The 72,089-nt window shown below is 45.3% G+C and overlaps 1 protein-coding gene across 1 annotated transcript; it reads left to right on the top strand.

The window, feature by feature from the left end:
• Positions 1–13,537: 13,537 nt before the first annotated feature.
• BCL10 (BCL10 immune signaling adaptor) lies at positions 13,538–48,591 on the top strand. The gene is made up of 3 exons (XM_030206593.1): positions 13,538–13,733; positions 36,562–36,850; positions 47,733–48,591. Exons 1-3 carry the CDS (start codon positions 13,683–13,685, stop codon positions 48,092–48,094), a joined length of 702 nt encoding a protein of 233 aa, XP_030062453.1. The 5' UTR covers positions 13,538–13,682; the 3' UTR covers positions 48,095–48,591.
• The last annotated feature ends 23,498 nt before the right edge of the window (positions 48,592–72,089 follow it).

Genomic DNA, 72,089 nt, shown 5'->3' with positions numbered 1-72,089 from the left:
GTCGATGCCCTGCAAATATCTTCCCACGCAACTGTCCTGAATTCTGCGCTGCCTGGGCCTACATACAGTGAGCCTGCAGTCCTGGCACTGGCCTCCAACTCAACAAATACGCAGAACTGTTTGCTTCCTTGATCCACCTAGACAAAGATGATTTGGAAGATGTCTTGTCTTTGTGCAGATCTCTAAACAAAACAAACAGATAGTCTGACTTCCAAAAATTATTTGTGACCTTCAAGTAATCAAAAAGTATATAATGAATGTCCAATTTATGTCCAATTTAGCAAGATTCTGTACAGAATCCCAAAGAGTAGCAAGATTCCGGAATCCCAGAGTACTACTACTACTTATCATTTCTATAGCGCTACTAGACATACACAGCACTGTACATTTTAACATGAAGAGACAGTCCCTGCTCGACAGAGCTTACAATCTAATTAGGACAGACAAACAAGACAAATAAGAGATAAGAGAATTACTAAGCAATACCGGAACTTTTACAAAAAAATATGAAAAATCTTCACCAAACCTTATTGAGGAATTAAACATATACTTCCGGATTCTATATAGCTCACCTAGAGATCCACGCTGAAATCCAGGCATATTCTATAACAATGTGTGTAACTTAATTGGCTTAACAAGCTAATCAGCGTTGATAACAGCACTTAACAAGCAATAATGAGCACTAATTGGCTATAATTAGAATTTATACACACAACTCGCTAAACGCACACAACTGCACCTAAATACTAATGCTTGTAGTAAATTTAAAATGAATCTGAGACAATATTTCTTCACTTAATATGTAATTAAACCCTGGAATTCACTGCCAGAGAATGTTGTAAAAGCAGTTAGCTTAGTGGGGTTTAAATAAGGTTTGGATAGCTTCCTAAAAGTCCATAAACCATTATTACGATGGATTTGGATAAAATCCACTGCTTGTTTCTAGGATACAAATCAAAATCCTGCCTATACTGAGCACCGTTAAAATATAAGCCTATCGCCCTTGACAAAGCAAACAACTGCGAAACAGGCTCCTGTCGGGTGGGCATTGATTTTGGAGATCTGAACAAGACTTGACAAATGAAGTCCAAGAAGCACGAGGGACATACTAACTGCTGGATTTAAAGCAACACAAAGCAACTCGTAGCCTCTAAGAAGATTGAGATAAGTTATATATATATTCATTTTTGCTTGCATTGCCGTAGTTGACTACAACAGAGCTAAACGTTTTGAAGATCTAGAACTCCATGAATGCATATAAAAACAATTATATAAAAAAGTGATATGGTCACAGTGTGATATTTAGGCACGTAGATTTATAAATTGAACACAAGCAATTTCACAAAGAGCAAATACTGTGCATTATTGGAGGCTGGGGGCAGTCAATGATTATACGTTGTCACAAACACATTGGCTCAATATAAGCCAGACACATATAAGTGTCCCAGTGACTGTATGAGACGTCCCCTACATACATATAATCTACCTCTGTTGTGTCAATGTGCTCTCCTTTCATTGATTTGTGTTTCTAGTATAAGCAGCATAAAATGAATTGTACTATTTTGGGATCTTGCCAGGTACATGCAACCTGGATTAGCCATTGTTGGAAACAGGATACTGGGCTTGATGGACTTTCAGCCTGTCCCAGTATGAAAATACTTATGTTCTTATGTTAAGACGTCGATGTCCCGCATGCTCTAAGCTATGCCTATGCCTGGAACAATCTTCCTCAACCCCTACGCCAAGCCCCCTCCTTACCCATCTTCAAATCTCTGCTTAAAACTTACCTCTTCAATGCTGCCTTCGGCACCTAACCTTTCAAGAAATTTAGTATGCCCTATCAGATTGACTCTACACTTGTCTTTTAGATTGTGCACTTGTCTCTAGATTGTACACCTGTCTTTTAGATTGTACACTTGTCTTTAGATTGTACACCTGTCTTTTAGATTGTAAGCTCCTTGAGCAGGGACTGTCCTTCCATGTTAAATTGTACAGCGCTGCGTAACCCTAGTAGCGCTTTAGAAATGTTAAGTAGTAGTAGTAGTATGTAGTGATCACTGCTTCCAAGTAACCCGACCCCCATAAGCACTGACCCTAATGATGAAGCCCCTGACACTGAGGTAACAGCAGCAGGTCCCTCACCAACAGCCAGACCAGGTTGGTCTACCACAGTCTGACAGGCTAGTCTGATGAAATGAGGATGACCAGACCCAGATGACTCACTATCCTGCAAAGAATTCACCCAACCAGTAGCGGGAGAGGACCATCTCCATATATCTAATTTAACCTCAACTAGGGCAATGCCTTTTGATGGGTTAAACCCATCCTCAGAAAATGTATACAACATAAAACTACAACTAATAGAAATATAACACAGGAATACATTAATAGATAAAAATATAATTCCAATATGTAATTAAAATCATGATATTTTAAAACAATTAGAAAAAAAGACCTATGAGGTCAATAGTCTGCTGACGATGGTGTGTTTTTTTTTTTTTTAAACACTGACCATCACCAGCTAAATTAGACCTGGATATTCAGTGCCAAGTTCCAATGCTGAATAGCTGGGTCCTTGGCAGTGCCCGGAAGTGACACAAATATGGATGATTTTCAGGGTTGCGCTCATATAGCTAATTGGGCAATGTTAGGACTACTTTTTTTTTTTTATTGCATTTACATTTTAACTTCAAGTACAGGTCTTGAAATGAAAAGATGACTATTTGTCATAATAAAATCTAACAATTATTGTTATATCAACTTATTTCAAGCACATGATCCTTTACTCATCTATAGTCCACTATATTGGGAGGCAGTACACAATACTTAAGAAAATAGAAATTAATATCTGTACTATACAAATTTACACGTCTGAGAAGAGAGCCCAGTAATACTAATACTTATTACGGAGTAGAGATGATTACAGTCCTTGGTTGTGGCATTGGTGAGTCAACTATCCTAGTCTCCAAGAAAGAGTTTAACTGTTTTGAATAAAAAAATACATACTTAATAGAATGTAACTTTAAGACACATTTGCAAGGAAAATTTAACCAAAATAAAGCGCCCAATTGCAAAGCTTTAGGGCGTAGTATTAGGAACTCTTGTCTTTTCTTTTCTTTTCTTTTGTGTTGTCTTAGAGACATCTGGAAACATTCCTATTTTACAATTCAGGAAAAGTTGTTATGAAGAAAATATTGTTTCAGAAACCAAAGTTATTTTTAGTGTTGCTGTTGTCAATCCCACATTGTCGTCTTCAATTATTTGGGCTAAATTCAAATCTAAAGTCTCCGTTGGGACACCTCCATGTTCTAAATCTTTCTTTACAAAAGGTAACAAATAGTAAATTTTTGCTATAGGAGGATGTGATTGTTCAGGAATTTTCAAAATTTCCGTTATTTTTTAAAGGTAATAAGAGGTGAGACTGAAACCTGCTTAGGAAAATTTATTAACCTAAGCGTGTTAGATCACTGATTATTTTCCAAAATTTCAATCCTATTTTGTAGGTATAAATTCTCTTTTATCAAATTAACTTGAATTTGTTGACAGTTCTGAATTATTTTAGAGTTATTTTCAATTTCTTTATAGAGGATTACTACTTTTTTTTCCATTAATGGAATTTTTTCAGACATAGAGTTAAATTGTTGAGTTGACGAAATAAACTTTTGTGAGAAAGAAACTTTCAGGCCCACCAGAGCCTCCCATATAGTGTCTAAAGTTATAGTATCTGGTTTTCTAGGCAAAAGGACTTACTTAGTAAGCCTAATTCAAGTGTGGAATCTTTCAATAATTGTCCCTCCAGTGCCATGTTGTTTCCTCCAAGCTCATTCTCTCCTCCTTCACCCGTCAATTCAATGCGGGGATAGACGGCGTTCCTGCACTCGAGTCGGTGCCCGCGCCAGGAGACCCCATCGTTTGTTGAAGATCCGGGGTCTCCTGGTCCCTTCTCGGTGCGTCCACCAGCATGGGAGGAGGATTCCGCAGTATGGGACTCAAAGATATCTCTGCTTCAAGTCGGGAGCATAGCAACCCTCTCCCTACACTCTCCGGCAGCGAAGGCGCTCCCGATAAAGTTGCTGGGACTAAGAAGCGATCCAACGTCCCCTTCACTGGCAAGACGAGCATTGCGGAGCTAGCACGCTGTCTGCCTCTCCTCTTAGGCATCAGAAACAAGGAAAATAAGTTATACACTCAAGTGCGAGAGGTTGAGAGCAGCTTTTCTGTACTCCTCTCACGGCATCATCTTGCCTCCTCATCTCCGTTAGGAATACCTTTTATGCTGTCCTACATGCCAGGTTAGCTATGCAGGCACCACATCGAATATCACTGGTGCTGCATAAGTCCTAGCTCCTCACTGGTGAGTGCTCCAGCAGTCACATTAGATTGTCAGTGGCACTATGTGGTTAAGTGCTGCTAAACATCCAGGGATGGCCCACCCACTGCAATTTAACCAAGCTGTAGCCTCTTCTTCCCGGTTAAATTGTTCTGTATAATGACCCGTAAAAATACATTATCCTACAACTGAGACACAAACTGATCCATTCTCACCAGTTCTGACAGTCTTGTAACTCAATAGGATAAGGTGTGGTTGTGATTTGAAATGTGGGGCAGAAATACTTGAACATGATGATCCTTCCATTCCTAAGTGCATCACCTCTGTGTCATCAAAAAAGAGGCTCCTGGATATTATGAAGGCAGACACAGACTAATCATGGTATTAAGGTTTTATATATTAAGCATTTTTCCCAGACACACCATAGGAAACCCCCTGTAATGCATTTGTCCCACAGTCTGCAAGTACAAAAACAAGGGAACTTTGACATGTAGACTTCCGTAACACAGTGAATATTTCCTTAAGTTTTATGATGCATTCCAGTGCATCAAAACTCCTCTTACAGTGAAACATTGCTGGCTAGCACAGACTGCGCAAGCATTTTTGTGTCACAGTCTAAAAATAAATTCACAAAGTACATGATTCACAACAAAGCATGAATATGGAATGTTTTCTCATACTTGATATTTTATTGTGCCAAGAAGTGAATTAGCTTGATGTAATAAATGCTTTTTCATGAAAAGTAATACTTCAATTCATAGGTGGCGTTTAGGCTGAAAACAGTGGAAACAGCATCCTATCCCCCAAAATGAGTACTAATGTTGAATTGCTCCCCCTCTCTCAATATGATTTCCTTACCTTTTGTCTTGCTATAAAATAAACAGGCAAACTACACATATGACTTCACTGTATGCAGTAAAATCACTATAAGGAATGAAAGAGTAGCCTAATGGGTAGAGCACCAGGCTGAGAAGCAGGGAAGCCAGGTTCCAATCCCACTGCAAGGCCTTGTTATCTTAGGCAAGTCACTTATACCTCCATTGCCTCAGGTACAAACTCAGACTGCAAGTCTTCCAGGGACAGAAAAATGCCTACTGTACCTAAATGTACACCACTTCAGTAGCTCTCACGGGGAGAGAGGGGGGGTGTAATGCATAGTGGCTATAGCCCAGATTCTGTATAGGTCACCCAAAGATGTGGAGGAGTGGCCTAGTGGTTAGGGTGGTGGACTTTAGTCCTGGGGAACTGAGGAACTGGGGGCCAGATGCATCAACCAAACGTAAAAAAATCTGAAACGTAAAAGTGCTTACCGAATTTGAAAAAATGAATGCACCAAAAAAACAAGTCGCACATGTTCAGTGCGGTATTGTAAAGTACAATGCATTACAGATTCGTAATCCCCGTCGGTAATCGGCTCCTAAAACATGAGCAGAGCAGCCAAGCGTTATGCTGGCTGCTCTGCGCATGCCACAAACTGTCAACACAAACGTATTAAACCTACATAGGTTGCTTACCTCAGATGGGGGCGTGTGAGGGGGGGGATCGGGACGTGCGAGCATTTAGCTCTGTGATCCTAGCAGGAGAGTGCAGCTGAAGCTGTCCTCCTCAAGACTCCAAAAGGATGTCCTTCATAAACCCCCTTTCTAACAAAAGACCTCTTTCACTGTGATCCCCTTTAGCTCAGCAGAAAGACCTGGGCCCGCCCCCGGCTGGGGGAACAGAGGAAGGGAGGGGGACAGGCAGGCTGGGCTGCTTAAAGTTGTTTTGAGAACTGGGAAATTGGCTTCAGAGGAGAGCAGAGAAGCAGCAGCGACCTGGGGGGGGGGGGGGGGGGGCAAGGCCGTCCATACAGGACGTTCCTGATGAGCGCCTTGCCCCCTCCCGATCCTTTTTTGATTTTTGTTTAGATTTTAGATTTTATGCAGGGGAAAGGGGGGAGGTGTTGTTTATCTCACTTTTGTTTTTAAACATGCCTGTCATGACTCTTGGAGCTTGGTAATTAGAAGCCCCAATATCATGGAGCATAACCCTGGCACAGCAATCACCTGAAGTCTCTTTTATTGAATAAATCACAGATAATTTACTCACAGATAGATGTTCAGGATACAGAGACTTCTTAATCTGGAGGTTGTGGGAGGTGGAGATCTGAAGAGAGGTAGTTGTATTGCAGGGGGAGGGGAAGGTAGTTGAACAGGTAGAAATAGTCCAAAGCTGGGTGACTGGAATGTGCGATATCTCATTTGGAAGAAGATATTCACAGGGTAAAAACCAGGTTCTTTACAGGGCATTCTCAGCAGGACAGAGCTGTGTGGAGCCAGATGGTGTTAGCTCCATGTCTCTGGCTATAATGGTGAAAGAAGCCCCGTGTGGCTGAAAGGACAAAGAAGTGGTGGAGCTTCGCACAGGGAGGAGCAGATAGAGACCAATGGGGACAGAGCCTGCCATCGGATAGCAAGGGGTAGTACTAGAGATAGGAGGGAAAGGTCATACCTGGCTGACCTCTGAGGACAGATAGTAAGACTGAACAGGAAGACAAAAGAGCCAAGCTTGGCAGAGAGAGAGGGAGAGAGAGGGAAGGTGTGACCAGCCTCACAACCAGTGGTAACAGTTCTTACACAGCCAAACAAGTGTGGTTGCACTGCCTGTGAACTACATTACCCACAGTGCATTGCTCATGTATTTTTCCAGTGAGAAACTGCAGCAATGATAGTCCTTGGAACTGAGAATAACAGTAAAGGCATTACACACATTTTAGGATCACGTTATAAACTAGTGCGAGGCTGTCGGAGGACAGAACAATGCCAGCTTGGGTTTTTATGGTGCAGGGGGAAGCGGAGAGATGACAGCTCTGGCCTTTACCACTGCTCTGACCATACGTTAAATATGTCGCGGTAAATGATTCGGTGTAATCATTGGTATTGTTAGTGCATCCCGAATCGTCCACATTACAATGGTAGTTACTCTTTTGTATTCCGTTTTCGTTAGCTGCTTGCTTCGTCGGAAGAAGGCCTTTAATGCATGCTGCGGTTAGGAATTTCCTTCGTTAAAGGGTTGTTAGAGGGTCATTAAGGTTTAGTGCATCTGGCCCTGAGTTCCATTCCCACTTCAGGCACAGGCAGCTCCTTATGATTCTGGGTAAGTCACTTAACCCTCCATTGCCCCAGGTACAAATAAGTACCTGTATACAATACGTAAGCCGCATTGAGCCTGTCATGAGTGGGAAAGCGTGGGGTACAAATGTAACAAAAAAAAAAGATGGGTGCGGATCACAGATCTGCATATAAACTACCTAATTAGGTGATAATCAATTAATAGCATTAACAAGCACTAATTAGCAGTCATTAGTAGTCAGGCACACACAGGGGCATGGGCAGATTTGTGGGTAACTTATCTCATGCACAACTCCAAATGAGGAACATTCTCAGGCTTTAGGCACGGTGTTATAGAATACTGTCATTTCTGCACTAGCCTTTTCAGGTTTAAGTGCTCCTGCCCAAAGTTAGGTGTGAAATCCAAAGAGGTTAAATAGACAGGAGATGAAGTGATGCCAAAATGCTGAAACTAATTAGGCCAATCTGAGTTTTCCCTTCCTCGCGCAGCCGTCATTCCTGTATACTCAAAACAAAGCAAGCAAACCTATGAGCTGCTGCATCCACCTTGTCGTTCTTTATTGTTAGTAGCATTTTTATTTAATCTCACTTATATTTTCAAACATGCCAGCTTGTGCAGCATACAGATGTACACAGAGGAAGTATAGGAACGGAATAATTTTTCATAGGTAGAGTAGTAATTTGTTATAAACCTTAATCAGTGGTCAGTTGGAGGGGCTGGTTACAGGGACACCCTAGCACGTATTAAACTCGTGCAGAGATTTTTTTTTCTCCTGGTAATGGGCCACTAAAACAGACATCATGTTATGAGAATCAGGTGCTTAACATTCAGAGTTTCTATTTATTTATGTATGACATTCATATCCCACATTTAACATGCATTAGGATGAAACCTGGGAGTATTTGAAAGCTTTTTTTTTTTTCTTTACCTGTGCCTAGATGGTTTGTGGGAACTTGCTTCTTCTGTTCTGAAGAATGCAGTGGTGTATTATAAAAATGTACTTAATATTGTTTATTACTATTATTTACAGTGCATCTTTTCTAGCAAAAAAGGTGCAGGTACTCAAATGCTAGGCCACCCTTCAAGGGTGGGGTGATCACTGAGGGGGCCACCCCACAATAGCCAGGCCCCCTAAAACCAGTCACAGAACTTATTACAAGGCAGAATTGATGTTTAGAGCCTGAGCTCTTTCATTAAAACTTGGCATCCATAGGTCACTTTTAGCAGAAAATGGAAAAGGTGCTGGTACTCAGTACCCCCAAATACCCTCTCAAAAAAACGCTCTGATAATTTACTACTGGTTGATATACAGCAGGAGTTAACCAAGTCAACTTCATGCTTTGTAATATAATTTTTAATAGCAATTTTCTCAGTCATTACCCAAATACAAATAAAATTATAATGTTAATTATATGACTGTGTCTGCCTCTTATGGTAGCTTTTGTTAATTAAAGCCGTGTCAGAAAATATTTGCAAATGTGATTTTAGGTGGAAGGTTTCATATTAATCTAAGTATGTCCAGCAATCCTGACAGAAGGCTGTATGTGTTCAGATTTATATACCAAACCTGAAGAGGAATCTGAACAGACTTAAAACCTACAGGAAGAGAGGTGTGGTAGCCGTGTTAGTCCACTCTTAAGGTTATCAATAGAAATCAAACAAAATAAAACATGGAAAAGAAAATAAGATGATACCTTTTTATTGGGCATAACTTAATACATTCTTGATTAGCTTTCGAAGGTTGCCCTTCTTCGTCATATCAGAAATAAGCAAATGTGGTAGCAGATAGTATATATAAGTGAAACATCCAAGCATTACTTTGACAGTCTGACAGGGAGGTATGCATGAGGACATCAAAGCATTTCATTGATATTCTAACAGGATGGGGGTGGATAGGAGTGGAGGATTGGCCTAGTGGTTAGGGTGGTGGACTCTGGTCCTGGGGACAGGGCCGTGCCAACACGGCCAGCGAGGTAAGCATGGCAGGGGGGCGCTTCCCTCTGGGGGGCGCCGCCGCACCATGCTCACCTCGCTCGCTCTCCCCCCAACATCCCTTTTCTTTTTTTTTCCTTTTTAAATGTACCTCCGTAGCGGTTCCGGCAGCGAAGCGTCAGTGAAGGAGGCGGCGCTCCCGACGTCGCTAGCCTTCCCTTCGCTGTGTTCCGCCTTCTTCTGATGTCATCCTTGACGTCAGAAGGCGGAACACAGCGAAGGGAAGGCTAGCGACGTCGGGAGCGCCACCTCCTTCACTGACGCTGCGCTGCCGGAACCGCCACGGAGGTAAATTTAAAAAGAAAAAAAAAGAAAAGGGATGTTGGGGGGAGAGAAGAGGGCGGGCAGTTGAACAATGGGAGCGGGAGGGCAGGGGAGAGACAAAAGCATGGATGCGAGGGGGGGGTCAATGGAAGGGAGAGAGGGGAATTGCTGGAAAAGGATGAATGGAGGGGGCAGGGGACAGAGGAGCATGGATGGACATGGATTGGGAGGGCAGGGCTCAGGGAGAGAGGGGAATTGCTGGATAGGGATGAATGGAGGGGGCAGGGGACAGAGGAGCATGGATGGGCATGGATTGGGAGGGCAGGGCTCAGGGAGAGAGGGGAATTGCTGGAAAAGGATGAATGGAGGGGCAGGGGCCAGAGGAGCATGGATGGGCATGGATTGGGAGGGCAGGGCTCAGGGAGAGAGGGGAATTGCTGGAAAAGGATGAATGGAGGGGCAGGGGACAGAGGAGCATGGAGGGGCATGGATTGGGAGGGCAGGGCTCAGGGAGAGAGGGGAATTGCTGGAAAAGGATGGAGGGGCAGGGGACAGAGGAGCATGGATTGGGAGGACATGGATTGGGAGGGCAGGGCTCATGGAGAGAGAGGAATTGCTGGAAAAGGATGAATGGAGGGGGCAGGGGACAGAGGAGCATGGATGGGAGGGCAGGACTCAGGGAGAGAGGAGAAATTGCTGGACATAGAGGGGAGGGAAGAAAGATGAAGGAGATGAAATGAGGGAAAGGAAGAGAGGAGAAAAACTGCACATGGATGAAGAAAATAGGCAGAAGCTGAGGACCAGAAATGAAGAAGAAAGGAGGAAAGGAAAGAAATAAATGGAAAGGAAGCCCTGGAAACGGAGTTAAGAGGACAGATAGCAGCAGAATCAGATACTGGGCCAGCATGATCAGAAAAAGAAAGTCACCAGACAACAAAGGTAGAAAAAAATCATTTTATTTTCATTTTAGTGTTTGGAATATGTCTACTTTGAGAATTTACATCTGCTATCTTATTTTGCAATGTATAGCAATTTGTTTCTAAGAATATTGCTGACAATTCCTATCAGTGTGGCAAGTGGTGAGCGATCATTTTCACGGGGAGGGGGGGGGGGGGGGGCGCCGCCGCCGCCAACTGATAGTCTGCAGGGGGGCGTCAGAGACCCTAGGCACGGCCCTGCCTGGGGAACTGAGGAACTGAGTTCAATTCCCACTTCAGGCACAGCTCCTTGTGACTCTAGGCAAGTCACTTAACCCTCCATTGCCCCAGGTACAAATAAGTACCTGTATATGTAAGCCGCATTGAGCCTGCCAATAGTGGGAAAGCACGGGGTACAAATGTAACTAAAATAAATAGGTGAGATGAGGGTGATAAACAGAGAAATACAATTTTATGATTTATAATGGGCTAGAAAACCCAGATCCTTGTTGTTATGTCCTGTCTGCACCCAACAGACAGGACTTAACAAGGATCTGGGTTTTCTAGCCCATTATAAACCATAAAGTTGTATTTCTCTGTTTATCACCCTCTTCTCACCTACCCACACCCATCCTGTTAGACTATCAATGAAATGCTTTGATGCCTCCACGCAGACCTCCTACCCACCCCCACCCTGCCACCCTGTCAGACTGCCAAAGTAATGCTTGGATGTTTCACTTATATATACTATCTGCTACCACATTTGCTTATTTCCGATCTGACGAAGAAGGGCAACCTTCGAAAGCTAATCAAGAAATGTATTAAGTTATCTCTCTATATAAAACGCACCTCCAACGTTCTATGAAGCCTCTTTTAGCCAAATGTGAAGGGGGTGAGATCGCATTGTCTGCCCCGCCCACGCGTCAAACGTGATGACGTCAAGGGCGGAGCAATGACACTCAACCAATCGCATCGCTCGGCAGCGAAGCGTCAGGGAAGGAGGCGGCGCTCTCGACGTCTAGCCTTCCCTTCGCTGTGTTCCGCCTTCTTCTGACGTCAAGGATGACGTCAAAAGAAGGCGGAACAAAGCGAAGGGAAACCTAGACGTCGGGAGCGCCGCCTCCTTCCCTGACGCTTCGCTGCCGGAACCGCCACGCAGGTAAATTTTAAAAGAAGAAAAAAAAAAAAACCCGATGCATGGATGCGAAGGGGGGGAGGAGAAGAGGGCGGGCCAGGCTGGGACATGGGAGAGAGAGGAGCATGGATGCGAGGGGGGGTCATGGAAGGGAGAGAGGGGACTTGCTGGAAAAGGATGAATGGAGGCGGCAGGGGACAGAGGAGCATGGATTGCAGGGCAGGCCTCAGGCAGAGAGGGGAAATGCTGGATAGGGATGAATGGAGGGGGCAGGTGACAGAGTAACATGGATGGCCATGGATTGGGACGGCAGGGCTCAGGGAAAGGGGAATTGCTGGATAGGGATGAATGGAGGGGACAGATGGGCATGGATGGATATGGATTGCAGGACAGGCCTCAGGCAGAGAGGGGAAATGCTGGAAAGGGATGAATGGAGGGGGCAGGAGACAGAGTCACATGGATGGCCATGGATTGGGAGGGCAGGGCTCAGGGAAAGGGGAATTGCTGGATAGGGATGAATGAAGGGGACAGATGGGCATGGATGCATATGGATTGCAGGACAGGCCTCAGGCAGAGAGGGGAAATGCTGGATAGGGATGAATGGAGGGGGCAGGTGACAGAGTAACATGGATGGCCATGGATTGGGACGGCAGAGCTCAGGGAAAGGGGAATTGCTGGATAGGGATGAATGGAGGGGACAGATGGGCATGGATGGATATGGATTGCAGGGCAGGCCTCAGGCAAAGAGGGGAAATGCTGGAAAGGGATGAATGGAGGGGACAGAGGAGCATGGATGGCCACACACACACTCTCTCTATCACACTGTGTCTCACATACACACTTGCACACACTCTCATTCTCACACACACACTCTCTCACAAACACACTCACACCCAGACTCACTCTCTCTCTCACACACTCACACTTTCACTCTGACTCTCAAACAGTCACTCTCACATACACTCTCCCAAACATACACACTCCGAGGAAAACCTTGCTAGCGCCCGTTTCATTTGTGTCAGAAACGGGCCTTTTTTTACTAGTGTTCAATAAAAAAGGTATCATCTTATTTTCTTTTCCATGTTTTATTTTGTTTGATTTCTATTGATAACCTACAGTAAAAAAAAACTCCAAAAGGCCGATTTATCAAAGGCACTGCTACTAGACATACATAGCGCTGTACACATTACATGCAGGTACTTTCTTTCCTTATCAATCCTTGACAAACCAGGCCCAAAATATTTTTTTCATAAACTACTGATAACTAGAGTTCGAATACCAAAGAGTCACCCACAAACTCTCACCAATTTACACATAAGCGACCACAGGAAGAACGATAAACAAGACAGAAAAGGAGAGGCAGGAAAGCTGTGACGCAATACATTCCAAGCAAAAGGTAAAAAAAACGGATACAGCGGGATCCTCGGGATCTTCCCGGATTCCATCAGAAAACTTTTAAAAGTTCATTTTTTTGCCAGTCGTTTAGATATGTACATTTTACATATATCCTCCGAATTTTGAAATTCCAAAGGTGGAAGCATTTCGTCCATTTCTGAAAGCAGCATCAATAATTAAAAACAACGACGTTACTCCTCTACCGCATGTGCCTGCAGGTAAAAACACCTTCTATTCGAACGAAATTACCCTGGAGGTGCCTGTCTGAGCCAACGAGCGTTAATACTACTACAGCGACCCTGAGCCAATCAGCAAAAGCAAGCAAGCGGAGGAAGTCGAGCAGCGACCAATCAGAGACTACTTGATATTTCCTCCGCTCCAGGAAGACGAGGCCGCTAGCAGTGGGTGGCGGCGGGTATCCACGGGTTGGACTGTGTGTGTAGTTTCGGCATTGCTTTTGGCGCGGAGGGTCTTGTTGTGTTTCCGCTGTGAAGCGTCTTCGTACTGGGTGATAGTGGAAGGCGCTGCGACAGCGGCTATGAGTAATCTACAGTTAAACGAGGATGAAATGGCTGAGGTGAAGCGGGAGGTGAGCGATGATGCCTACTGTGTCTGGGGGGGAGTTCCTGTTTCTGGTCGCAAAGCGACAACACTTAAGTCAGCTTATTGCTTTTACATGAGGTGTGGGCAAGTTTCAAAAGTTTTTATGTTGCTCTTAAAACATTAGAAACGAGTCCAAAAAGCACTACTTAGGCTAAGCTTTGATTTAAAGGCAAAAGGTTAAAAAAAAAAAAGGGATACAGCGGGATCCTCCCGGATTCGATTTACAAACCTTTAAAAGTTAATTTTTTTCTTTGCCCAGTCGTTTACATGTGGACATTTTACATATGTTCTACAAAATAAATGTTTTTAGAAGAAGACAGCTGATGCAGTTAACGCTGAGGATTATTCTCCCGGGATCCATTTCCTTACCAATCTTGTCCTCCTTAAAAGTTGGCGATCATCCGTGCGACGGTACATTACGCGTAACTTAGCGGATCGGGCGTTCTCAAACTTAAAATAAGGTTTAATGACAGAAGGAGCGCGTCTTTGTTTTCATGGCCGCTACTGCTTACAGTATTTAGTGATCACCAGCCATAACCCAGCGCTGCACAAATCTTTTAGAAGGTTAAACAAAGAGGAGTAATAGACTGGAGTGGAAGTGAGCCTATCTAGCCCACTGTAAGCAAGAAAGCCAATTTGGTTAATCTCTGTTTCCACTCCCCCGCGCGGCTGTCATTGCCATACACTCAAATCACAGCAAACAAACCTATGAGCTGCTGCTAGGAAGTTTAATAGACAGGAGTGGAAGTGAGCCTATCTAGTCCACTGTAAGCAAGGAAGCCAATTTGGTTAATCTCTATTTCCACTGCCCCGTGCAGCTGTCATCGCCATTCACTCAAAGCAAGCAAACCTATTAGTTGCTGCATCTGTGTTGTTGTTCTTTATTGTTGATCCATCTGTAACAAGCCTAAAGCAGTTTCAGTTGGATTGGCAGGTCTTACAAGGTGGAAGATAAAATTGGGGTGACATGATACAGGCGTTCAAATATTTGAAAGGTATTAATCTGCATTTGAACCTTTTCCGGAGACGGGAAAGTGGTAGAACTAGAGGGCATGAATTGAGGTTGAAGGGGGGCAGACTAAGGAGTAATGTCGGGGAGTATTTTTTCACGGAGAAGGGTGGTGGATACGTGGAATGCCCTCCCGCGGGAGGTGGTAGATACGTGGAATGCCCTCCCGCGGGAGGTGGTAGATACGTGGAATGCCCTCCCGCGGGAGGTGGTAGATACGTGGAATGCCCTCCCGCGGGAGGTGGTGGAGATGAAAACGGTAAATGAATTCAAACATGCGTGGGATATACACAAAGGAATCCTGTTTAGAAGGAATGGATCTATGGAAACTTAGCGGACATGGGTGGCAACACCAGCATTTGGAGAATAAAAACCGGTGCAGGGCGGACTTCTATGGTCTGTGCCCTGAGAAAGGCAGGGACAAATCAAACTCAGATATACATATAAAATATTACATACCATGTAAAATGAGTTATCTTGTTGGGCAGACTGGATGGACCGTTCAGGTCTTTATTTGCTGTCATTTACTATCTGTTGCTATGAATATTTTAAAAAAGCTTCAAAATTTATTGTAAATGGTAGTTGTAGTCATTTTTCTTCACTGTTCTGTGCAATATAGATGACCAGATTTTGTTTCCTAATGGATTCATCTTAACTGTTGTAATCTGATCCCAATTACACCAGGATCTTGGTGTATGTGGCCCTTCTGATCCCAATTACACCAGGATCTTGGTGTATGTGGCCCTTCTGATCCCAATTACACTAGGATCCTGGTGTATGTGGCCCTTCTGATCAAAAGTACACCAGGATCCTGCGTATGCAGCCCTTCTGATCGAAAATACAGCAGGATCCTGATGTATGCGACCCTTCTGAACTCAAATACACCAGGATCCTGCTGTATGTGGCCCTTCTGATGAGAGGGTCAGGGGTATATGTTCAGAAGAATGTATTTATGTAAAAATCTTTTCAGTTTTCATTATAAGCTTACTGCCTGTAACTATACACATTATAGCATATCCTTCCAATATACTATTTCATTCATATGCTCTGTATGTTTAGTCCCTATTCTATTCATTATTTATATGTATTCTATTATACGCATTGTTCTTGCAATAGTAGCACCTTCTGAGAGCATTGTATATGTGAACACATTTTTTGACGTTTAGCAAAGGATGTTATTCCCACATTTTATCTTTTCATTTTATTTGTTTTTTACCATGTTATTGCTTACTGTGGTTTTTTATCATATGTTTTATGTTTTTTTACTTAATTTTTCTTTATTTGCATATGTATGTTTTATAGACTCCTGATGCAGGCCTGACGGCCGAAACACAACAGTTGTGTCGAGTCTTTTCATCAATAAACTTTTTAAGATTCTTGTCCCCAGGATTTGTATTCCCGTGGTCAAACATCCCACTCTCACTTATACTTGCCCTTCTGATGAGAAACTAGGTGTATGCTGCCCCTCGACAATGAATACAGCTGGATTTAGGTGTGAGCAGCTCTTCCAGAAAGTTTTAGACATATGCAAATAGAGCTTCTACTGTGTCTAGCTGGTACAATCATTTTTAATGCTGTTTTGCTGATTTAAAATTTTATGTTATGTTCATATGAGAAGCTTTAAAATAAATGACATTTTTGTCAAATTTAAAAATACGACACACACAGGCATTAAAACTTTTGCAAATATTTTGATAGAGGACTATCTTTATTGTCATCATGAAGAAAAAAGCAGGCATCTAGTGCTCCATTGAAAACCACAATACAGCACTGGAAATAACAAAGCAGCTTCTGCAGTACTGACAAAAATTTTGAAAATAACCCTCCCCCCCTCACAGACACTTAGAAATTCCACCAGCCCCCACAACTCCTCTTAGATCTTCTCCCCCCCCCCACCCCCATCCATCCCATCTCCTAATAAGAAAGAAGGCAAATCTACTTTGCTATTGTTTTTGACAAATTGAGATGGCTGCTGCAGGGGGACCGGCTTCAACTTTATAGTCATACCGTCTCCTGTGGACCAGATAAGCTCATCCCATGTCCCCTCATTTAACCTTAAGGAGATAGCGATAAGAGTTTTCATTTTGGCACAGTATAAGTCATCACAAGAATAAAATATAAGAAAACCAAAGGATTGCATAAGGAGCTTATAACCCATGTAGTTATGTTTAAACAAAAGAGATCTGCATGAAACAAAATATTTATTTTTATTTGGACTTATAAAACCACTTGCCCCTGAAACATGTTCAAAACAGAATAATCCATTTGTGTATCTGAAAGGTAAACTGTTATAAAACAGATTCCATGTGCCCCAATGAAAGGAGAGTTTAATTCTACTTCCATTGAATTATTGTCTATTGTAACGTGCTTCTCACTGGCCTCCCACTTAGCCATCTCTCTCCTCTTCAATCACTCCAAAACTCTCACTGAAATCTGGCCATCTGAATTGTATAGAACAGTGAACAAAAATGAGCACAAACTACAGAATTAATAATTTCTGTTTCTACTAGCTGCAATAATGTTTGAAGTTGTTTTAGTGATATTCAATTATGTCTTTTCTCTTCCACCTTGTAAGGCACTGCCTATCCAACAAAAACATTGACCTACAATAAAGAACGACAAGCAGCTCATAGGTTTGCTTGCTGAACGACAGCTGATGTAGTTAACGCTGAGGATTATTCTCCCGGGATCTTCCTATTTCCTTACCAATCTTGTCCTGTAAGCAGCAGCGGTCGTCAAAACAAAGACGCACTCCAGTCTTAAGGTCGTACTTGGATCCCAGGGATCCCGCAGATCTGACTTTTACACCGTCCCTTGATTAAATTATTCTGTCTCAAGTTCCATATATATGTGCTTTTAATTATATTAGGGTGCTGGATTATTTGTTTAGTGCCTCTGCAAAGTATCAGTGAGTGGATTGTTTTTTGTAGTGTTATAACTATTCCCTTCATATATGGATGTGTGTATTGTGGTCCTTATACATTATCATAGCATATAAGGCCCTCTAGGCTATCCCATTTAATTCTTATTTATGCTTCACTTAATCTGTCTTCCCTCTTCACAATTTAGGATGATGTTTGCTTATCCTATGGCTTCTTGTATTATGTTACTGTTCTTAACTCTGCCACTTCCCGTAGGAGCCTATTTCATCAGAGCTTGACAGATCCCAGGTGCCAGGTTGTAATATGACTAGAAATTTGCTTATGGCACCTGCACCTGGAGCAGGAGTTTCTTCCTCCCTGTATTGTGCAACTTTGTGTGAGCCTGCCTGAGCTGCCCAGCTTAGAAACTTTATGCACTGGGAGGCCTTGTATGATAGTTAGGCCCTGCAGTGCCTAACTCTAGTGTTGCCAGATGGAAAAACTTTCCACGCCCAAAACCAGCCCAAAAACTGCACAGTCATTTGCATACGAATGGCATTAATAAATATTAATGATGTCAATTTGCATATGAATGACACCATTAATAAATATTAATGAGGCCATTTGCACACAAATGAAGTCATTAAGCCCGCCTCCGTGGGGCTTCTATTGGCCGCGGCCGCGGGAAAACCAGCCAACCCGCAGCCGGCTAAAAAAATCACAGCGGGGCAAAAAAAAGCTGCCCCAAATCCTGCAACCCGCACACAGCGTGAAAAAGCCGCAGCGGGTTGTAAAGGAGCCCAGTTGGGCGAGAAACCCCCGCAGCCCTGGCAACTGAACTCTCTTATATGGTAGTTAGGCCCCACCTAATGCTTCATCATGAGTCATCTCTCTCCTCCCTCCTATAAGGTACAAAAGGGTTTGGGGGGAGGATTGCCTATCAGAGTGGACTTGGGGGAGCGGGCCAAGCTCCCAATGGACCACCAGGGCTTTTTAAAAGTTTATGGAGGGGGGGGGGGGTTAGGGGTCTACTGGACAACTAGGGCTTTTTCTGATTTTAGTTTGGAGAGGGGGAAGTCGGGTCCACTGGACCACCAAAGATTTTTTTAAAGGTTGGGCTGATTGGAGGGGGAGGGCATGGGACTGGATGGGATGGGCCAGGGTTAAAAACAAAATTATTAATAGGGAAGGGGTTGGGATAAGGGACACTGTGGCATTTTTAAATTTTTTTTAAGAAATGTCCTTTCCTGTCAGTGTCTGAGCCAATCCAGGAAAATTAGCACAGAATAGTGAGCAGCTAATTAATACTGTGGCTTTAATGCAGCATTAATATGCATGCTCATTATTCTGAGCATGCCGTGGCAATCTTGCTGTGCTAGTTTCATGATAGAATATGATTCTGCTGAGAACCTTTGAGAATCAGCCTTGCAGAGTGGCATGGTGCAGAGAGGGGGAAGTTCTGTTTGGGTGCTTGCAGATAGAAGGATGAGTTGCTTTGAGGGCTTGCTGGCATGTAGTAGAGGGAGACTGACTGAATTGTAGGGGCAGGGCGCATCAATGACTGGCTTAAAAGGATGGGGATAGGGGCTGGTGGGGGTGGGCCAGTTGAGTTACTGTGATACAGGCTGAGGGGTATAGGTGGATTGGCTTGCTGGAGGGGGGGCAATCAGCACTCAATCACTAATAAGAAAATTAGCACAGAATAGTGAGCAACTAATTAATACTGTGATTTTTAACATAACATTAATTGCATGCTCATTCTGAGCATTGCATGGCAATCTTGCTGCACTAGGTTCATTATAGAATTAGATTTTACTGAGAACCTTTGAGCATCAGCCTTGGAGAGCAGCACGGTGCATCTCTATAACATCAGCAAAATCCGACCCTTCATCTCTGAGCACTCTACCAGAACCCTCATCCACACTCCTATTACCAGAGACTATTGTAACCTGCTTCTCACTGTCCTCCCACTTAGCCATCTCTCTCCTCTTCAATCAGTCCAAAACTCTGCTGCACGACTCATTTCCCCCCAAAATCGCTATGCTCACAATAACCCTCTCCTCAAATCACTTCACTGGCTCCCTATCCGTTTCCGTATTCAGTTCAAACTTCTCTTACTGACCTATAAGTGTATTCACTCTGCTTCTTCCCAGTACCTCTCCACTCTTGTCTCTCCCTACACCCCCACTCGGGCACTCCGTTCTGTTGACAAATCACTCTTGTCTGTCCCCTTCTTCTCTACTGCTAATTTCAGACTCCGTTCCTTCTATCTCGCTGCACCACACGCCTGGAGTAGACTTCCCGAGCATGTACGTCTAGCCCTGTCTTTGGCCGTCTTCAAGCTACGCTGCTTTTGAGTCCTAACCACTGCTTACTTGCCTGTACCTTTTATCCCCTCCTCTTTATTCCCCTTACCTCTTAATTGTTCTGTCTGTTACCTCTTATTTAGATTGTAAGCTCTTTGAGCAGGGACTGTCTTTATGTGTATGGTGTACAGCTCTGTGTATGTCTTGTAGTGCTGTAGAAGTGTTAAGTAGTAGTAGTAGTAGTAGACAGGGAAGTTCTGCTTTGGTGGCCACAGACAGAAGGATGAGTTGCTTTGAGGGCTAGGTGGGAGAAATAAGGAGACAGACTGGCTTACTGGGGTATACTAGAGAGACACTGACTGACTTATAGAGGCGGGGGCATAAGTGGATAGAAGGATGGGGCTGGTGTGGTGGACCAGTTGGCTCACTGGGATACAGGGGAGTAGATGGATTGGCTTGCTGTGTGGTGAGGGCTAACTGGTGTTGGGAAGGAAAGGGCTAGGGTGGTGGCTGATTTCAGGAAGGAGGGAGATATGGAGAGGAAGGAGCTAAAAGAGATTGTGACCACAGGGTGGGGAGAGAGCAAGAGTAGGTGACAGCTGGGGGGGGGGGGGGGAGAGACAGTGATACTGGGTTGGAAGGGGGGCTGTTGGCCCTGTTTTCTTCCAGTGACCAGTAAAAAAGAGAAAGCAGACCAACTGGTTGAAATAAAAACACAAAAGATGGATTAAAACTACAGGCAGTTTCCTCTAACCGCCCAACATGACCATGCTTCGTCCTCTCAAGGGCTTTGTCAGGGGCTTAACATAAACCAGAAGGTTTCCCTATCTGGTAGGTACAAAACAGCATACAGTTATAAACTTGCAGAGCAACAGGTTATTTCACTCACAGCAGCTGCAGCTTGTTGCACAGACTGCTCTTATGTGAAAATGTCTATGTGACCTTTTTTGCTATTAAAGGTCTGTTTTATTAATCTTTTTTTATTGGACAAGGAGTGGGGAAAACAGCCTTGTGTAGCTGATCTCAGAAGAGATCTTGCCCCTGGTCTTCAACTTTTGGCGGAAACAACTGGGAAGTGGGGGGTTTTAACTGCTGGCTCCTTTGGGTTGACAAATGACATAGAAAGTGTAACCTATATAGAACAGCAGGTACAATCCTAAACAAAAGCATAGAGGAGGAAACTCCATGCCTTTCATTAGAGCTGCAGATCTGAGTCTTTCCACCTTACAGGGCAGATAGGTGGACCATGCTGGTCTCTGCCATCTGTTACTCTATTACCTCTTCTATAGCGTCCCACAGATCAATCCAGAGACGAGTGGGTTATGTCCCTTTACCAGCAGGTGGAGATGGAGAGAACCTCCGAGGTTTAGTATATGTGGACCTGTGCATCCATCTTACTCTCAGTATTCTCTCTATCTCAGCAGGTGGATAGACATATCCTGTGCAGCTCTTTGGATGGGCCTTGCTCCTAGCCTGTTCCCTCAGGTTTAGTTGAGCGTGGGGTCTTGGCTAGGCTCGGCCATGTTGGGGGTACACCTGGTGTTGGCTTCAGCCTAACCCCTGGTAAGCCTTTCCTCGGCTGAGAGGTGCCCAGCTCTCAGGTGCTGTGGAGGACTTGTATCTCATCTGCATATCCTTACAGCCTTCTCCGGGGTGACTCCCAGGTCCACTCTGATCTACTCAGGGCCTCCGCTCTGGGTGCCCCGCATCTGACGGTGTGCGTGGCATTTTCTCTTTATATTTATTTTCTCCCAGTTACTACTTATGTCTCCAGTACACATTTTCTTTGTGGTACTGTTCTTCCTAATCTGTTTCTCCATTTGAAACCACTGTACACTGCAGGAACACATTGTCCACCCTCTGTATTCATCATCTCACCATCTCTTTTTTCCTCTTCCTTTTTCTCAGCTCTCAACCGTCAACATTTCCTTCCTTCCATTCATCCATCTCCTTTCTATTGTGAGTACATCTCGCCTTCGTCGCTGTCGTCATACTTCTCCTACCGTTCTCTGTACTCTTGCTCCTTCTCCTGCTCTCCTCTGGGGACATTAATCCCAATCCTGATCCTCCACATCAGCTCTCATCCTATTTGTGCAGCTTACACCGTAATATCTCCAGTCTAATTTCTGTTCCTCTCCTCCACCTTCTTCCCTGCCTTTCTCTTGTGCTCTGTGGAATGCCCGCTCTGTCTGTAACAAACTTTCCTACATCCATGACCTCTTTATCTCTCGTACTCTCCATCTGCTTGCCCTAACTGAAACTTGGCTTTACCCTGAAGACTTCTTCAGTCGTGGCCCTATGCCATGGAGGTTATCTTTTCTTCCATACTCTTCGCCCAGTTGGCCGCTGAGGTGGTGTCGGGCTACTACTTTCATCCTCTTGTAGATTTCAACCTCTTCTTCCACCTCAGTCTCACTGTTTTTCTTCCTTTGAAGTCCAGTCCATCCGCCTATTTGTTCCTCTGCCTCTCTGAGTAGCAGTCATTTATCGACCCCCTGATAAGTCCCTTTCTTCCTTTCTCACTGACTTTGACGCCTGGCTTTCCTTCTTTCTTGAACCTTCATCTCCTTCCCTCATTCTTGGGGATTTTAACATTCATGCTAATGATCCCTCTGACTCTTATGCTTCTCAGTTTCTTGCTTTAACATCCTCTTTCAATCTTCAACTATGCTCCACTGCCCCTACTCACCAGAATGGCCACTGTCTTGATCTTATCCTCTTCTCAAACTGCTCACTCCCCAGTTTCTGTGGCGCAACTCTTCCCCTTTCTGACCATCATCTGATAACTTTCATACTTAAACACCCTACTCCCCAGTCCCGCCCAATCTTAACCAATACATTTAGGAATCTTCAGGCTATTGACCCTTCTACTCTGTTCTCCAGTGTTTTCAAATCTCTTCTCTACCACTATATTATCCAAATCTGTCAGTGAGGCTGTCTCTTCCTATAATACTATTCTCTCCTCTGCTCTGGATACTCTCGCTCCTCCCATTCCCCGTTCTGTAAAACGTAGCAAACCCCAGCCTTGGCTGACCTCTAGAATCTGCTACCTACGTTCCTGTGCTCGCTCTGCCGAACGCCTTTGGCTGAAATACCGTGCCCATGCTGATTTCATACACTTCAAATTCTTGCTGACCTCCTTCCAGTCTGCTCTTTTACTTGCCAAACAGGACTATTACATACAGTTGACAAATTCTTTTGGCTCAAACCCTCGACGTCTCTTTGCCACACTGAACTCTCTCCTCAAAGTGCCTTCACTTTCCCCCCAGACTCTGGCTGAGTACTTTCATGATAAGGTTCACAAGATTAAACTTGAATTCTCTACCAGGTCACCTCCACCTCTCCTTCCCTTAGTCCATTCTCTCAACCCTCCAACCCCTGCCTCATTTTCTTCCTTTTCACTGAAGAGGAAACTACACATCTTCTTTCCTCCTCGAAACTAACCACCTGTTCCTCTAATCCTATTCCCACCCATCTTCTTAACACTATCTCTCCTACTGTCATCCCTTTTATCTGTCATATCCTCAATCTTTCACTTTCCACTGCGACTGTTCCTGATGCCTTCAAACATGCCGTAGTCACACCACTCCTTAAAAAACCTTCATTGGACCCTACCTGTCCTTCCAACTATCGCCCCATCTCCCTCCTTCCTTTCCTATCCAAGATACTTGAACGTGCTGTTCACCGCCGTTGCCTTGATTTTCTTTCATCTCAAGCTATTCTTGATCCACTTCAGTCTGGCTTTCGCCCCCTTCATTCAACTGAAACAGCGCTTGCTAAAGTCTCCAATGATCTGTTCCTAGCCAGATTCAAAGGTCTCTATTCTATCCTCATCTTCTCGATCTATCTGCTGCTTTTGACACTGTTGATCACAGCCTACTCCTTGATACGCTGTCCTCACTTGGATTTCAGGGCTCTGTTCTTTCCTGGTTTTCTTCTTATCTCTCCCAGCATACCTTTAGCGTATACTCTAGTGGATCCTCCTCTACTTCTATCCCACTGTCAGTTGGTGTACCTCAGGGATCCGTCCTGGGACCTCTATTCTCCATCTCTACTTCTTCCCTTGGTACTCTGATCTCATCCCATGGTTTTCAGTATCATCTTTACGCTGACGACTCCCAGATCTACCTCACCACACCAGAAATCTCAGCTGAAATCCAGGCCAAAGTATCAGCCTGCCTGTCTGACATTGCTGCCTGGATGTCTGAGCGCCATCTGAAACTAAACATGACCAAGACTGAGCTTCTCATCTTTCCCCCTAAACCAACCTCTCCTCCTCCCCCATTCTCTATTTCTGTGGATAACAATCTCATCCTTCCTGTCTCATCAGCTCGTAACCTTGGGGTCATCTTCGACTCCTCCCTCTCCTTCTCTGCACATATTCAGCAGACTGCTAAAACCTGTTGTTTCTTTCTCTATAATATCAGCAAAATTCGCCCTTTCCTTTCTGAGCACACTACCAGAACCCTCATCCACACTCTCATTACCTCTCGCTTAGACTATTGCAACTTGCTTCTCACAGGTCTCCCACTTAGCTATCTCTCTCCTCTTCAATCTGTTCAAAATTCTGCTGCACGACTAATATTCCGCCAGTGTTGTTATGCTCATATTAGCCCTCTCCTCAAGTCACTTCACTGGCTTCCTATCCGTTTCCGCATAGAGTTCAAACTCCTCTTATTGACCTATAAGTGCATTCACTCTGCAGCTCCTCAGTATCTCTCCACTCTCATCTCTCCCTTCATTCCTCCCCGGGAACTCCGTTCACTGGGTAAATCTCTCTTATCTGCACCCTTCTCCTCCACTGCTAACTCCAGACTCCGTTCCTTGCTGCACCATATGCCTGGAATATACTTCCTGAGCCAGTACAGTACGTCAAGCTCCATCTTTGGCTGTCTTCAAATCTAAGCTAAAAGCCCACCTTTTTGATGCTACTTTTAACTCCTAACCCTTATTCACTTGTTCAGAACCTTTATTTTATCATCCTCACTTTAATGTTCCCTTATCTCTTGTTTGTCCTGTTTGTCCTAATTAGATTGTAAGCTCTGTCGAGCAGGGACTGTCTCTTCATGTTCAGGTGTACAGCGCTGCGTACGTCTAGTAGCGCTATAGAAATGATGAGTAGTAGTAGGTGGTGCCAGGTCCCTCCCCCACCCCCAGGATGGAAACACAGTTCTCTGAGCTGTTCTACTAGGGAATACTTGGTCATTTGCAAGGAAACCGTGAGTGTGGGGCTCTGTTTGTTCTCATCCCTTTAGGGTTTTTCTGCTGTGGCTAAGACTTTTTGCTGTCAGTTTTATATATTTTTCTGTGATGTGGTCACGTCGCTTGCAACCTTGTCTGAGTCTTGCTGCTGCATTCTGAATCAACTGGAGCTGGTGCAGGCCCTTTGTAGTCAGACCATTGTATAGTGCATTGCAGTAATCCAGTCTTGATGTTACCATGGCATGCACAACTGGGATAAGATTTTCCTTCTCGATGTAAGGAGAGAGGCAGCGTAGCTGTCACAAATAGTAGAAGCAGCTCTTGAAGGTTGCTTGAATTTGTAAATGATTTAGAGATGGGAGTAACTAGCGAGGTAATTAAATTTGCTGATGACACAAAGTTATTCAAAGTCGTTAAATCACGACAGGATTGTGAAAAATTACAAGAGGACATTACGAGACTGGGAGACTGGGCGGCTAAATGGCAGATGATGTTTAATGTGAGCAAGTGCAAGGTGATGCATGTGGGAAAAAAGAACCCGAATTATAGCTACGTCATGCAAGGTTCCACGTTAGGAGTTACGGACCAAGAAAGGGATCTGGGTGTCATAGTCGATAACACACTGAAACCTTCTGCTCAGTGTGCTGCTGCGGCTAGGAAAGCGAATAGAATGTTGGGTATTATTAGGAAAGGTATGGAAAACAGGTGTGAGGATGTTATAATGCCGTTGTATCGCTCCATGGTGCGACCGCACCTTGAGTATTGTGTTCAATTCTGGTCGCCGCATCTCAAGAAAGATATAGTAGAATTGGAAAAGGTGCAGCGAAGGGCGACTAAAATGATAGCGGGGATGGGACGACTTCCCTATGAAGAAAGACTAAGGAGGCTAGGGCTATACAGCTTGGAGAAGAGACGGCTGAGGGGAGACATGATAGAGGTATATAAAATAATGAGTGGAGTGGAACAGGTGGATGTGAAGCTTCTGTTCACGCTTTCCAAAAATACTAGGACTAGGGGGCATGCGATGAAACTACAGTGTAGTAAATTTAAAACAAATCGGAGAAAATTTTTCTTCACCCAACGTGTAATTAAACTCTGGAATTCGTTGCCGGAGAAAGTGGTGAAGGCGGTTAGCTTAGCAGAGTTTAAAAAGGGGTTGGACGGTTTCCTAAAGGACAAGTCCATAAACCGCTACTAAACGGACTTGGAAAACTCCAAAATTCCAGGAATAACATGTATAGAATGTTTGTACGTTTGGGAAGCTTGCCAGGTGCCCTTGGCCTGGATTGGCCGCTGTCGTGGACAGGATGCTGGGCTCGATGGACCCTTGGTCTTTTCCCAGTATGGCATTACTTATGTACTTATGTAAGTGTTGAATCTAACTGTATTCCAAGGTTCCTGACTTGTGATTTGAGGGGGAGTTCATACTTCCCAAAAGGGATTTTGAAGTCAGGTATGTATCCACTTGTGTTAGGGCCCCAGAGAAGCTCGGTTTTACTTGGGTTCAGGCAAAGTTCGTTGTGTTTAGCCCATTCTTGAATTGATGTTAGACAAGTAATCAGTTTATTCAAGGCTGTAGGTAAGTCAGATTCAGTGGGTATGAGTAGCTGCACATCATCCGCATAGATGTAGAACTGAGTGTCCATTGACCGAATCAGCTCAGCTATTGGCTTGAGGTAGATATTGGCCAGAATAGGTGACAGTATCGATCCTTGTGGTACCCCGCAGCTCACTGTCCATGGTAGTGATGAGTTGCTGCCAAACATTATGGATTGTTTCCTGTCTGATAGATAGGATCTGAATCAGGCAAGTACTGTACCATTGATACCTGTTTCTGCCATTCGTGCTAGCAAGATATCATGATCCACAGTGTCAAAAGCTGCTGAGAAATCTAGCAGTACTAACATCAAGGCGAATCCCTTGCCTCGGTGTCTGTGAAGATCATCTAGCAGGGATACGAGGACTGTTTCTGTTCCATAACCGGATCTGAATCCAGATTGACATGGATCTAGCCAGTTAATTTTCTAGCCATTCATTAAGTTGAACACAGACTGCTTGCTCTATGAGTTTCTCTAGAAATGGGATGTTGGATACTGGCCTGTAACTTTCAACTTTGTCTTGGTCAAGGTTGTTTTAGCAGAGGGCGAACCACTGCCCTTTTTAATGCTGTTGGTAGTTGCCCATTAGAAAGAGAGATGTTCACAATTTTTGTGGTGCCTTCTATAAGACCCATACTTGCCTGCTGCACTATCTTTGATGGGCAGGGATCGAGGGAGCAGGTAGTTGGTCGAAGGTCTCTTAGGAGTTTGTCAAGGCTCTCCTCTGTCATTAGGTTAAAAGGTGTTCCATCTGTCTCTGTTAGGAGGGGGCGAGTTTGTGCACCTCTGGTTGACTGGTTGGGCACTAGGTGGGATTGACTGTAAATCCTGGTGGAGACTTTTTTAATTTTGTTGGCAAAGTATGCAGCAAAATCATTGCAGTTCAGTTTAGACTGGGGAGGCTGGTTGCATTAGGCTGTTTACTATACTGAACAGCTGCTTGGTTGAATTGGCAGCCTGTGCAATGCATTGAGAGAAATATTGTTTTTTGGTTGCTGTTAAGGCTTGGCGGTACTTTGCCATGTGCTTCCTGCAGTTTAGCCTGTCTTCATCCAGGTGAGATTTGCGCCATCTCCTTTCCAGTTTTCATCCGTCACGTTTAAGGATCCGAAGTTCTGGAGAAAACCAAGGTGAGCGTTTTGTAAGAGGGGCATAAGACCTTTTTTAGTGGTGCTGTTTTCTCTAAGGTCTTGGCTAAGTGTGTATTCCAGATGTCAACCTGTTCTGATACTGTTGTCTTTTCATGTACATGTGGATAGTCCAAGGCCTCTAGGAAATTCTCAATGGTCAGCTTTTTTTTTTTGTCTCTGATCTCCTTCCAAACTTTGGGAGGTGCCATTTATTTCAGGTGGTCACTTAGGGAGAATTTAATTAGAAAATGGTCTGACCATGATAGGGGTGTTATTTCAATACTGTTATCCCACCCCTTTGTAGAATACCAGGTCTAGTATGTGACCCTTTTTGTGGGTTGGAGAATTGATCACCGGTGTAAATCCTAATGCTGTCATTGTGTCCAGAAAGGTAGCTGTGGTGGTATCTGGGGTTTTGATGTGTAGATTGAAGTCTACCATGATCACCAACCTAGGGTAATTCAGGGTCACTTGAGTAATCAGGTCTAGGAGTTATTGCACAGATAATGTGTTGGTATGAGGTGCTCTGTATACCATGAGCATCCAGATTGGCACTCCTCTTCAAGTTGGATTAAAAGAGATTCTGATCCATGTAGCTAGGGGATGGATATTCTGTGCAGCTTGTGTCCCGAATCAAGACTGCTACCTCTCAACCCTGTCTTCCTGGTCATCGTTCTCCTTCGACACACGGTACTGGGAGCTCCTGGGCATCGGAGAGAATCAGCACCCGAGAAGCGTTGGTGCCGAGAGGATCGCTCCCCCTTGATACAGGAGGTGCCGATGCGTCTGTCTTCCAGTAGCCCAGTACCTGCCCCTGAGCCTCCACGGATTCTGACACCGCCTGTCCCACCGATCCCGCAGCCTTCTCCGATGGTGGCTCTTGACAAGCGAATCCGGGCCCTGTTTCTAGAACTTCTTGAGGGACTGCTGCGTCAGTCAGTTTCGGTGTTGGGGGTGCTTGCGCCTTCTCTGCCATCTGCTGCAGCGGTTTCTGGCCCTTTACCTGTGGTGAGGTCCACGACCGCGATGCCGCCTGCCACCCAGGTCGACTCGTCTTCAACATCGGTGGAGGGAGCTTCGCCGCAGTCTGACCGGGCATCGACCTCTCAACATCGCCATAGAGGACATCGTTCCTCGATGTCGAAGCAAGTCCAGTGTCGAAGCACCTTAACTCAGGTTTTATCCGACACTGAGCAGGAGCATTCGTGGGAGTCAGATGAGGATCCCAGGTATTTCTCTTCTGATGAGTCCTTTGGCATTCCCTCTGTTCCTTCCCCTCGACTAGAAAGGAGACTATCTCCACTGGAGAGTCTGTCCTTTTCCTCTATTGTCCAGGAAATGGCTGGGGCTATTCCCTTCCCTGTGGAGGTTGAGGATGAGCCGAGGACTGAGATGCTCGAGGTCTTGGATTATTCTTCTCCACCTAAAGAGGCTGTGACAGTTCCTCTGCATAGGATAATGAAGGAAGTCCTTATGCAAAACTGGTCAGCCCCTCTGTCTGGTCCCGTGGTCCCGAAAAAAGCTGAATCCCAGTATCAGATCCACGGTGAACCTGGGTTGATGAGGTCTGTTACCCCACAATTCCATGGTGGTGGACTCCGCCCTCAAGAGAGCCAGGAGTACTAGAGACTATGCTTCGGTGCCCCCAGGCAGAGAAGCTAGGACTCTTGATTCTTTTGGGAGGAAGACATATCGTGCCACTATGTTCGCTGCCAAGATCCAGTCATACCAGCTCTTCACAAGCGTACACTTGCGGGACTCGATACGTCAACTGTCCAGCTTGGTTGATGCACTCCCTTCGGAGCTAGCCGAGCCTTTTTGCCTGGTGTTCAGGCAGCAGAAGGCGTATCGCAAGTTCCTGGCCAGGGGTACTTTTGACACTTTTGACGTGACATCCAGGATCGCTGCTCAGGGTATAGTGATGTGCAGACTCTCATGGCTGCGTGTCTCTGACCTGGATCATTCAGTCCAGCAGTGAATGGTGGATGTTCCTTGCTGGGGGGGGGGGGGGGGGACACAATCTTTTTGGTGAAAAAGTAGAGGATCTAGTTGATCAAATCAAGAAGCATAATGATGCTATGGATTCTCTCTCCCACAGGGCGCCTTCTGCTACTACCTCCTCATCTAGGAGGTTTTTTGGCAGGAGGAGGAGTGCTCCCTATACCTATTCTAGGCGTAGGTACACTCCTGCTTCTCGGCAGCCTGTTCAGGCTCAACCCCAGTGTGCTTGTTCTCGTCATCAGCGTGTGGCTAAGGCCCATTCTTCTCCCCAGCAAAAGCAAGGGACGGGCTTTTGACTGGCTCCAGTTCAGCATAGCCTCAATAAAAGTGTCCATACCGGACAACTTGCCGGTTGGTGGAAGGTTGATGTTTTCACCTAAGGTGGCCTCTCATAACCTCCGACCGGTGGGTTCTGCAAATAGTCCGGTAAGGATGCACTCTCAATCTGGAATCCAAACCTCCAAATTGCCCTCCGGGAGCTCAATCTTACAGCTCCCAGCACAAGCAGGTACTTGCAGAGGAACTCTCCGCCCTTCTAAAGGCCAGTGCGATCGAACCCGTTCCACCAGAGGAAGAGGGCTGGGATTCTATTCCAGGTATTTCCTTGTGCAGAAAAAGACAGGGGAGATGCGTCCCATCCTAGACCTAAGGGGCCTGAACAAATTTCTGGTTCGAGAAAAGTTCAGTATGGTTTCCCTGGGCACCCTTCTTCCCATGATTCAAGAGAACAATTGGCTATGCTCTCTGGACTTAAAGGATGCTTACACACATATCTCGATCCTTCCAGCTCACAGGAAGTATCTTCGATTTTGGCTGGGAACTCAGCACTTTCAGTGCTGTGTGCTGCCTTTTGGTCTGGCGTCTGCGCGCAGAGTATTCACAAAGTGCTTGGTGGTAGTCGCAGCATCACTACGCAGACTGGGAGTGCATGTGTTCCCTTATCTCGATGATTGGCTGGCGAAGAGCACCTCAAAGGCAGGCGCTCAGCAGTCCATGCAAATGACTATTCAGGTGCTAGAGCTACTGGGGTTCGTAATCAATAACCCCAAGTCCCATCTCACTCCAGTGGAAAAGTTGGAATTCATTGGCACCCTGTTGAACACAGACAGTTTGAGCTTATCTTCCCGAGACAAGGGCAGACAACCTCCTGTCCCTGGTGTCCACAGTTTGAGCGTCTCAACAGATCACGGCTCGGCAGATGTTGAGACATCTGGGGCACATGGCCTCCATAGTTCATGTGACTCCCATGGCACGTCTACACATGAGAGAGGCTCAATGGACCCTAGCTTCCCAGTGGTATCAAGCTGCGGGGAGTCTAGAGGATGTAATCCAACTGTCCACTGACTTTCGCAATTCTCTGCAGTGGTGGGCGATTCGATCCAATGTGACCTTGGGGCGTCCATTCCAAATTCCTCAGCCACAAAAAATGCTGACGACTGATGCATCCCTCCTGGGGTAGGGAGCTCATGTAGATGGGCTTTACACTCAAGGAGCCTGGTCCTTTCAGGAAAAAGGTCTTCAGATCAATCTCCTGGAATTGTAAGCGATCTGGAACGCTCTAAAGGCTTTCAGAGACCGGCTGTTAAACCAAATCATATTGACTCAGACAGACAATCAGGTTGCCATGTATTGCACCAACAAGTAGGGGGGCACCGGATCTCACCCTCTGTGTCAGGAAGTCGTCCAGATCTGGCTTTGGGCTTGCCATCACGGCATGTTTCTCCAAGCCATGTATCTGGCAGGCGTAAACAACAGTCTGGCCGACAGGTTGAGCAGGATAATGCAACCTCATGAGTGGTCACTGAACATGGGCATAGCCCGCAAGATCTTCCGAGCATGGGGCACCCCCTTGGTGGATCTTTTTGCCACTCAGATCAATCACAAGGGCCCTCAGTTCTGTTTTAGGCTTCAGGCCCAACACTGACTAGCATTGGATGCCTTTCTCCTACATTGGGAGACAGGCCTTCTGTATGCGTATCCTCCCATACCTCTAGTAGGGAAGACTTTGCTGAAACTCAAGCAAGACTGGGGAACCATGATCCTGATTGCACCCTTCTGACTGCGTCAGATTTGGTTCCCTCTTCTTCTGGAGTTCTTCTCCGAAGAACCGTGGAGATTGGAGTGTTTTCCAACCCTCATCAACCAAATCAAGGGGTCACTTCTACATCCCAACCTCCAGTCTCTGGCTCTCACGGCCTGGATGTTGAGAGCTTAGAATTCGCCTCTTTGGGTCTATCAGAGGGTGTCTCCTGAGTCTTGCTTGCTTCCAGAAAAGATTCCACGAAGAGGTGTTACTCTTTCAAATGGAGGAGGTTTGCCGTCTACTGTGACAGCAAGGCCTTAGATCCTCTTTCTTGTCCTACACAGACTCTGCTTGAATACCTTACACTTGTCAGAGTCTGGTCTTAAGACCAACTCCGTAAGAGTTCACCTTAGTACGATTAGTGCTTTCCATCGCCGTGTAGAGGGTAAGCCTATCTCTGGACAGCCTTTAGTTCGCTTCATGAGAGGTTTGCATTTGTCAAAGCCCCTGCCTCCACCAGTTTAATGGGATCTCAACATCGTTCTCACCCAGCTGATGAAAGCTCCTTTTGAGCACTGAATTCCTGCCATCTGAAGTACTTGACCTGGAAGTTCATTTTCTTGGTGGCTGTTACTTCAGCTCATAGGGTCAGTGAGCTTCAGGCCTTGGTAGTACATGCACCTTATATCAAATTTCATCACAACAGAGTAGTCCTCCGCACGCAGCCTAAGTTCCTGCCAAAGGTGGTGTCGGAGTTCCATCTGAACCAGTCAATTGTCTTGCCAACATTCTTTCCCCGTCCTCATACCCGCCCTGGCGAAAGCAGTTTGCATACCTTGGACTGCAAGAGAGCATTGGCCTTTTACGTGGAGCGGACAAAGCCCTTCAGACAGTCTGCCCAATTGTTTGATTCTTTCAATCCCAACAGGAGGGGAGTCGCCATTGGAAAACGCACAATCTCTAGTTGGCTAGCAGATTGCATTTCCTTCACTTATGCCCAAGCTGGGCTGTCTTTAGAGGGCCATGTCACGGCTCATAATGTTAGAGCCATGGGCTGCGTCAGTGGCTCACTTAAAGTCAGTCTCCATTGAGGAGATTTGCAAGGCTGCAACATGGTCATCAGTCCACACATTCACATCTCACTACTGCCTTCAGCAGGATACCCGACGCAACAGTCGGTTTGGGCAGTCAGTACTGCAGAATCTGTTCGGGGTTTAGAATCCAACTCCACCCCCTTAGGCCCAATTTTGTTCTGTTCCAGGCTGCACTCTCAGTTAGTTGTTTATGGTTTCAAGTCAATCTATGTTATGTCCTCGCTGTTGCAAGGCCCAGTTGACCATTGTTTTGAGTGAGCCTGGTTGCTAGGGATACCCCACATGTGAGAACAAGCAGCCTGCTTGTCCTCGGAGAAAGCGAAGATACCTGTAGCAGGTATTCTCCGAGGACAGCAGGCTGATTGTTCTCACAAACCTGCCCACCTCCCCTTTGGAGTTGTTGTTTATTTGAAGACTGGCAAAACTTTATTTTTTTTTCTTGCAAAAATTTGCCGATTCCTGGGCCGACGCACATCGACCCATGTGAGAACAATCAGCCTCGGAGAATACCTGCTACAGGTAAGTATCTTCGCTTTTCTCCAGCCTCCAGCTTCTAAAGCTTTGAATACTGAGAATAGAATGAATAGCTCTAAGATGTCAAAGATGAAAATTAATCTTTTAACAAGGGAATTGACCTGATCTTCCAAAGTAAGTTTAAAATCTAATATTACACCCAAGACTTTAGATTTGGTTTCACTGTCTAAAACCTCCCCAGTAGCAAGCTTCAAAAATTTTAGGGGAAAGGGAATGGGACTTGATATACCACCTTTCTGTGGTTTTTTCAACTACATTCAGAGCAGTTTACATAGTATATACAGGTACTTATTTGTACCTGGGGCATTGGAGGGTTAAGTGACTTGCCCAGAGTCACAAGGAGCTACAGTGGGGATCAAAGTCCACTGCACCAACCACTAGGCTAAAGAATCAAACTTCCCGAGCCAGACCACCAGTTTGAGAAAAATTTTATAAGCCCAAGTCTCTACAAGAGAAATATTTTTGATCAACATTTTTTCCAGTATTTTCAAAAGTGTCCAATACTGGACAGAGAAGAAATATCATCATATGACATAATTGATATACCTAAAGAAGTTAACAGATCACCTAGCGATCTCAAATACACATTGAGAGAGTGGTGACCCCTGAGGGGACACCTCAGCTTGGCTGCCAAGATGTTGAGACATACCCATTCTGTACTTTTATAAGATCTTTTTCTCAGAAATTCTTCAAACCATTTGAGCACTTTGCCCGTAATGCCCAACTCACTTAACCTATAAAGCATCAGTGAGTGCTGTAGCATCAAAGGCTGACGATATGTCGAACTGCAAGAGCACCGCCTGTCCACCTCCTAGTCATAATGTGTCTAATCTTTGTAGTCATAAGCAATAATAGAGATTCTGTGCTATGTAATGGATGAAAGCCATATTGAGAAGGGTGTAGCAAGTCATTGGAAAATATAAAGTCTTGTAACTATTGTTAACCTATAAACTCCATCAAGTTTGCTAGCCGGTCCATAGTTATCAACTATTGTGAAATCAGCACCAAAAGATTTAGCATTAGGAGTGAGAACTATTTCTGAAACTGAGTCAGGATAACATCCTTCCTCCAATGATAGTACTGTGGTTGTCAGCATTAATTAGATTATCTTTACAGGTGCGGTCTGTAACAAGAAAGGCAGCTATCCAATACACAAGATTTCTTGGAAAGGGGAAATGGGACTTGATAAACCGCCTTTCTGAGGTTTTTGCAACTACATTCAAAGCAGTTTTACATATATTCAGGTACTTATTTTGTACCAGGGGCAAATGGAAGGTTAAGTGACTTGCCCAGAGTTACAAGGAGCTGCAGTGGGAATCGAACTCTGTTCCCCAGGATTAGGGTTACCATATTTTGTCCCCCAAAAAGGAAGACATATGTCCCACCACACACCCCGCTCCACCTCCTGTCACACCCTCCGCCCCCTGTCACATTTTCCCCTCCCCCCGTCACCCCCTTCTCCTTACCTTACTACTGCCCTGGTGGTCTAGTGACCTCTTTGGGGCAGGAAAGAGCCCCCTCTTTCCTGCCTGGAGCGCTGCCCTGCATGCATCCTTCCTGTTGCTGATCCTCGGCGCCGATTCAAAATGGCTGCCGAGAGTTGAAGTCTCGTGAGATCACTTCAACTCTCGGTGGCCATTTTGAATTGGCTCCGAGGATCAACAACAGGAAGGATGCGTGCAGTGCAGCGCTCCGGGCAGGAAAGAGGGGGCTCTTTCTTTCCCCGAAGGTGGAAGAGGTCACTAGACCACCAGGGCACTAGTAAGTAAGGGGAAGGGAGGCTAGCAATCTGCTCGTTTGTCCGGATTTCTGGACAAACGGGCGGGCAGGCCGTCCTGCCCGTTTGTCCAGAAATCTGGACAAACGAGCAGATTGGCAAAACCCCTCCCGGTTGCCTGGACATGCCCTCAAAAAGAGGACATGTCCGGGTAAATACGGACATATGGTAAACCTACCCAGGATCAAGGTCCACTGCACTCACCACTAAGGCTACTCCTCCACTCTAGCTTTAACAACTTTTGAACAGACTCCAAAAAATAGTAGAAATGCAATCTGTTTTCTCTGGGATCATCAAACAATGTTCGATCCAATCATCTGAATTAAGACTAAAACCCTGCCTTGTTTTATTTACTTTGGTCTGGAAAAAATTAGCTAAACTTTCAGCAGATGGCTGTAAATTCTGTGAAATAGAGACAACAGCATCCATATTAGTTAATTTATTAAAAATCTTAATTCTTTAGAAGAATTATTAGATTGCTGTATATTTCGATCATAATACTCAACCTTTGCCATTAATACTACATTCTTATATTTTTTAATGCTAGAACACCAAAGTGTATAATATGATTGATCTTTAGTTTTTCTCCATAATCTCTCCATTCTCCTACAAGTTATCTTCAGGAGTGCCAAAGACTCAGAATATCAAGGATTATTATTGTGCCTACTCTCTTGTTTTGTTTTAGGTCTGACAACTCTGAAAATACTTTCCCTACACCAAAATTCCAAATGTCATGCATTGAATCAGAGCTATCTAAATAACTATGTGTGATTCCTCCTTTTTTTTTTCCCTTCCTTGTGCAACGGGTGGATTTGGGGCATGATGTGTTGGGATCTGGATCTCTGGTGATCCAGCAGGTTTTTTCTTTTTTACTTTCTGATTTTTGTATATTGCTTCTGCTTTACTCTTTTATTTTATATGGTTGGTGTTTTTTATTATGTACCCCTGCTTTAATGGTTGCCCTTAAGCGGTTTATCAAATAAAATAACCTTGAACCTCATAGGGATGTAGTGACCAGGACTGCACACAGTAATTAAGGCGTGGATGCACCAGAGACCTGTACAGAAGTATGATATTCTTGTTCATCATCCCTTTTTAGAGTACTCACAGGTGCTTGTTGTTGGGTCTGACATCAGAGGAGGAAGCAATTCTCTATTGTCAATGACGAATAGCAGAAGAACAGAGAGGATGCCTAGTGAGTTCCTCTTTTTTTAGCCTAAAAAAGTTAAAATATGTGTTTAATCTATTTTTCTTCCTCCCCCCTCCTCCCCCACTTTAGGCAGTAGAAAAACTGAGGCCGTACCTTTCTGAGAGAATAATAGCTGAGAGACATTTTGACTACCTGCGTTCAAAAAAGATACTTACCCGTGAAGATGCAGAAGAGATTTCTTGTCAAACAACTAGCAAGAAAAAGGCTGGAGCGTTGTTTGACTGCATAGTACAAAATCCCAAAGGACTGGATGCCTTGGTTGAGTCAATTAGAAAAGAAAAAACACAGAATTTTTTAATAGAAAAGATAACTGATGAAGTGCAGAGATTAAAAAATGAAAGGCTTGAACTTTTCAAAGGTAATAAGATTCTTTACTGTTTTCAGTTGTACATACCATAATCTAAAGAAATATTTTTACAATTTCTCTCATCATAAAGCATTTATACATGAAACTATGAAGCAAGCATATCATGTTCTCCTTGTTCCTAGTTATACTTAAACAAAACATACAACAGGAATCTAAGAGGGTTGTGAGTCTGTATTGATGGTATGAAGCTGAACTAACCAATATTGAAACAAGTTCTTCCTAACATAGTAAATGATGCCAGGTGAGTCCAGCCTTCCCAGAAAGGTGGCCAGGGTTGTACCTGTGACTTCTTGCGGGTTAGTGTCCCCTTTTATAGTCTTTAAGGATGTAACTGATGCCCAGTACACTATAGGGCTCATTTTCAAAAGAGAAAAACGTCCAAAAGTGACACAAGTCTGCATTTGGATGTTTATCTCACAAAAATGCAAATCAGTATTTTCAAAACCTCTTTAGACGTTTTTCTCTGAAGTCCGTCAGAAGGACGTCTAAATCTCAAGGGGTCATGCCAGGGGCATGTTCAAGGCGGGACTTGGGCCTTAGACGTCTTTCAGCCATAATGGGGGGGAAAAAAAAAACGTCCAGGACTAAAACTTAAGACATTTTGAGCTAGACCTGTTTTTATAATGAATAGCTGCAGTGGGAATTGAACTTGCTACCCCAGGATCGAAGTCCACTGCACTAACCACTAGGCTCCTCCTCCACTCCACACAAAAAGATGTCCTTACTCCCCCCCAGTGGTCACTAACCCCCTCCCACCCCCAAAAAATGTGATTAAAAATATTACTTGCCAGACTCTGATGTTATACTCAGGTCCATTAGAATAGCATGCAGGTCCCTGGAGTAATCTAGTAGTGGTGCAGTGCACTGCAGACAGGTGGACCCAGGCTCCTACCTCCCCCCTACCTGTTACACTTGTGGAGGAAACTGTGAGTCCTCCAGTACCCACCAGAAACCCATTGTACCCACATATTGGTGCTCCCTTCACTTGCAAGGGCTATGGTAGTGGTGTATAGTTGGGGGTAGTGAGTTTTGGGGGGGCTCAGCAGACAAGGTAAGGGAGCAATGGTGAGATGTGTACCTGGAGGCATTTTATAAAGTCCCTTCAGTGCCCCCCAAGGATGCCCTATTGCTTTCCTGGGATGCCACTTTTCCAATATTCTACCTGATGCCAAGCTTTCTATTTATTTTTTTTTTATAACATCTGAGCCTTGTGTCTATTGTTTATCAGTAGATTTGGACTTTGAATTCAGATCTATAGATTTATTTATTTAGCACATTTATACCCCACCTTTTCCCACATGTGTGCAGGCTCAAAGTGGCTTACAATGTACTGATAAGGCTATTGCCAGACCAGTGGTAATTCAAATACAAATAAATTAGATGAGAGAGAAGGGACAGGGTAAAAAGAGATAAAGAGATGGGGGAAAAAAAAGAGTCCAAAATGGTCCATGGAGATGGAATTCTGAAGGACTGTAGGTTACATGGGAAAATTAGGTTCTTACCTTGGTAATTTTATTTCCTTTAGTCATAGCAGATGAGTCCATTATGAGTGAGATAAAAAGGAGGTCTCATTATATATATATCTAAATACCAGAGTGCTATTTTTCCATACTTCATAGCAAGAGTGTTCATTCCCCTAATTCTCCAAAGACAAGCAGGCCAATATTCTCACTGATGGGTGACGTCACGTCGGCCCGGAGGACTTTCCAGCAAAGTCCATGACAAAACTAAAAATGTCCCCCGTCGCGCGGGCGGATGCAGTGCGCATGCGCGCGTCCACTTTCCCGCCCGCCGCGCGGGCACATTCCTCAGTTTTTTCTTCTCCGCGTCTGAGGTGACACGGAGCTCGACTGTTCGTCTTCGTGTTCCTCCTGTGCCCGGAGGTGAAGAAAGAAGAAAAAAGCGAAGTATCCTTTTTTTGTTATCTTAGATTGTTTTCGTTTATTAAGTTTCCTTTATTTTAGTCTGCGATTTTATTTAAATCGCTCGGTCGGGTATTTTTCCCGTCTTTTTCTTTTGTTTTTCTGTGTCATCTTTTTCTAGACACAATCGCGTCTTTTGATTTGGCAGGGACAATTTTTCCCGAGATGTCAACGAAGACGCCCAGCGGCTTCAAGCCTTGTGCCCGCTGCCATCGGGCCATCTCTGGCACTGATACACACTCGTGGTGTATTCAGTGCCTTGGGCCGGATCATCGCTCGGAGAGTTGTAAATTGTGTCTCGCCATGAAGAAGCGGACACTGCTCTCTCGAGACGCCCAGAGAGAAAAGATTTTTGGGCCCGGTGCTTCGGCGTCGGCGCCGTCGACGTCGTCTAAGTCGGCGCCCTCCAAACCGGCGCCGGGCAAGTCGGTGCCGGTGAAGTCGGTGCCGTCGAGGATGATGTCTTCGAGGCCGGCGTCGTCGAGGTCGACGTCGAAGGAGGCGTCGGCACCGGGAGACAGGGGACAGGCTGCCATTAGACCCATGCACGCTGGGAGCAGTGATGCATCGAGTGGGTCTCCACCCGCCTCGGCGCCTCCTGCTGTGCAGGCCCCCCGGGACCGTCCTGCGTCGGACCCGGCCCCGAGGAGACGTGTGGATTCCACGTCCTCCTCTCCGGTGCCGAGGAGTCTCGATGACATGCGTCGGGCGAAGGCCAAGAAGCATCGTCGTCGATCTCCGAGACACGGCACCGGGAGCTCCGGGTCATCGATACCCGAGAAGTGTCGGTGCCGAGAGGATCGCTCTCCCTCTATTACTGAGGTTCCGACGCGTGGGGTCGCTGGCAGCCGAGTCCCCACTCCCCAACCTCAGCAGACTTTGCCTCTGACACCTCAACCGACCCCGCAGCCTTTTCCAACACCAGCTCTGGATGAGAGTATGCAGGCCATGTTCCCATTTTTCATGAACATGATGCAGCAGTGGCAGTCGGCATCGAGGTTGTCGGTGCCGACGGCGTCGACGGGGCCGGTGTCGATGCTTTCAGAGGCACCGGTGCCGACGGCGTCGAAGGTGTCGACATTGCCGATGCCGGATGTTCCTGCATCAGGCCTTCAGCCTGTGGTGAGGTCTGTCTCACCGGTGCCGCCTCCGGTGCCGGTGTCTTTGACTTCCCGAGTTGACTCTCCCGAGGCATCGGAGCAGGAAGCTTCCCCGGAGCCTCAGGGACCATCAACTTCTCGGCACCATCATAGAGGCCATCAAGCCTCTTCGTCGAGACGGGCTCAGATTCGGGCGGCTCTGTCTGAGCTTTTAGCCCCATCTGATGATACCTCATCCGAGGATGATGAAGGAGTGCATGGGGAGTTCTCTGGCGAGGATTCTCAAGGCATTCCATCTGACTCCACTCCCTCGCCACAAAGGCAGCTGTCTCCTCCCGAGAGCTTGTCTTTTCCATCTTTTGTTCGGGAGATGTCTGAGGCCATCCCCTTCCCCGTGGAAATTGTGGACGAGCCCAGAGCCAAAATGCTTGAGGTTCTGGACTATCCATCTCCACCTTCATCTTCTGCCACAGTTCCTTTTCATGAGACTCTTAAAGAACTTATGCTGAGGAACTGGGAGAAGCCTTTTTCTAGTCCAACCGTCCCTAAAAAAGTTGAGTCCCAATATCGGATCCACGGGGAACCCAGTCTCATGCAGATCCAATTGCCTCATGATTCAGCGGTGGTGGATTCTGCCCTCAGAAGAGCCAAGAGTTCCAGGAATTTCTCCTCGGCGCCCCCGGGGCGAGAATTTGCAACTCTGGACTCTTTTGGGAGGAAGGCGTATCAGGCTGGTCTGCTCGCTTCCAAAATCCAGTCTTACCAACTCTTCACGAGTGTGCATTTACGGAACTCTGTGAGGCAACTTGAGAGTTTAGTAGATACACTCCCTGAGGAGAAAGCTGAACCCTTTCGCCAAGTGATCAGGCAGCAGAAGGCGTGTCGCAAGTTCCTGTCCAGGGGCATTTTTGACACTTGCGATGTGACATCTCACTTTTCCGCTCAAGGTATAGCGATGCGCAGGCTCTCATGGCTGCGTGCCTCTAACCTGGAGGAACGAACTCAGCGGAAGATAGCAGATATCCCATGCCGGGGGGATCACCTTTTTGGAGAGAAGGTTGAAGAGATGATTGATCATCTCTACCAGCGTGATAACGCTATGGACTCTCTCTCCCGCCGGGCGCCTTCTGCAACCACTTCCACGGCTAGGAAGGTTTTTAAGGGGAAAAGAAGTGCTCCCTACGCTTCTAGAAATCGTAGGTACACTCCTTATTCCCGTCAGCCGGTTCAGGCTCGACCCCAGCCCGCTCGCTCTCGTCAGCAGCGGGCACCGAAGCAGCCCCCTGCAGCTCCCCAGCAAAAACCAGGGACGGGTTTTTGACTGGCTCCAGCAGAGCATAGCCGAAGTCAAAGTGCTTGTACCGAACGATCTGCCGGTCGGAGGGAGGTTAAAATTTTTTCACCAAAGGTGGCCTCTCTTAACCTCCGATCGGTGGGTTCTTCAAATAGTCCGGTGCGGGTACACCCTCAATTTGATTTCCAAACCTCCAAATTGCCCACCAAGAGCTCAGTCTTTCAGCTCCTGCCACAGGCAGGTACTTGCAGAGGAACTCTCCGCCCTTCTCAGCGCCAATGCGGTCGAGCCCGTACCACCAGGGCAAGAAGGGCTGGGATTCTATTCCAAGTACTTCCTTGTGGAAAAGAAAACAGGGGGGATGCGTCCCATCCTAGACCTAAGGGCCCTGAACAAATATCTGGTCAAAGAAAAGTTCAGGATGCTTTCCCTGGGCACTCTTCTTCCCATGATTCAGAAAAACGATTGGCTATGCTCTCTGGACTTGAAGGATGCTTACACTCACATATCGATACTTCCAGCCCACAGGAAGTATCTTCGATTTCGGCTGGGATCACAGCACTTTCAGTACTGTGTTTTGCCTTTTGGCTTGGCGTCTGCACCCAGGGTTTTTACAAAGTGCCTGGCAGTTGTGGCAGCGTCGCTACGCAGACTGGGAGTGCATGTGTTCCCTTATCTGGACGATTGGCTGGTGAAGAACACCTCCCCGCAAGAAACTTTGCAGTCCATGCGGATGACTATTCAGGTGCTAGAGATGCTGGGCTTTGTCATCAATTACCCCAAGTCCCATCTCGTCCCAGTTCAACAATTGGAATTTATAGGAGCTCTGTTGTGCACACAGACAGCTTGTGCTTATCTCCCAGGACCCAGAGCAGACAGACTTCTGTCTCTGGTTTCCAAAGTACAAGCATCTCAGCAGATCACAGCTCGGCAGATGTTGAGATTGCTTGGCCACATGGCCTCCACAGTTCATGTGACACCCATGGCACGTCTACACATGAGATCGGCTCAATGGACCCTAGCTTCTCAGTGGTTTCAGGCCACAGGGAATCTAGAGGATATTGTCCGGCTGTCCACCAATTTTCGCAATTCACTCACTTGGTGGACCATTCGATCCAATCTGGTCTTGGGGCGCCCATTCCAAATTCCTCAGCCTCAAAAAGTGCTGACGACGGATGCATCCCTCCTCGGGTGGGGAGCGCATGTAGATGGGCTTCACACTCAAGGAGCTTGGTCTCTTCAGGAGAAGCATCTCCAGATCAATCTCCTGGAATTGCGAGCGATCTGGAACGCGCTGAGGGCCTTCAGAGATCGGCTAGTCAACAAAATTGTTCTGATTCAGACAGACAATCAAGTGGCAATGTATTATACCAACAAGCAAGGTGGGACCGGATCTCGTCCTCTGTGCCAGGAGGCCGTGCAGATGTGGCTATGGGCCTATCAAAACGGAATGTTTCTCCAAGCCACTTATCTAGCCGGTGTAAACAACGGTCTGGCCGACAGGCTGAGCAGAGTTATGCGGCCTCACGAGTGGTCCTTGAACATGACTATTGCCAAAAAGATCTTTCGAGTTTGGGGAACTCCATCGATAGATCTTTTTGCTTCCCAGGACACTCACAAGGTTCCTCAATTCTGTTCCAGACTCCAGGCCCACGGCAGACTAGCGTCGGATGCCTTCCTCCTTTTTTGGGGGACAGGACTCCTGTATGCTTATCCTCCCATCCCTTTAGTGGGGAAGACTCTCCTGAAACTCAAGCAGGACCACGGAACCATGATTCTGATAGCGCCTTTTTGGCCCCGCCAGATATGGTTTCCCCTTCTTCTGGAACTTTCGTCAGAAGAGCCATGGAGATTGGACTGTTTTCCGACCCTCATTACTCAGAACGAGGGGGCGCTTCTACATCCCAACCTCCGGTCTCTAGCTCTCACGGCCTGGATGTTGCGAGCATAGAGGTTGCCTCCTTTGGTCTCTCTGAGGGTGTCTCCAGAGTTCTGTTTGCTTCCAGGAAAGATTCCACCCATAAGTGTTACTCTTTTAAATGGAGGAGGTTTGCCGTCTGGTGTGACACCAACGGTCTAGATCCTTTCTCTTGTCCTGCACAGACCTTGCTTGAGTACCTTCTGCACTTATCCGAGTCTGGTCTTAAGACTAACTTGGTCAAGGTTCATCTTAGCGCAATCAGTGCTTATCATTCACATGTTGATGGCTTGCCGATTTCTGGACAGCCTTTAGTCATGCGTTTCATGAGAGGTTTGTTTTTGTCAAAGCCCCCTATCAAACCTCCTCCAGTGCCATGGGATCTCAATGTCGTTCTCACCCAGCTGATGACAACTCCCTTTGAGCCACTGGATTCCTGTCATCTGAAGTACTTGACCTTGAAGGTCATTTTCTTGGTGGCTGTTACTTCAGCTCGTAGGGTCAGTGAGCTTCAAGCCCTGGTAGTTCATGCACCATTCCTTGTCTTTCATCATGACAGAGTAGTCCTCCGCACGCACCCAAAGTTTCTACCGAAGGTGGTGTCGGAGTTCCATCTGAACCAGTCAATTGTCTTGCCAACATTTTTTCCCCCTCCTCACATGAGCCCGGGCGAAAGCAAGTTGCACACTTTGGACTGTAAAAGAGCACTGGCCTGTTACGTGGAGCGGACGCGCCCCTTCAGAAAGTCCGCCCATCTGTTTGTTTCTTTTAATCCCAACAAGAGGGGAGTTGCTGTCGGAAAACGCACCATCTCTAATTGGCTAGCAGATTGCATTTCCTTCTCTTACGCCCAAGCTGGGCTGACTTTGGACGGTCATGTCACGGCTCATAATGTTAGAGCCATGGCGGCGTCACTGGCTCATCTAAAGTCAGCCACCATAGAAGAGATTTGCAAAGCTGCGACGTGGGCTTCGATCCACACATTCACATCACATTACTGCCTTCAGCAGCATAGCCGACGCAACAGTCGGTTTGGGCAGTCGGTGCTGCAGAGTCTGTTTGGGGTTTAGAATCCAACTCCACCCCCCTAGGCCCATTTTATTCTGTTCCAGGCTGCACTCTCAGTTAGTTGAATTTGGTTTCAGGTCAATTTTGTTTTTGTCCTCGCCGTTGCGGGACCCAAATGACCATTCTTTGTTGTGTTGAGTGAGCCTGGGGGCTAGGGATACCCCATCAGTGAGAATATTGGCCTGCTTGTCTTTGGAGAAAGAGTAGTTACTCACCTGTAACAGGTGTTCTCCGAAGACAGCAGGCAATATATTCTCACAACCCTCCCACCTCCCCTTTGGAGTTGTATTCCTCTAATTCTTGTAATTAACTGAGGAATGTGCCCGCGCGGCGGGCGGGAAAGTGGACGCGCGCATGCGCACTGCATCCGCCCGCGCGACGGGGGACATTTTTAGTTTTGTCATGGACTTTGCTGGAAAGTCCTCCGGGCCGACGTGACGTCACCCATCAGTGAGAATATATTGCCTGCTGTCTTCGGAGAACACCTGTTACAGGTGAGTAACTACTCTTTACCTGTCCCAATAAAACTGAAGCTTTTACCTCCTCAGTGCATGTAAATGCTTTCATCCCTGTGTGGATTCTCTGATGCTGTGTGAGGCTTTCTTCCCAACCAAAGCTTTTAAAACACTCAGTACATAAGTACATAAGTAATGCCATACTGGGAAAAGACCAAGGGTCCATCGAGCCCAGCATCCTGTCCACGACAGCGGCCAATCCAGGCCAAGGGCACCTGGCAAGCTTCCCAAACGTACAAACATTCTATACATGTTATTCCTGGAATTGTGGAGTTTTCCAAGTCCGTTTAGTAGCAGTTTATGGACTTGTCCTTTAGGAAACCGTCCAACCCCTTTTTAAACTCTGCTAAGCTAACTGCCTTCACCACTTTCTCCGGCAACGAATTCCAGAGTTTAATTACACGTTGGGTGAAGAAAAATTTTCTCTGATTTGTTTTAAATTTACTACACTGTAGTTTCATCGCATGCCCCCTAGTCCTAGTATTTTTGGAAAGTGTGAACAGACGCTTCACATCCACCTGTTCCACTCCACTCATTATTTTATATACCTCTATCATGTCTCCCCTCAGCCGTCTCTTCTCCAAGCTGTATAGCCCTAGCCTCCTTAGTCTTTCTTCATAGGGAAGTCGTTCCATCCCCGCTATCATTTTAGTCGCCCTTCGCTGCACCTTTTCCAATTCTACTATATCTTTCTTGAGATGCGGCGACCAGAATTGAACACAATACTCAAGGTGCGGTCGCACCATGGAGCGATACAACGGCATTATAGCATCCTCACACCTGTTTTCAGGACATGTAAATGGTTTCACTGCTGTGTGGATTCTCTGGTGCATTGTGAGGTTTACCTTCTGACCAAAGCTTTTACCAGACTCTATACATGTAAATGGTTTCACTGCTGTGTGGATTCTCTGGTGCATTGTGAGGTTTACCTTCTGACCAAAGCTTTTACCAGACTCTATACATGCAAATGGTTTCTCTCCTGTGTGAACTTTCTGATGCGCTTTGAGATTTACATTATAACCAAAGCTTTTACCACACTTAGAACATGTGAATGGTTTCACTCTATTGTAGATTTTTTTGTGTATTTTGACCATTTTGCATTTGGACGTTTGTTTGTTTGTTTGAAAATGGACCGAACAATAAAACGTCCAAATCACAAAATGTTTTTCCAAACAGCATTTTCAAAAGGAAAAGGTAGACCTTTTTGTAGAAAATTACCTTTCCTGTTCTGATTTTGGACATTTTACAAAAAACGTCCAAATTCAGACTTAGATGTCATATCCAAAAATGCCCCTTGTGCATTTGACTTGCCCAAAGTCACAAGGAGCAGCAGTGGGAATTGATCCCATGTTGCCAGGATCAAAACCTGCTGCACTCCTCCTCTGTTTTGGACGTTTTTTTTGTTCGAAAATGGACCACAAAACCCCATGCAAATCACAAAGGCGTCCATAGTATTTTCGAACACAAAATATCTATCTTTTTCGAAAATGACCTTCTTTCCTGTTCAGAATTTGGACGTTTTATCGAAAATGCCCCTCCACGTCATGCATTTTTTTTTTTAAGTGTGAAAGTTATTTTAAGTTTTACTGTTAGCAGAAATGATCTATACTTTTATTACATTTTCATGCCATAGAAGGATCCTCTGTGTTTATCCCACGCCTTTTTGAATTCCGTCGCTGTTTTTGACCTACCACTTCTTACAGAAACATTGTGGGCATCCACCACCCTCTCTGTAGAAAAAGTACTTCCCAATGTTGTTTTTAAGTTTCCCTTCTTGCAACTTAATTTCATGGCCTCTGGTTTCTGCCTAAATATATACAGCAGATTTATTTATTTATTTCCCAGACCTACATCTTGCTCCTCATGCTATCACAGGCTGGCAGTGCTGTGGAATGAACATTTTTATCCCCCAGGGGAATGAAAGGGACTTCCGGATTTGTGCAGTAGTAATATGTCTTTATGTCTTTGAGCCAGGTGACAGCTAATTAGCAGGTTCTAAATACAACCACAATCCTTGGCCTTCTCAAGCCACGCTTGGAGTACCCCTTAGCCAGTCTGATTTTCAGAACGTCCTCAATGAGTATGCATGAGACTTGGCATGCAGACCTATCTGATACATACCAGTGGCGTAGCTATGTGGGGCCACGGGGGCCTGCCCCCCCCCCCCCCAGTTTTGTCTGAGCCCCTGGTTGTGCTGGCGGGAGTATACAACGCCTGCCAGCTGAAGCCTTGTCCCGCGGAGGTCTCTGGCACCACTGTGTTGCCTGCCCTGCTCTGTCTTCACCCTCACGTCCTACACGTTTCTTTTAGTGAAATTGAGCATGCAGGACGTGAGGAGAAAGAGAGGGAAGGAAACTCGGCGACGCTGGAGACTGGTGCTGGACAAGATTTCAGCTGGGGGGGTTGGGGACCCCCGCCAGCCAAGGTATTTGCTGCAGTAGTGGGTGGGGATCGGCAGGGCGGCTGGGGGTGGCGGTGACGGGGCAGCAGACTAAAATGTGCCCCCCCATCTCAGGCTGTGGCCCCCTCCCACTGCGAGGTCTGGCTACACCCCTGATGCATACTCATTGTGCATATCCTGTAAACCGTTCTGGCTAGGCTACTTAGAAGGGGGAGGAAATAAGATGAAATCCAGTGGAAAAAGTGAGGGCTCACAGCACCTTCATTTCAGGGTCCCATCTTCAGTAATGCCAGGCAGCAGTACTAATATAGATCCTGTCAGCAGAGGAGCCCTAAGAGTTGGCAGAAACTGGTACACAACAAAGCTCAGTGTAGGGAGATAGTGAGGTGAGGATTTTTGAGATGTGTTTAGATCTCCTGAAACTGATTTGATTTTCCATAACTCGAATTAATTTTTGTCATCTTTCCTTAGATTTTTGTTTGAACCTATTTAAGCTGAAAAACTAATAAATGCTGTTGAAATCTTACTGCCAGTGAGTTAGGCACTTTTAATGGTAGCTACTTAGAGGGTGTGTTGATTTTCCCTTTGGTACTGCAGTAGTGATCTGTTCACTATATGTTGTGTAGTCCAATTACTTCTCCTTTTTCTCCTGTAGGATTAAGCTGTACTGTCTGTGGTCCCCCATATGAAGAAACAAATGATCTCTCGAGAACACAGTCCAATGAGTGTAATTTATATGCATCCACTGTCCTTTGTCATCCTGAAGGCGAATCCAGTCTATTATCTTCAGCCTCCACAGTCTGTTTTCACTCGGTGAATTTGCAAGTTATGGGACAAGGCAGCCTAATAAACCCTTGTGTAGAAAATTCCCCTTTCTCAAGCATCCTTCCACGGCCTGGAGACCCTGGCGCACCTCCCCTTCCTGCAGAATTACAGACTGAACAACAGGAAGACTGTACAAGTGCCAATGAAAGCCAGTTTCTGCCTTTGAGATCTCGCTCACTCTCGCCGCTTTAACTTAAAACAGCTTTTTCTGTCATCTTCGGAAAGTTTTTAAAAAATGCCAGTACTTGTGGTTCCAAACTTTTTTCCACCCCTTTGGCTTCTAACTAAGTCTTCTATCCTGCTTTCATTTTTCCAGTGCCTTTCCTCTGTTGGGTTTCTCAGAAAACCTGAGATCTTTGAGACTTTTGTTAAAAATCAGTAAATATAGGAGATTTTGGTCCACATTTTTCTGGTAGATGTGAAAGTGCTAAAACTCGGCAGTTGGTTTTCTCCAGCTACAGACTTGCCTTTGCACTGTTGAAGGTCTCTTCTCAATTTCACCTTCCTAAAAGTGAGGAATACTGGCACCTGCACAGTGCTTTCCATCCTATTACATATATCAGAAAACACTGGTAGATTTCTCCTTCTTTACTTTTTTACTCTTTCCTCGCTTCTCTTCATTTACAATGCACTGTGCGTATAAAGCACCTATACCCATACATGAATAATTCAGATCAGCTCTTCAACAGAAAAAAAAAGTCAATTTGGCAGTATTAAACTTTTTAATGTGGTTATAGGTGTAGGAAACAACATGAAAATGCACCAAGAACTCTGGTTGATCTGGGTTAGTATTTTTACTCTAATGCACTTTTTTAAAACCCAAGTTACCAATCGGTGTGCAACGTACTAGGCCCTTTATGAAGGGAGGTGGATGTTACAAGATGTGGAAAGAGCACACAGAGGAATGATGCAGTGTATAAGTATCTGTTTGGTTTTGCCCCCTGTATTGAAATGCTTCCTGTGACTGAAAATTATAGTGGTGGATTGTTTCATTTTGTTTTGACCTACACTTTCCTCTGCTGGGGCTCCAGCTTGATCAGAACCAGAGGTAAGATCTAGTGTTATGAGCTTTCAAGCACAATTAACCAAGAAGGTTTTTCACTATTGTATATTTTCCCCTCCCCTCACATGTTAGTCTGGTCATTGCAGTGTCCTTAGAGGCCATGCACCAGAGCTCTTGGAATCCTGCAACCCTAGATCTCAAATCCACCCACCAAGTATCAGCCTCGAGTGATGTCAGAATCCCCAGGTAGGGGCTGTGAGCATTGCCTCTGCAGCATCCTAGCCCCAGCCAATCCAGGAAACAAACTGACAGCCTTCAGTGTGCCAGTGGTGCCTGTTGCCATGAGACACCAGGCCTGCTCAACTCAGAATTATAGGTCCCTTTTACTAAATGGTGTTAAGCCCTAATGCATGCTTTGCGTATAGAAACATACTGCAAAATGCATTAGTGTTCTGTGATAAGCATGCATTACTGAATTTTTTAAAAATATTTTTTGGGAGGGAGCATGCTATGGGCAGGAAATAGTCTGTTTACCAACTAGCATGTTAATGTTTTCTGCAGATGTTTCATGCTAATGGAAAAATTAGCACAGCACCTGCAAAAGTATTTTTTAAAAAATTAAAAAGCCCTCAAAACGGGCTTAGCATGCGGGAAAGTCCCATGTTAAAATGCGCAAAGCCCATTTTATAACGCATTCTAGTAAAAGAACCCTTGTGCCTTCTTTTTGGAAATAATAGAAGATTATTATTATTAGAAGATCCAGTTTGAGTGGATAAAATTTTTTTTTTCTTTCAAGTTGGTGCAGTTTTATTTTCAAAAAGAAGAAGCGCTTTTGCAATCTTCAGTTTGTACAGAAACCTGAATAATTGAATGTCACCTAAAATTGTTCTACTCCAAAAAATTCGCCATTTAGAGCAGAGGCTGAGCCTTCTAAGTAGAAATGACATTTTGCATAGACCTGTATATGGGTTAGGTCCAGTTAAGGTTGCCTAAAGTTAGGATTTCACAGATCCCACAGATCAATCCAGAGATTGGTGGGTTATGTCCCTCTGCAAGCAGGGGAAGATAGAACTTCTGAGGCTCTATATGTGGTCATGTGCAGCCAGCCAAACCTCAGTATTCTCTCTATCTAGCAGGTGGATAGTCATAACTCTGCAGCGCTGGATTTGGGACTCCGCGCCCGTTCCCTCGGGATGAGTTGAGGTACCCTGTGGGTTGAGAGCTCACTAAGCTGAGCAGAGATACCTGGTGGGGCCAGGTCCCTCCCTTTCTCCCCCCTCCCGCTGGTCCTTCAGGATACGTGAGTGTTAATCTCCTGTGATTTAAAAAAAAAAAAAGACACAAGCAGATATTTTAAACACACTTTTGTGTGAATTTGGCTGGCAGTCACAGTGAGCAGGAGTGCTGCAAGCAGAACGGTAGGGCTCCATTGTTGGCAGTTTGGGGGATTTTTTTTGTGCTCTTGTTGTAATTCACTGAGCACATGGCAGCCCCATTGGAATCCGTCAAGCGCTGCTCCCGGTGTGGGAACCGGAGAGCAGTGTCTGGGGCATGCCATTCCTGCCCTCGTGTTTCGCCGGAGCAGGGGGGTTCATCTGTGGGTCCGGAGCGACCGGAACAGATCGCGGGCCCGACAGCCCCTTGTTGTCCATGGGGCGTTCGGCTTCGTGGCTGCCGGCAGATGATTTTGGCGCCTTTGAAGGGGCGGCCGGCAGCGAATTCCATATCCGCAGCGAAAAGCCAGCGATCAGCTGATTCATGATCAGCTGGGGCCGGGGTTTGCTCTGCAGACTCCGATGGAACAGAGGAAGTGGCAGGGACAGAGTTTCTGTTTTCCCGCGCTGATTCTTGGTGCGGAGGGCTCTCGGATGCCATTTTGGATTCGGGGGGGGGGGGGGCATGGTCTCAGGGCCTCCCTTGGTAGCTAGTCAGCTGCAGGGACCTCTGGTTTCAGGCATAGGTAACACAATCAGGGGTGCCCTTTTCCCCCTGAATTTGTGCTTTTGCTTCACAGAGCATTTTTGCTCAAAAGAGCTGGAGGGACCCTTGGGGTTGAAAATTCTCAGGGGGTTTCTCAAGAAGAGGTCTCGGTATTTCCTTCTTTGTCCTCTAAGAGACCGCGTGTGGATGCTCAGGAGTTGGACTTGGTGTCGGTGGGCACTGAGGTAGATGACGGTCGGTTGTCAGAGGTTTCCCTTCTGACCCGGTCTGATTTGCTGGAGGACGGAGAGTCTCCATCTGAGGGGGCTGATGATCCTACGGTGGCACATCTGTTCCGCCAGGAGGAATTGTCGAACCTGATTGTAAGGGCCATGGAGGTTTTAAATATCTCGGCGCCACTCGACACCAGACAGTGGGTCCTCTTCCATGGCAGCCCCTTCTATCATGTCGGGGACTAAGCTGCCGTCCCGGACTTTTCACATCCATGATGCTATGAAGGTACTCATTGCGGTGCAGTGGGACACACCGGAGGCAGGGCTGCGTGTGGCTAGCCCCATGATGTGCTTATATCCGCTTCCAGATGGAGAGCGGGAAGATTTGCAGTTGCCTACAGTGGATTCATTGATCACAGCAGTTACTAAGAGGACTACGTTGCCGGTGGATTGCAGGACGGCACTTAAGGATCCGCAGGATAGGAAGTTGGAATCCGCGGTTAAGGCAGCCTTTGAGGTGGCAGCACTATGCATGCAGGCGTCGGTCTGCGGGTCCTACGCGGTCATGGCATGTCCTGGGTGTAGAAGGCATCCTCGGAGGAGCTGGTGGCAAACTTGCCCTCGCTTGAGGCTGGTCTCGCCTATTTGGTGGATTTGTTGTATGATGTTCTTCAGGCATCAGCCAAGGGAGTAGCCCTCTCGGTGGTGGCTCACAGATGGTTGTGGCTTCGTCACTGGTTGGTGGATACGGCTTCTGTATTTCGTCTTGCTCATTTGCCTTTTCAAGGCAAACTTCTGTTTGCTGAGGATTTGGATAAGATTGTGAAGGATCTGGGAGATTCTAAGGGCCGTCGTTTGCCAGAGGATAGGCCTAGGGCAACTTTTCACGTTGGTTCCTCTCGGGTCTGGTTTCGTGATGCAAGGTGTTCTCGCCCAGGCAGGTCGGTGGCCTTCTCTAAGTCCCGATTTCCTCAGAAGCAGCAGCCGTTTCGGGGCAGCACCGTCCAGGCGGCACGATCTCCAGACTCACCATGGGGTCTCGTTCCCAATGATGGGGCCTTGGTCCATCTTCCAGGGTTGATAGGGGGACGGCTGTCCCTTTTTCTGGAAGAGTGGGCCAGGGTTACTTCAGACGAATGGGTTTTGGAGGTGATACAGGACGGTTACAAGCTGGAATTGGTTCAAAACCTGTCATATTTTTTTGTGGAGTCTCCTTGCAAGTCCCCAAAGAAGAGAGCGGCGGTCAGGGACACGTTGGAGAATTTAATTTGCTTGGGGGCTGCTGTTCCTGTTCCAGTGACACAGCGTGGTCTAGGCCGTTATTCCATTTATTTTGTGGTTCCAAAGAAAGGAGGTTCCTTTCGTCCGGTTCTCGATCTCAAGGCAGTAAACAAAGCTCTGTGAGTGCGTCATTTTCACATGGAAACTCTTTGTGCCGTCATAGCCGCGGTTCAGCCCAGAGAATTTCTTACTTCTCTCGATCTCAAAGAGACTTACTTGCATATTCCCATTTGGCCACCTCATCACCGGTTTCTCCGATTTGCGGTCCTGGGTCAGCACTTTCAGTTCCAGGCGCTTCCCTTCGGTCTAGCTACGGCTCCTCGGACGTTTTCCAAGATCATGGTTGTAGTCGCAGCGTTTCTGCGACAGGAAGGGGTGCAAGTGCATCCTTATCTCAATGACTGGTTGATACGAGCTCCGTCCTTTCATGACAGCGTTCAGGTGACAGACAAGGTGGTCAGGCTGCTGAGGTCGTTGGGATGGATTGTCAACTTAAAAGTCATTTGGTTCCTTCTCAGTCCTTGGAGTACCTTGGGGTGCTGTTTTGACACCCGTGTGGGCAGAGGTTTCTTGCCAGACAACCTGAGGTTGAAGCAGCAGGCACAGGTCCAGAGTCTTCTGAGCAATCCAGCACCCAAAACATGGGACTATGTTCAGGTGTTGGGATCCATAGTGGCTACGCTGGAGGTTGTTTTGTGGGCCAGTAGTCACATGAGGCTTCTTCAGAGATCCCTGTTGAGCCGCTGGTCTCCGGTGTCAGATGATTACTCGGTTCCAATGGCATGAGAGCCTATGGTATGGATGGAAATGAGTTGGTGGCTTCAGGCCAACAAGTTGAATCTGGGGGTGCCCCTGGCAGTGCCGCACTGGGTAGTGGTGACTACAGATGCCAGTCTGTCAGGATGAGGCGCCCATTGTCGGGGCCGCACAGTGCAGGGGTCTTGGTCGCTGGAGGAGGCTTCTTGGTCCAACAATCAATTGGAACTGAGAGCGGTGCGGCTAGCATTACAGGCCTTTAGTGCTGATCTGAGAGGGAGGCCGGTTCGGGTTCTCTCCGACAATGCGATGGTAGTAGCCTATGTCAATCGGCAGGGGGGGCACCAGGAGTGTTCCTCTGGCAAAGAAGGCGACGTGTCTATGTCGATGAGCGGAAGAACACTTGGCTCAGCTCTCGGCAGCGCACATAGCAGGGACACTGAATACCAAAGCAGATTTTCTGAGTCGTCATATGTTGGATCCGGGGGAGTGGGAGCTCTCCACACAGGCGTTTTCATTGATCACCAGCCGGTGGGGAGTTCCAGCTATGGACCTGATGGCACGAGCAGACAGTGCCAAAGTGCCGTAGTTTTTCAGCCGCAGCAGGGACCCCCAGTCTCGGGGAATCGATGTGCGTCTTCAGCCTTGGCCTCAGACTACTTCTGTATGTTTTTCCGCCGTGGCCCATGATAGGCAGGATATTGGGACGGGTGGCGAGTCCCCCAGGTCGAGTGATCTTTGTGGGGCTGGATTGGCCCAGGCATCCGTGGTATGCAGATCTAGTGCACTTTTGGATCAGCAATCCATTACGGTTGCCCGTTCGTCGGGGTCTGTTGCGTCAAGGTCCTATCCTTATGGAGGATCCCTACCCATATGGTCTTACGGCCTGGCTGTTGAGAGGGCAACTTTGAGAAGAAAAGGTTATCTGGAAAAGGTGATTGCCACGATGTTGCGAGCTAGGAAGCGTTCCACATCGACAGCGTACACTAGAGTGTAGCGGACCTTTGAAGCATGGTGTGCGGTGGCAGGACTGTCTGCTTTTTCGGCTCCGGTATCTTCTATCTTGGCTTTTTTGCAGGATGGTCTTGATAAATGTCTGTTGTTGAACTCATTGAAGGTTCAAGTGGCGGCCTTGGCATATTTTCGGGGTCATTTACGAGGCTCTTCCTTAGCCTCTCATCCTGATATTGTTCGTTTTTTGCGGGGGGGGGGGGGGTTCAATCATTTGCGCCTGCCGCAGATCTCCATTTTTCCTACCTGGAATTTGAATTTGGTACTGAAGGCGTTGCAGCAGCCTCCATTTGAGCCTCTGTCTCTGTTGTCGGTTAAGGATTTGACATTGAAGACAGTATTTTTGGTTGCTATTTCTTCAGCAAGGAGAGTTTCAGAGATACAGGCCTTATTGTATTGTAATATTTATACCCCGGACTTTCCCACTTATTAGCAGGTTCAATGTAGCTTACAAATATAACAGGTTTACAAGGTAACACAAAATGGATAAAACAGGTGAATATAGTATATAAAGAGGAGGGTAATAAAAAGTGGGTAAGTAAGATGGGTAAGGGAAGAAAGTGGTAGAGGAGGGAGTGGGAAGAAGGTGTAAATTGGGTATCCTATATAATAAAATGCACCTCCAACATTCTGAAGCTGACTGCATGGCTGAGGCATTCCTGCTCTCTGTATCCATCTCCTGAATTGACATCACGTACTTCCAGGTTTGTCACAAGCAGAAGTGACCAACCACATGAGGTTTCTCGGCTTCAGAATGTTGGAGGTTCATTCTATTAAATAGGATTGGTCAGTTCCTTGAAGCACAGCCAGAGCTCAGCGTCCTGCACAGTAACGCTCAGACACCAGAGAGAGAGAGGAGGGGCCTGACACCAGAGAGAGGGAGGGAGGGGGGGCCTGTCATACACACACTCTCTCTTATCCTGTAGAGATCCGTTTCTTCGTTTTACGGAGGCAGGGGTGTCTGTGCGCACAGTGCCATCATTTTTGCCCAAGATTGTTTCACGTTTCCATATGAATCAACAGCTCTGTCTTCCCTCTTTTCGTAGAGAGGATCATCCGACGGAGTTTCGCACTCTCCAGTGTCTGGATGTTAAGAGGGCTATTATCAGGTATTTGGAAGTCACGAATGACTTCAGGTGTTCGGATCATTTGTTTGTCCTTTTTGCGGGACAAAGGAAAGGGCAGCAAGCTTATAAGGTGACGGTGGCTCGATGGTTGAAGGAAGCGATTGCCTCAGCGTATATCGCGTTCGGTAAGGATCCGCAGGCGTGGTTGCGAGCTCATTCCACAAGGGCGCAGGCGACTTCTGTGGCAGAATCTAAGTCGGTGTCTTTGGAGAAGATTTGTAGATCGGCTACCTGGTTCTCAGTGCATACTTTTGCAAAGCACTATAGATTGGACGTAGCAGCAAGGGCTGAGGCTGCGTTCGGATCCTCGGTGCTGCAAACTGGGATATCTGGGTCCCATCCTATTTTAGAACTGCTTGGGTACGTCCCACCAGTCTCTGGATTCATCTGTGGGACGCTATGGAAGGAAAAATTAGTTATTACCTGATGATTTTCTTTCCATTAGTCCTGACAGATCAATCCAGAGGCCCTCCCTGAAAGTGTCTCTTTAACTGTTTGCTGTTTCAGGTTTAGAGTTCCAGTTTTTCGATTGTTTATTGTTCCTACAAAATGCATTGGAGCAACTTCTTACTTACTGTGAGCTGCATGAGTTCCTCCTGCTTTTGCGGTGGCAGGGTGTCCTTGAATTCTCGAAGAAGGAGAAGAGCTCTCTTTTGGGAGTTGGACATTTACATGGCTTTGATATGGATAATACTGAGGTTTGGCTGGCTGCACATAGAGAGAACTTCTGAGGCTCTATATCTCCATCTGCTGGCAGAGGGACATAACCCACCAGTCTCTGGATTGATCTGTCGGGACTGATGGAAAGAAAATTATCAGGTAATAACTAATTTTCCATACATTGTGCTACGTGCAAATTCTGTAACAGTAGTTCTGTGCAGAACTGTTATTATAGAATATTAGCTTAAGTCTGCATTTTCATGCCAAATTTTAGGCCTTGGGCTAGTGAAAATGCTTGTGCCTAACTAGTGGTGTTAAGATGCATAAATGCAAGTATTCTATAAAACGAGACCTAAATGCTGGGCACTCCCCTGACCTGATGCTGTTTTGACCCTGGCAAATAATTCAGAAGTTGGACATTCAATCATCCATCCAGACAATCTCTCAAAAATATCTTTGGGTGAAAAGTTTTGTTCCTGCAGAAAATTCAACTACCTCAAATTAAGAATTCTTACCAAATTCTACAAAGATTCAAATTTACATCTAATCCTATATAATAATTTCCAACTCCAACGTTCTGAAGCTCACTCCGTGGCACTGAAGGGTTCATAGGGTTTGTGCTGCCTGTAAGCATCTGTCTCACTGTCCCACCCTCACGTCAAAACGTGATGATGTCGAGGGCAGAACAGTGAGAGGGAAGGGAACGCTGCAGAGTTGCCAGGCAAAGGAACACGCATGACGGTGTCGTCGTCCCTCCCTTCCAGTTCCAGGCCCCCTTCCTCTGAATTTTAAGTCATCTTCACTTACCAAGTCGGGTTTACGGCGGCCGTCAGCAGCGGGCGTGCAGGCTCGGCCCTTCTCTGTCTCTCAGCTCTGGTCCCGCCCTTGCAGAAACAGGAATGAGGGCGGGACCAGAGCTGAGAGAGAAGGGCCGAGCCTGCACGCCTTTTACCGCTGCTGACTGCCGCCGTAACCTCGATGAGGTAAGTCAAGATGACTTCTAAAATTCGTAGGGAGGGGTGCTGGAACTGGAAGGGAGGGAGGGACGACGACCCTGGAACTGGGAGGGGGGCCTTGGAACCCGGAAAGAGGGAGGGGGGACCCTGGAACCCTGAAACTCGGAGGGGGACGACGACCCTGGAACTGGGAGGGAAGAAGGGAGGGGGGCACTGGCACACTCATTCTCACACACACACTCAGTCTCACTCTCTCTGTCACACACTCGCACATTCACTCTCAGTCTCAAACATACACACTCCGAGGAAAACTTGCTAGCGCCCATTTCATTTGTGTCAGAAACTGGCCTTTTTTACTAGTAGATGATAAATCTGAAACAGAAGTTGTTTGGACTGATTATAACTGTGCAGAAATTTGGAAATTTTTAACTGCACTAAATCTGTATCATGTTGAGATACTCTACTTTCTAAGCTCTTAATCTGAGGAGTCAAATTATTAACTACTGGAAGTTTTAGCCAAATCTGATATAGATAAAAATATAGTTTCCAAAGTCATGTCATATCTGGCTTATTCAGAAGAGTAGATGGCAAAATTCCCTCCACCTTCAGCAAATCTGCTGCTCCAGGAGGGATCCACAATGAAGTTTTCCCCCATTTGGGGCTTCCAAAGATCTTCCACCAATGCTCTCAGGAGGTATTAGACTCCGCTATTCCTGTCCTCATCAGCATCGATGTTTCCCTCCAAACGTGAACACTGACCATATGGAGCTGGGGAGCTAGATGCATAAGGCTGCAGTGGTAGGGATTGAGGAGCTGGGCTCAGTGTAACTTCCATTGCAAGGGACTGTCCCAAGCCACCTCTTTCAGTTGATAGTCTCAGTAGTACCTGCTCTGGAGCAACTTAGAGCGTTCCAAAAGGCTTGGGGATCGTCCAGATGTGCTTTTGTAAATGTGAAAAGCTTCTACATTACTCTTGGATAGCACCAATTTAGTACCTTGCTACTCTCCCATGAATCCCATTTTTGTCCAGTCTCTTTCTTGTGGAATCATAAACACTGGTGTTAGCTGAGGCTAGAGGGGCCTGCAGTTCTTTGGATGTTCTGGCATGTTTTGTGACTTCCTGGATGAGTTGTCACTGCACCCTTGGAGTAATTTTGGCAGGCCAACTACTCAGGAGATTCATCACTATTCCAAATCTTCTCCATTTGTCTCTGTGTTTTAGTGGAGCCCCCAGAGTTTTAGAAATGGCTTTGGAACCCTTTCCACTCTGATAGTTCAACAACTTTTTTTTTCTTATTTCCTGGAATTTCCTTTGACCATGTCATAGTATTCTTGTATAAACTTTGGTGACCACTTAATTCTCATGGTAAGGTTCAATATATAGTGAGGTTTAGATTAAACACGGCTGCAAATCAAGCCTGGCTATGTTCAATCAACTTTGACTCTAATTAAGGGGTCCTTTTACTAAGGTGTGCTAGAACGTAGCCAGCGCTGCCAGCAGTGCTTTGGTTTGACATGCTCTCCGGTCACTTTCTAATGTGGCTGATAAATGGCTGCAGTTGGCTTTTATTTTTAATGGCCTTGCGGTAATATCCCCATTAGTACGTTGCCTTTGCCACCAGGAGCCCTTACTGACACCTATTTAGGTGGTGGTAGGGCTCCTACACTACTCCTGCGTTAGGTAGCATGCAGTGATATGCCCACACTACCCAATTAGCGCAGGCATTCCTACTCTCTGGCATCTCGGCTCATCCCGCGGTAGTGCTGTTTTAGCAAGGGATAGGCCTACTGCAGCTTAGTAAAAGGCCCCCTAAATTTGATCAGTTAACTAAGGGGGACTTTGTCACATGAATGATATGGGTGTTGGATAACTTTGTACCTTAAATAAATGACATAATTTAAAAGCTACATTATGTATTTACTCAGGTTCCCTTTGTCTAATATATTTTGTTTAAAGATCAGAAATCATTCAGTATGACATATATGCAATAATATGGAAAATATTGGGAGGAAGGCAAAAACTTTTTCACAGCACTGTGTGTGCCTAAAGAGGAGTCTACTTGCCCTCTTGAACCAGGTGCCCTGATTCTAGAGCTGTACTGAATAGTATATTTTATTATTCAGCTGTGTCTGCAGGGACTGACTCTTCATGTTCAGGTGTACAGCGCTGCGTACGTCTAGTAGCGCTATAGAAATGATGAGTAGTAGTAGTCTGAATAATGGGCATTGAGCTTTAATACTAACCACACCTCACCACACAGACAACAACGAAAACGAAGGAAGAACGCAAACAAACGGACACCCTCAACAGCAGGGGAAAAAAGATCTTTAAAAGCCCTCATAAACTATGAAACGACAACTGACAAAAGTCCACATAACACCGAACACAGAAGACCCACACCAAAATATTCAAATAGGCTATGTAAATGCCAGATCTGTAGTAAACAAAACAATAATAGTAACAGACTGGATCATGTCAGCAAAACTTGCTCTATTCATCACTGAAACCTGGATCCACAATCAAGAGGACCCAATCATCCTAAACCTATGCCCTCCTGGATTTAAAATCACTCACTGGACCAGAAAGGAAAAGAGAGGTGGAGGCATAGCACTTATATACAGATCCCATTTCACCATCGAAACCACAGGCAAATCCATATCAACCCAACTCGAAATAGCCTTGATCAGAATACAACACTTTAAAACCCTGCTCGATCACCTAAACTGTGTCCTGTTCTACAGACCACCATGCAACTGGAATGAAAGCCAGTAAAACTTCATGGACTAAATCTCAAATACTTGCGTACCCAACTCCAATGTACTAGTAATAGGAGACATTAACCTTCACCTAGAAGACCCAAACTCTACCAATGCTCGAGAATGCAAGGACTTCGTCTATCTATGTGATCTTAAATGGCCACACATGCAATCAACCCACGAGAAAGGGCACACACTCGACCTCATCTCATACAAACTGTCCAAGGACCAGAACCTAATAATAACAAACTAAATGGACAGAAACACCATGGACCGACCATTACAAACTAAACCTGTCCCTAAAATGGTGAAAAAAGGCTCTCGCCCCATATGAGAACACACTTCCTACACCACAAGAGGCCAAATAGACGCAGAAACAGTCTGGAAACAGATATATAATAACGATTGGACAACACAAACGGACTCCATATATTACCTCTCAGAATGGGACAAAAGATGTAAACACATATTAGACGAAATAGCACCAATACGAACAAGAACCTCACGCAAACACAACTCTATACTGTGGTTCAACAAAGAACTGAAAAAACTAAAAACACAAGCCAGGAAATTGGAATGTGCATGGAAAAAATAAAAGATGAGCATACACTCAATGCATGGAAACAATCACAAAGGAAATACAAATACATAATAAGATAGACCAAAAGGTCATACTACAAAACTAAAATAGGGCCAGATTACAAAGACATGAAAAAACTATACCATCTCGTGAACAAATTACTAGACATAACGCCGATTACCACAACCAATACAGACATCGCATCTGCAGACAACCTTGCTAAATACTTCAATGAAAAAATAACTAACCTAGCAAAACGCTACCTCAGGACAACACGGACATCCAAAACTTCATCAATGAACTGGACCCATCCCCTGGTGAATACCCAGCGGACCGAACCTGGTCTAATTTCGCTCTCCTCGCCGTCAATACAGTCACCCAAGCGATTAAGAGGTACTCCAACAGTCACTGTCAATTGGATACCTGCCCCAGCTACCTAATAAAATCCGCTCCCCACCGCTTCATAACAGACCTTACATCCCACTTAAACTTCATGCTGCAACAAGGTACCTTCCCTAAAGAAAAAGGCAACATCCTACTCACCCCAATACCAAAAGACACCAAGAAAAAAAACAAATGACATTACCAACTACCGTCCAATACCATCCATCCCATTGATAGTCAAATTAATGGAACAACTTAATGAATACATAGACAAATTCACAATACTACACGGATCACAATCAGGATTCCGCCCCCTACACAGCACTGAAACATTATTACTCTCTTAAATAAATTCAAGCAGGAAATAGCAATAAGTACATAAGTAATGCCATACTGGGAAAAGACCAAAGGCCCATCAAGCCCAGCATCCTGTCCCCGACAGCGGCCAATCCAGGTCAAGGGCACCTGGCAGCTTCCCAAATGTACAAACATTCTATACATGTTGTTCCCGAAATTGTGGATTTTTCCTAAGTCCATTTAGTAGCGGTCTATGGACTTGTCCTTTAGGAAACTGTCCAAACCCTTTTTAAACTCTGCCAAGCTAACCGCCTTCACCACATTCTCCGGCAACAAATTCCAGAGTTTAATTACTCATTGGGTGAAGAAAATTTTTCTCCTATTTGTTTTAAATGTACTACACTGTAGTTTCATCGCTTGCCCCCTAGTCCTACTACTTTTGGAAAGCGTGAACAGACGCTTCACGTCCACCTGTTCCACTCCACTCATTATTTTATATACCTCTATCATGTCTCCCCTCAGCTGTCTCTTCTCCTAGCTGAAAAGCCCTAGCCTCCTTAGTCTTTCTTCATAGGGAAGTTGTCCCCCGCTATCATTTTTGTCGCCCTTCGCTGCACCTTTTCCAGTTCTACTATATCTTTCTTGAGATGCGGCGACCAGACTTTAACACAATGCTCAAGGTGCGGTCGCACCATGGAACGATACAACGGCATTATAACATCCTCACACCTGTTTTTTATACCTTTCCTAATAATACCCAACATTCTATTCGCTTTCCTAGCTGCAGCAGCACACTGAGCAGAAGGTTTCAGTGTATTATCAACGACGACACCCAGATCCCTTTCTTGGTCCGTAACTCCTAACGTGGAACCTTGCATGACGTAGCTATAATTCGGGTTCTTTTTTCCCACATGTATCACCTTACACTTGCTCATATTAAACGTCATCTGCCATTTAGCCGCCCAGTCTCCCAGTCTCATAAGGTCCTTCTGTAATTTTTCACAATCCTGTCGCGAATTAATGACTTTGAATAATTTTGTGTCATCAGCAAATTTAATTACCTCGCTAGTTACTCCCATCTCTAAATCATTTATAAATATATTAAAGAGCAGCGGTCCCAGCACTGACCCCTGAGGAACCCCACTAACTACCTTTCTCCATTGTGAATACTGACCATTTAACCCCACTCTCTGTTTCCTATCCTTCAACCAGTTTTTAATCCACAATAGGACATTACCTCCTATCCCATGACCCTCCAATTTCCTCTGTAGCCTTTCATGAGGCACCTTGTCAAACGCCTTTTGAAAATCCAGATACACAATATCAACCGGCTCCCCTTTGTCCAAATTTGTTTACTCCTTCAAAGAATTGAAGTAAATTGGCCAGGCAAGATTTCCCCACACTAAAGCCGTGCTGACTTGGTCTCAGTAATCCATGTCCTTGGATGTGCTCTGTTATTTTGTTTTTAATAATAGCCTCTACCATTTTGCCCGGCACCGACGTCAGACTCACCGGTCTATAATTTCCCGGATCTCCTCTGGAACCTTTTTTAAAAATCGGCGTTACATTGGCCACCCTCCAATCTTCCGGTACCATGCCTGATTATAAGGATAAATTGCATATCACTAACAGTAACTCTGCAAGTTCATTTTTCAGTTCTATCAGTACTCTAGGATGAATACCATCTGGTCCAGGTGATTTGCTACTCTTCAGTTTGCTGAACGGCCCCATTACGTCCTCCAGGTTTACCTTGAATTCAGTAAGTTTCTCCGACTCGTCCGCTTGAAATACCATTTCCGACACCGGTATCCCATCCAAATCTTCCTCGGTGAAGACCGAAGCAAAGAATTCATTTTATCTCTCCGCTACATCTTTGTGTTCCTTGATCGCCCGTTTTATCCCTCGGTCATCCAGCGGCCCAACCGATTCTTTTGCTGGCTTCCTGCTTTTAATATACCAAAACAATTTTTACTATGTTTTTTTTGCCTCTACTGCTATCTTTTTTTCGTAATCCCTCTTGGCCTTCTCTATCTGCGCTTTGCATTTGCTTTGACACTCCTTATGCTGCTTCTTGTTATTTTCAGACGGTTCCTTCTTCCATTTTCTGAAGGCGTTTCTTTTAGCCCTAATAGCTTCCTTCACCTCACTTTTCAACCACGCTGGCTGTCTTTTGGACTTCCATCTTTCTTTTCTAAATTGCGGAATATGTTTGGCCTGGGCCTCCAGGATGGTATTTTTGAACAGCGTCCGTGCCTGTTGTATAGTTTTTACCCTCTCAGTTGCCCCCCTAAGCTTTTTTTTAACCGTTCTCATTTTATCATAGTCTCCTTTTTTAAAGTTAAACGCTAACGTATTTGACTTCCTGTGTATAGTTACTTCAAGGTTGATATCAAAATTGATCATATTATGATCACTGTTATCAAGCGGCCCCAGTACCATAACGTCCCTCACCAGATCATGCGCTCCACTAAGGACCAAGTCTAGAATTTTTCCTTCTCTTGTCGGCTCCTGCACCAGCTGCTCCATAAAGCTGTCCTTGATTTCATCAAGGAATTGTACCTCTCTAGTGTGTGCCGATGTTACATTTACCCAGTCTATATTTGGATAATTGAAGTCACCCATTATTATCACATTGCCCATTTTGTTTGCGTCTGATTTCTTTTATCATTTCTGCATCTACCTGCTCATCCTGGCGAGGCGGACGGTAGTACACTCCTATCACCGTCCTTTTCCCTTATATGCATGGATCACCACTATCACCGATCCTTTTCAACCTCATGATGACCCCACTGGCCTAATCCTTATCCATTCAAGGCCTTAACCCATTCATATATGCTGATGACGTCACAGTACATATCCCATACAAACACGATCTGGCAGAAATCACCAATGAAATCAAACTCGGTCTGAGCATCATGGACTCATGGGTAAACGCATTCCAATTAAAACTCAATACAGAAAAAACACACTGTCTCATCATCTCATCCCAATACAACACATATAAACCCACAAACATAAACACTACTACTACTTAACATTTCTAGAGCGCTACTAGGGTTACGCAGCGCTGTACAATTTAACAAAGAGAGACAGTCCCTGCTCAAAGAGCTTACAATCTAATAGACAAGTGAACAATCGGTCCGATAGGGGCAGTCAAATTGGGGCAGTCTGGATTCACTGAACGGTAAGAGTTAGGTGCCGAACGCAGCATTGAAGAGGTGGGCTTTAAGCAAAGACTTGAAGACGGGCAGGGAGGGGGCTTGGCGTAAGGGTTCAGGAAGGTTGTTCCAAGCATAGGGTGAGGCAAGGCAGAATGAGCGGAGCCTGGAGTTGGCGGTGGTGGAGAAGGGTACTGAGAGGAGGGATTTATCCTGTGAATGGAGGGTACGGGCGGGAACGTAAGGGGAGATGAGGGTAGAAAGATAGTGAGGGGCAGCAGACTGAGTGCATTTGTAGGTAAGAAGGAGAAGCTTGAATTGAATGCGGTATCTGATCGGAAGACAGTGAAGTGACCTGAGGAGAAGAGTGATATGAGTATATCGGTTCTGGCGGAATATGAGACGTGCAGCAGAGTTCTGAACAGACTGAAGGGGGGATAGATGGCTAAGTGGGAGGCCGGTGAGGAGTAAGTTGCAGTAGTCCAGGCGAGAGGTAATGAGAGCGTGGACGAGAGTTCGGGTGGTGTGTTCAGAGAGGACAGGGCGAATTTTGCTGATGTTAAAGAGGAAGAAGTGACAGGTCTTGGCTATCTGCTGGATATGCGCAGAGAAGGAGAGAGAGGAGTCAAAGATGACTCCGAGGTTGCGGGCAGATGAGACTGGGAGGATGAGGGTGTTATCAACTGAGATAGAAAGTGGAGGAAGAGGAGAAGTGGGTTTTGGTGGAAAGATGATAAGCTCGGTCTTGGACATGTTCAGTTTCAGGTGGCGGTTGGACATCCAGGTTATACCCTTCCTATCACAGACAGCCTGAAAATTCTCAGAGTAACAATTTACCGGAACCTTTCACTTGAGAACCAAGCAAAATCTACCATAAAGAAAATGTTTCACTCAATGTGGAAACTTTAAACGTGTGAAACCATTCTTCCCGAGGGAAATATTCCGCAATTTGATACAATCAATGGTACAAAGCCATTCAGACTACTGCAATGGAATCTAAGCGGGTTGCAAAGAACAAATTATAAAGAAACTTCAGACTGCTCAAATCACAGCAGCCAGGCTTATATTTGGAAAAACGCGTTTTGAAAGCGCCAAACCCCTCCGAGAAAAACTGCACTGGCTCTCAATCAAAGAGTGTATTTCAAAATCTACACCATGGTTCATAAAATTATCTATGGCGAAGCCCCGGGATACATGACAGACCTTATAGACCTGCCTACTACTACTACTACTATTTAGCATTTTTATAGCACTACAAGGCGTACGCAGCGCTGCACAAACATAGAAGAAAGACAGTCCCTGCTCAAAGAGCTTACAATCTAATAGCCAAAAAGAAAGTAAGCAAAGCAAATCAATTAATGTGTACAGGAAGGAAGAGAGGAGGGTAGGTGGAGGCGAGTGGTTACAAGTGGTTACGAGTCAAAAGCAATATTAAAGAGGTGGGCTTTCAGTCTAGATTTAAAGGTGGCCAAGGATGGGGCAAGACGTAGGGGCTCAGGAAGTTTATTCCAGGCGTAGGGTGCAGCGAGACAGAAGGCGCGAAGTCTGGAGTTGGCAGTAGTGGAGAAGGGAACAGATAAGAAGGATTTATCCATGGAGCGGAGTGCACGGGAAGGGGTGTAGGGAAGAACGAGTGTGGAGAGATACTGGGGAGCAGCAGAGTGAGTACATTTATAGGTTAGTAGAAGAAGTTTGAACAGGATGCGAAAACGAATAGGGAGCCAGTGAAGTGACTTGAGGAGAGGGGTAGTATGAGTAAAGCGACCCTGGCGGAAGACGAGACGGGCAGCAGAGTTTTGGACCGACTGGAGAGGGGAGAGGTGACGTAGTCTAAACGAGAGGTGACAAGGGTGTGGATGAGGGTTTTGGTAGAGTGCTCAGAAAGAAAGGGGCGGATTTTACGGATGTTGTAAAGAAAGAAACGACAGGTCTTGGCAATCTGCTGGATATGAGCAGAGAAGGAGAGAGAAGAGTCAAAGATGACCCCAAGGTTTCGAGCTGAGGAGACAGGGAGAATGAGAGAGCCATCAACAGAAATAGAAAATGGGGGGAGCGGGGAGGTGGGTTTGGGGGGGAAAATGAGAAGCTCGGTTTTGGTCATATTTAATTTCAGGTGGCGTTGAGACATCCAGACAGCAATGTCAGACAAGCACGCTGAAACTTTGGTTTGGATGCAAGGTGAGATATCAGGGGTAGAAAGGTAGATTTGGGAGTCATCAGCATAGAGATGACTCTCTGCCAACCAGAAACACAATAAGATCAGCACGAACATACCTAAATCTTCACTACCAAAGCAGCAAAGGACTCAAATACAAATCAACGTATGCATCCAGCTTTTCCTATTTAAGCACACAACTATGGAATGCTCTGCCAAAAATAGTAAAAATAAAGTATGACCACCTAAACTTCCAAAAAGAACTAAAACCAAACCTGTTCAGGAAGGCATATCCCACCGACCCAGCATAAAAGCCTGAATATAAGCAACACAACGAAACCAAAGATTGTAATGGACACACCCCAACTTCCTCCCTTAGTTCCCCAATGTATCATACATGAACCTTATTCTACCACAATAACACCTTGTATTTGTTCATACCGAAACTGGTGAACGCCATTATGGTACTATGTAAGCCACATTGAGCTTCAAATAGGTGGGAAAATGTGGGATACAAATGTAACAATAATAATATCAAGGGGTCCTTTTACTAAGCCATGCTAGAAAGTGGCCAGAGCACACAACAAATCCACATGCTACTTGCAGCACCGGCCACTTTCTAGTGCGGCTGAAAAATTGCTGCGGGGTGGGGGGTTTAATGCCCATGGCCTAATTTCCCTATTAGTGCATAGCCATTACCGCCAGGAGCCCTTACAACCACCTATTCAGGTGGCTGTAAGAGCTCCCATGTTACTCCTGCACTAATTGGGTAGCATGCAGTAATGTGCCACCACTACCCAGAGTGCAGGCACTCCCGTCTGCCCCCCAGACACGCCTCCTGCACTGAAAAATAAAAAATATATTCCAGTGCATGATAGGTGCATGGGGATGCCTCACGTGTCCTGCAGTAGTGCTCGTTTAGCACATAAGCCTACTGCGGCTTAGTAAAAGGGGCCTCCAAATGTTTGTTTCGGTAGGATTTAGCACAACAGAGCTCGTGGATTATTTGTATTTGAACTTAAATCACTATTCAGGGCTAAATCGAATTTGAATATTCTACAGCCTGTTATATTTAAAAACATGTAAATGTAGCACTGGCCAAAATGATTTGGGGTGGTAAGAAACATGTTTTCATGAAATAAATAAGCTACATTATTTAGTAGCAATCCATATATATTATGGGGCATTTGTTTGACTAAAAACAGAACTGCATCTGTTATCCTAACAAGCTGATAGTATTTTTAATGATGAAGGGGCATTTTTGAAACTTTGGAATGTTTTGCTCAAAGCATCTAGAATCTGAATATAGTGATTTTCAAAACAGCAAAAGTCTTTTTTTTTCCCCTGAAAATTGCCACTTGTTTTTGTGCTCTGCGTTTATCTTTTTGGTGTTTTTGGAAAAATAAAAAGTCCAAGTGAAAATGTACAAAATCAAGCCATTGGGGAGGGAAGGGGGCCAGAATTCTTAGTAGACTGGCCACACAGATATCCCAGCACAGTAATCGTGGAGGGGCATTTTCAAAACTTTGGAATGTTTTGCTCAAAGCATCTAGAATCCGAATAGCGAATATAGCGATTTTCAAAACAGCAAAAGTCTTTTTTTTTCCCCTGAAAATTGCCACTTGTTTTTGTGCTCTGCGTTTATCTTTTTGGTGTTTTTGGAAAAATAAAAAGTCCGAGTGAAAATGTACAAAATCAAGCCATTGGGGAGGGAAGGGGGCCAGAATTCTTAGTAGACTGGCCACACAGATATCCCAGCACAGTAATCGTGGAGGGGCATTTTCAAAACTTTGGAATGTTTTGCTCAAAGCATCTAGAATCCAAATAGCGAATATAGCGATTTTCAAAACAGCAAGAGTCTTTTTTTTTTTATCAGAAAATTGCCTCTTAGATGTTTTTGTGCTCTGCGTTTATCATTTTGGTCTTTTGGGGGAGGGAGTCTGAAAATGTACAAAATCAAGCCATTGGGATGTATTGGGGAGGGCACAGACATCCCAGCAGAGCAGTGGGGCACCCTAGGGGGCATTGCAGTGGACTTCACCAAAAAACTCCCAGGTACACATCTTACCATTGCTTCCTTGTATTGTATAGTGAGCCCTCCAAAAACCTACTGTACACCACTATAATAGCCATTATGGCTGCAGGTGTCACCTATATGTGGGTACAGTAGGTTTTTTTGTGGGTTTTGGTGGACTATTTCCACCACAAATGTACCAGAGTGGATTATTGGCCTGGGTCCCCTTCTCCACAGTGCATTGCACTGACCACTAGGATACTCCAGGGATCTGCTTTCTGCTCTAATAGGACTGGCTAAAACATCTGAAGCTGTCATAGAGGCTGGTATGTACTGTTTCTTTCACATCTTTGGTGGGTGGGTCAGTGACCATTGGGGTGGAGTAAGGAGGTGTCATTCCTTTTTTTCTTCCAGTGGTTATGTGGTCATTTAGGGCACTTTTTGTGGCTTATTCGTTATTAAAACATGTGTAGCTCAAAACATCTTAACTTTAGTCTTGGATGTTTTCGTTTTGTTCCATTATGGCTGAAAAACATCCAAGTCTTAAGAATGCCCAAATCCTGCCCTCCCCCTTTGAGATTTGAATGCACTGTAGACAAACAGCATTTTAAAAATGTCTGGAACATGGGTTTTGAAAATACAGATTTGGAAGTTTTGGTGAGAAAAATGTCCATCTTCCAGATTATTTCACTTTTGGGATGTTCTTCTCTTTCAAAAATGAGCCCCATAGAGGCTCATTTTCAAAGCACTTAGCCTCCCAAAGTTCCATAGAAACCTATGGAACTTAGCCTCCCAAAGTGCTTTGAAAATATGCCTCTTAGTGTACTTTTTTTTTTTACACACATATTTAATGTACCATTTGGTGAGGTAAACTTTGTTAACAATTTAGTAAGGTTTTTAGTTCTTTAAGTGCCTTTAAACTAAGTGTAAATTAAAATGTGCACTAAAATTAGTATAGCTCTGTGCAAATCCCATTTAAATGAAGGGATTTGCTATTATCAGTGCAGAGAGCTACATTAAGGCCCACTTTTTTTTAATGCTGGAAGTTTAACTCCTGGGCCAAGGACGGAGTAAAGGTAACTCAAATTTTTGGTGTAGTGTAGCCGCCTAATCACTAGGGTATCATTTTCAGGAACCCCCTACTGTCCACCTATTTTGTTAACACCCCCCCCCCCCCAAGACTACCTTTATTCACTCATTTAACTGTCCTTCCCCCACAAGCCACACATACATTGTGAATAATCCATCTGTTGGGGGAAATATTTGGACAGATAGGGGTTAAAATACCTAAAGTTGTATTACGCTAAACTTTATATATGTAGAAATGATACTATAATCTTAACTGGAAAATTAGAACTTTTAATTGTGAAAATAGCTTTGTTCATTTCTCTAAATGTTAGTAGCAAATAAATTGACCTGTGCTATTCTTTTTTTTAACACTCTGCACCCATATGAAATATTTCAACCTAGCCAATGTGTGATTGGACTTAACTGAGATGCCAGTGAATGCTCCAAGCCTCATTTTGGAGTTCCAACTGCCTCACTCCGTACATTCCAAGCCTCATTCTGGTGCTCCAGTTGCCTCTCTCAAAAAACAACCTCAAACATTAACAGTAAACTAGTGTCTTAATACGTGTTCCACTTAACTTTTACAGGTTTTAAAATAGAAGACCAGAGGAATTGGGACATTGCAGTATGGCCACCCCTACAATGCCTCAACATCACCCACTGGAATACCAACGCCGGAAACCACTCCTCCCTTCTCACCCCTCCCCCATCTCCTGTGTCTGACGGCACATCCCTCTTTTCCTCAACATCCTCTCCACAATCCAACTCCGAAATACAGCAAGTACAGGAAATGATCAGGCGCATACAGCATGAGTGGTGTGACCTGTCCCAAAGGATGGATGCAATCAGTGAAATGGTAGGATCAATCGCTGATTGCATCCACCGCGCTGTGCCACCTCACGACCCTCCGCAATATTAGAAAAATGTATATAATCTGAAAACGAATTAATAAAACCCTTAAGAACTTTAAATCTATAAATAAATAAATGTTAAATGAAAACTTGTGTGTGTAATCTGTTAAAGAATGATTGAAAAATGTTCATACAGGGTACGAAACCCTTAATTGAAAATCAAGAAGGAATGTCCAATGAAAGCTGTTATGTGTGTGATCTCAAAAACAGTGAATGAAAAATGTTCATACAGAGTACGAAAGCCTTAAGAACTGAAAATGAAGAAGAAATGTCAAATGAAAACTTGTATGTGATCTCTAAAAGAATCAATGAAAAATGTTCATACAGGGTACGAAACCCTTTAGAACTGTAATGTGTCCAATGTTCTCTTTCACTGTGTGTGTAAAGCATTGTTTATTCTTTCCAGAAATACTTGGACTAGGGGGCACACAATGAAACTACTAAGTAGTAAATTTAAAACAAATCTGAGACAATATTTCTTCACTCAATGTGTAATTAAACTTTGAAATTCATTGGCAGAAAATGTGGTAAAAGCAGTTAATGTTTTAAAAAAGGTTTGACTAATTTCCTGAAAGAAAAGTTCGTAAGCGATTATGGATAAGCAGCATAAAAAGTGAAGTTACTCGCCTGTAACAGGTGATCGAGGACAGCAGGCCAAGTATTCTCGCAGCTGGGTTATATCATCTGATGGATCCCAGTGTAGATGCTGGCTAGTGCGATTAACATAGAATTTGCTAGCAGCATCCCACAACACATACACTGGTGCCTTCCTGCCCAACACACAACCGCAGATCCCTCAGCCAAGTAAAATAACTAAAGAATGCAACTCTAAAGGGAGGTGGGAGGGAGGGCACGTGAGACTACTAGGCATGCTGTCCTTGGAGAACACCTGCTACAGGTAACATAGTAGATGACAGCAGAAAAAGACCTGCACGGTCCATCCAGTCTGCCCAACAAGATAAATTCATTTGTGTTACTTTTTATTTGTACCTGTCCTCTTCAGGGCACAGACCGTATAAGTCTGGCCAGCACTATCCCCGCCTCCCAACCACCAGCCCCGCCTCCCACCACCAGCTCTGGCACAATTTGGATATGAGACTTGAAATTTATGGTGACAGGGCACCATAAAGTGTTATCTTACAATGAGTAACAAGTGGTTTACAAGTGTAAAGAAAAATTAGGGGTTTTTTTTTTGAATAGGAATAGTGTTGATATCCAAATATGGAGACATTTAGAGGGTCATTCTATTCCTTAGAAACTGAGGCTTGAGGGATTAAAAACAAAAAAACATTACAAATGTGCATAACTTGTCATCCCTCAAGCCTCAGTTTTAACTTTGCTTTCTCCAAGGACAAGCAGGCCAGTTGTGTTCTCACGTGGAAAACCCTTGCTACCACGTTCATTAAAAACAACAATGCTAGGATAGTAGGGACTCAAAATGTTGACTCACCCTGAAACTATTTCCATACTAGTTTGTTTGTTTATTTATTTATTGCACTTGTATCCCACATTTTCCCACCTATTTGCAGGCTCAATGTGGCTTACAAAGATCTGTTATGGCATCGCCATATCAGGTCAAATAATACAATTGGTGTTATAAAGAGGTTAAAGAAGACAAGAGGATTTGTTTAAGTAGTTGTAGAAAGATACAATCTGAATTATGTTGGATAGGTGTTATGTTATAGTTAGTTAAGGGTTCTCGTGGTAAGCTTTGTTAAAGAGGTAGGTCTTCAGGGATTTGCGGAAGTTGTGAAGGTGCAGCCTGGAACTGAAGAAAACTAGGTGGGGGGGGGGGGGGGATGTTGGATTATAGACACCAAACAAATTCTGCAGGGTTGCCTCTCTGAACCAACTGTCACTAGGTATCCTGCTCAAGGCAGCAACGAGATGTGAAGATGACCACATTGCAGCTTTGC

This window comes from Microcaecilia unicolor, chromosome 6 (genome assembly GCF_901765095.1).
Source record: "Microcaecilia unicolor chromosome 6, aMicUni1.1, whole genome shotgun sequence".
NCBI classification, from domain to species: Eukaryota; Metazoa; Chordata; class Amphibia; order Gymnophiona; family Siphonopidae; genus Microcaecilia; species Microcaecilia unicolor.
Note: the sequence above shows the minus strand (reverse complement) of the source record. Positions and strands in the feature narration are given on the sequence as shown.

What these genes read in the sequence shown, in the direction of transcription:
- BCL10 (XM_030206593.1), top strand. Translation starts at nt 13,683, where the DNA reads ATGAGTAATCTACAGTTAAACGAGGATGAAATGGCTGAGGTGAAGCGG. An exon ending in TGGCTGAGGTGAAGCGGGAG is followed by an intron (nt 13,734 to 36,561) that starts GTGAGCGATGAT and finishes CCCCCACTTTAG; the next exon opens with GCAGTAGAAAAACTGAGGCC. An exon ending in AAGGCTTGAACTTTTCAAAG is followed by an intron (nt 36,851 to 47,732) that starts GTAATAAGATTC and finishes TTTCTCCTGTAG; the next exon opens with GATTAAGCTGTACTGTCTGT.